The following is a 60948-nucleotide window of genomic DNA, read 5'->3' as shown; positions in this document are numbered from 1 at the left end:
AAATGCATTATGTGATCCTAGTGAACTCTATGTTATACCTCAGTCCAACTCTAGTGTAGTTTTTCTTTAAGTTTGTATGCTTCTTGGGGAAGTGGAAAGGTTATTTTAATAAGGATAAAATTTCTCATTCTTCCAATTTATGTAAATGTTACAAGGTTTTTATTTTGTCCTCCCCCCCCATTTCCAAATGATCCTGTGTTCCAAATGCTTGACAATGTTGAAGTCCCAAAGCTGAATATAAATAACACTTGGAGGAGCAAGACAAATTCAGTTCTAGAAAGGTAGTAATGACATGCTCAGATAGTCTTTGAAGATAAGCAATACAAGACTGTGAGGAGAAAGACTGTTCTAGAGGATAGGAACTATAGAAATGGCAACTCTTGTGCCAATGAGAACTACCAGAAGATAGGAGTAAAGAAAGAAAAAGAACTAGATTCTGGTCTCATGGAGGCCATTGCTTTACTCTTTTGACGTACAAAATGCTGTAAGGCTGGCTGACATAACCAGCTGGAGATCTCTCTTAGAGAAAGCATTACAGGTTGTACAGATGGCGTGCTCAGCTTTATGTTAGTCCCAGCGTGTTAGGAGATGTGGCCCCAGGGAACACTGGGCCCTGGATGGGCTGTTTGAAACACAGTTGTTAGACAACAGTGTTTACAGCAGCTCTGCAGCTGCTCTGAATTGTGTTTCAGGATTTCTAGCACCTGCCAGCAGAAGGTTTGCAGAGCCGAAAAGTTGACTTACTGTTTTGTATCTGCCTCTCAGTGCTATGTCAGTATATCAGAGAACAGATAAAACTATTCTGAATACCATATTCTGTGACCTATGAGGAAAAGCTGGATCAGTTACACAGGAGATTTAAAAACAAGAAATGCAGATATGAATTAGACTTTGTTAAAAATGCTAAACAGCAATATGTGTATGGGATTTTGATACACCATTCTCAACGCTGTCAGCTTGGTGCAAGTGTGATAAAATGGGATGCAAACATAATTCCTCCCATTTCTGCAACCAGCCAAATAAAAAGCTTTTTTAGAAATGATGTGGAACTTGGTGGGGGTTGGATCCTGCGGGTCAACAACGGGTTGTTTGGCTTGTGTCAACAGCAGGGATTTGGCTTTTATGACTATGGGACCCTCTTTGAAGATCAAGGGCTGCCAGGAAGAGGTGGGATCCACCTGCCCAAGTGGGTCAAATGAACCTTTGCAACAAGCTGGCCAAGATGGTGAGGAGAACTTTAAACTAGAACCAGTGAAGGAGTGAGATGATGACTGATAATAAAGTGGGGGAGGTGGTGGACTGGGCTGGCAAACAAAAGGTGCAGGGCAATGTGGACAGGAGAGACCTCGTAATCAACAAAACAGGGCAGAAGAGGGCCCACGCAAAGTATATGCACACAAATAAGGAGGTGCTGAGGGGAGACCATGATGAGGGAAGCTCTTACACCTCCTCTGGTAAATCAGCATGACTCTGAATTGCTTGTACACTAATGCACACAGCATGGGGAATGAACAGGAGGAATTAGAGGTCGTGTGCCATTGCAGGGCTATGATCTCATTGGGATCACAGGGACCCCGTGGGATAGCTCACATGACTGGGGTGCTGCAATGGATGAATACAGGCTCTTTAGGAATACCAATGCTGGATGGTGAGGAAGGGGAGTCACCCTGTATTTGAGAGCCGCAGAAATGCATGGAGCTCTTCCTGGGGACAGGTGAGGGGCTAGCTGAGATCTTGTGTCATGGCCTACATTAGCAGGCAGACTAACACAGATGACGTTTTAGTGTGTGTCTGCTACAGATCACCTGATCAGGAAGAAGTAGATGAGACATTCTTCAGACAACTGGAAGAACCCTTATATTCACAGGCCCTGGTCCTCATGGAGGACTTAAACCACCCTGATCTCTGCTGGAGGGACAACACAGCAGGGCACAAGTAATCCAGGAGGTTTCTGGATTTCATTGCTGATAGCTTCCTGATGCAGATGATTGAGGAGCTGATGAGGGAAGATGGTCTCCTGGACCTCTTACTTAAAAACAAGAACTGGTCAGGGATGTGAATGTTGGAGGCGGCCTTGGCTGCAGCAACCATGAGATGGTATAGTTCAGGATCTGGAGAGAAGGAAGTGAGGCAAATAGCAGGATTGCAGTGCTGAATTTCAGGCAAGCAGACTTTGGCCTGTTCAGGGACCTGCTTGGAAGGATCCCTTGAGATACAGTCCTGTAAAGGAGAGAGGTCCAGGAGAGGACCTTGATTTTCAAGGAGAACCTACTCAAAACTCAACAATACTCTACCCCAATGTGCAGGAAGTCAAGCAGCAAGCAAAGGTGGGAGGAGGCTTCCATGGACAAGTCAGTCCTGGCAAAAGTCAAACATAAAAAAGAGTACCACAGGTGGAAGAAGGGACAGGTGACCCAGAAGGAATATAGAGACAATGCCATGCAGCAGCGATGGGGTTAAGAAAGCCAAAGCCCACTGAGAGTTGAATCTGGCAAGAGACATGAAGGGCAGCAAGAAGGACTTCTACAAGTACATGAACTACAAAAGGAAGACAAGGAAAAAAGTTGGCCCACTGCTGGATGGAGCAGAGGACCTGTTGACCAAAGACTTGGAGAGGCCAATGTATTAAATGTGTTCTTTGTCTTGGTCTTTACTGCTAACATTTAGCAATCCCAGGCTCCTGAGACAAGTGGGAAGATCTGGAGCAATGAAGACTTACCCTTGTTGGAGGAGGATCAGGTTATGGAATATTTAAGCTAACTGAACATACACAAGTCCATGGGACCTGATGCACATGGAACCTCAGCATCCACCAGTGTTGAGGGAACTGGCCGATGTCACTGTGAGGACACTTTCAATTACCTTTGAAAAGCTGTGGCAATCGGAGAAAGTTCCAGAGGACTAGAAGACAGCAAATGTCACTCCTATCTTCAAGAAGAGCAAGGAGGAGGATCTGAGGAACAACAGGCCTGTCAGCCTCACCTTGATTCCTAGAAAGGTGATGGAGCTGGAAGTGGCTTCCTCCTGGAAATCTCCTGGAAACCATTTCCAAACATATTGACAACAAAAAGTCAGCATGGATTTATGAAGGGGAAATCATGCCTGATTGAAGTTGTTTCTCAGCTTTAGCAAGGCTTTCGATGCTGTCTCCTGTAACATCCTCATAGACAAGCTGATGAAGTACAGGTTAGATAAGTGGACAGTGAGGTGGACTGAAAACTGGCTGAGCTGCCGAGCTCAAAGGATTGTGATCAGCAGCACAAAGTACACCTGGAGGCCAGTCACTAGTGGTGTCCCCAGGGGTCAAGACTGGGAGGAATACCACTTAACGGCTCATTAGTGACCTTGACAATGGGACAGAGTGCTCCCTTGGCAAGTCTGCAGATGATACACAACTGGGAAGAGTGTTTGATACACCAGATGGTTGTGCTGCCGTTCAGAGGGATCTTGCCAGGCTGGAGAAATAGGCCAGGAAGACTCTCCTGAAGTTCAGCAAGGAGAATTGCAAAGTCCTGCACCTGGGAAGGAAAACCCCAAGCAGCAGTACAGGGCTGAGGGCCAAGTGGCTGGAAAGTAGCTTTGTGGAAAAGGCCCTCAGAGTCCTGGGAGACAGCAAGGTGACCAGGAGTCAGCAAGGCAGCCCTGCGGCAAAGGTGGCCAACAGCCTTTTGGGCTGCATTAGGCAGAGTATGGCCAGCAGGTCAAGGGAGGTGATCCTTCCCCTCTGCTCAGCTCTGGTGAGGACACACGTGGAGTGCTGTGTCCAGCCCTGGGCTCCCCAGTACAGGAGAGACATGGGCATGCTGGAATGAATCCAGCAGAAAGGGACTGGAGCATCATCCCCATATGAGGAGACACTGAGAGAGCTTGGATTGTTTGGCCTGGCGAAGGGAAGACTCCGGGGAATCTTATGCATGTGTATAAATACGTGATGGATAAATACAAAATGTGTATAAATAAAAAAGAAGAGAGAGTCAGACTGTTCTCAGTGGCATCCAGTGACAGGACAAGAAGCAATGGGCACAAATTGAAAAACAGGGAATTCCACTAAAAGGTAGGAAAAAACTTTTTTACTGTGAGGGTGGTTGAGCACTAGCACAGGTTTCCCAGAGGGTGGGAAACCTGTGGAGTGTCCATCCTTGCAGATATTCAAAACCATCTGGACGTGGCCCTGAGCAACCTGTTCTAGGTGACCCTGCTCTGAGTTGGAGGGGTTGGGGTAGGCAATCTCCAGAGGTCCCTTCCAACCTCAGCAACTCTGTGATATCTGTAATTCTGTATCTTTTAAAGCCCATTCTGCAGTGTCTGTGAAGCAGTGTGTCATTTAAAGGACACTTGAAACTTGTTCCCGCAGTTTCAGTTGCCTGTCTTGGGGGAGCCATTCACTGAGCACAAAAATTTCTGGAGTTTACTCAACATATTAACCTTCTGAAGATACTAGCTTATGGCAAGTACCACCACACTGCAGAAAAAACAGGTTTAAATAGTGCATAGTGCAGAGCAAAAGGAATTTGGTGAACAGTGTTTATTTAAACATTATTGCTATGGTACAAAGGGTGATGTGCAGTAAGAGGCTAGAAGGAGAAGTGAGAAATTAGAACAACAGGAAGGAAAGTACTTTGAATGGCTGGACATGTAAACAAGTGGAATGAGAGGATAGCCTGCGGTAGTAGTTTGACTATACACAACAGTGAAGTAGTGTTTTAAATGTCCAATTTACTTATGTATTTTTCTTTAAAGATTGGTGATTTGTATTTATTTTCACGCAGCTGTAGGTGGATTCACCACATAGAGGAGTAAGCAATGGAGAATCAGCCCTGCAGTTCTTCAAAGGAGAGATTAAAGATGGGGTCCAAATCTTTAGTTGGCATAGGATAAAATTTTTCCACTGAAGTCAGTGCAGCTACTTCATTTTACACCTGCTAATATCTGGCCTGAATGCAGCCACATGAGTAGAGGACTGGAGAAGGTGAGGAAAAAATACTATTTGGTAATATCTATTATACAGTTGAGAAGCACAGCCTAGAAACTTTCTTTGTTGTAGTGAAACTGAACCCCTCTTGGATCAACTGATGAATATGAATTGCACATCTTTTGAAGGATCTTGGAGAGAGTCTTGGGTCCACAGAAGAATACTCCAATACTGTTGCTGTAATCACAATAACAATGAAACATAAAAGTAGCACACCAAACAGAAAAATGCACCTTTTGGCAGTCTCCAGCTTTGTTTGCAAATTTTGAAATGGCTTTTTAAGAAATACATTTCAAAAGTCTTGTGTTACTGTCACCAAGGATTGTTGTATAACTCCTTCAATACTTCAGTGTTTATTGCCTCTTATTTCATTATTTATTTGGATCGCTACTTTGGAGGTCACATATTATTTTAAATGGTGATTGTTAGTTTTGATCCTCCTAGCTTTTTAAGACAGAGAAGTAAAGACAAGGGCAAAGAACACATTCCTTGGACTGAAATTTTTCTATGCTTTTTCTCCAGCTATTTTTTTTTCTAAATGGACAGAAGTCAGTTTTTTCTGAGTTTTTCTAATTTTCTTTTTTTTAATTATAACACTTTTCTACATATGGACAGTTTTTAAATGTCTGATTTCTTTTTAAATCTTTCTTTTAAAAACACGAACTGTGTTCATGACTGTTACAAGCAACTGGAACCCTGGTTCTTTACTGCAGTGCCTTAAAGGGTTAGCTTTTAAGAACAGATATGCAGCACATCTTCCTTAAAAACGTATGTATGCACACACAGAAACACACACTTCCTGAGCTACCGAGGAAAGCTGAATCTAGTTAAACAACATGTAAGAGACAAGTGACAGCATGAGTTTCAAAAAGTTTGCTCCTGTAAAGGAGTGGCTGTAGATCTGATTTTGGTTCCAAAGCCATTGTCCCCAGAAGTAGTGCTCTAGTATTGCTCTAGTGCTCTATTACACTAGGTTAACCTAGAGTGGTATATTCCTGCTAATCTGCAAAAAGACACTGTTGCAGCCAAGAGAGACTCCCTGGACCTAGATGCAGGGACTCAAAATGTAGTCAGTTCATAAGAGCTGATTGTTCCTTCACACAACAGAAACTCTCAAGATTCTCTGCATCTTTAGCCCGCTGTAACTCAAGCCAAGAAAAGTTTGGGTGTTTGTTCTTCAGGATGCATTAGGAGCCCAGGAAATGCTTATTTCATGCAGTGTTTTCTTTAAAAGGTTCAAAGTTGACCATAAATATGTACATCTTGACTTAGAAGCAAATACAGGTTTTTCTATAACTATAAATACAAGTTCTACTATATAAGTTCTACTATAACTACATATACAAGTTCTATTCTACAAATATAAATACAATATGTAACTATAAATATAATTTCTGCTATAACTTTAATGCTGGCTTTCTAAGCAAATATCACAATAGTCAGTATGGAAAGTTAATGGCCATCTTCTTCCCTGAGCATCAGAAAATCAGATTTTTCTTAGTTGTACTTAAGAAAAATAACAAAACAATAATATTTCAACTATAACTTTAAAAGCTCTGTTATTGCAATAGAGTCACTTTAAAAGGTCTTTCAAAAATCATATTTTCTACTCTTGGCCTTTTTCTATTTTTAATCTTTTGTATTTCCTGATTGTATTCACTTTGACCTCTATGAAGTGGTTTTTCTATTACTGTTATTTTTGCAATTTTATGGTATTCTTGCAGCTTACTGTATTCTCTTTGATCCTCCACCCCCCCCCCCCTTCAGCTTTTTCTTGGGTCTTTTTCATCCTTAAAAAAATGTTTTCTTCCTTTTCTTTTTGTATCTTTGTCTCCCAAGTGCAGGCCTTTATTTTGTATTAAAAGGTAAATGTTTGGAAATAATAAAGAGTCACAAAGATTCTGGAATTTTCTACTGCTGAACACAAAATATTTCAAATTCTTGCTTCAAAGGCTTTCAGGAACAAAGAAGCTTTTCACAGACCACTAGCAAATCCACCAAGTTCAAATGAACTGTCTTTGCCAGCAGAGAGGAACTAATAACAGAACAGCATAGTCTTGCAAGAGTAGCCAAATATGTTAGGGGAACAAACATATCCTTGACATCATAAGAAAAAAATCACAGTTTATCTCTTTAATAACCATCTTCAAGGGAAATTAATGCTACTTTGTCCTTTGTGCAGAACAGTAATTGGATTGTGTGTTTCAATTATATCTGGACAAAGGCCAGGATATTGAAATACTTCTAAATATTAGATTTTCTTGTCCAAAAATTAGATTTTATTGGCATTCTCTTTCCGAGATTTCTTCATTAAAAGCTTCATTAAGCATAAATCTTCTTTCCACACAGCAAAAAACTAAATTATTTTAAAAGGGTCATTTAAAAAGGTTCACCCTCCCTTCCTCCCGCTGTTTATGCTGAGAGAAGAGTTACATAACAAGGTTAGAAGCTAACCTGCCTTACCTAGGATGATTTTCAGCTAGTTGCTTGAACTCGGTGTCCCAGTTTGGCCTTCCATAGAAGGTCTTCTGTCTCAAACCAGTAATTACATCCATCTTGTCATCATAATGTAGGGCTATGTGAGTAGCCTAAAGGCAAATTTACAAGGTAATCATTTTAGAATCAACAATGTATATTCCAAGGAAGAGGAGAAAACAGTAATACTATCTCTGAATGAAAGATAGAAATATTAATTAGGGAAAGAAAATTGCATAATTATCAAATGGCTGCGCTCCAGCATAGAGGGAGAAGGAGAGGTACGCTCTGAAGTTTGCATAAAATGGCTAAAAGAATAAAAAGCACTTGGAAAAGTGACTTAGGCCCCGGACCTCAAAGGTGTTCAGTTGCTTAAGATGAAATATTTGAAAGAAGTTGGAGTTAAATACTTACCTTTAGTGGCATTGCCCTCGGTGCCTAAATCACTTTCGCAGGCAGGTCTTAGATTCCTAAACCTCTAAGCAGCCTTTGAATATCACACCCTACATTTCCTTTATTGAAGATACTGAAGGGACAGCAACCATTTTAAGGCTGAGTTGAAGTTTAAGAAAGGGAAGAAAGTTTAATGCAGTCATGTTTGATGACAAATATTAGAAATTATGTGCACCTTAGGAACTCTAGGTATGTCCAGAGCATTTGTTTTTTCTGCTGCTCATGGAGAAGATAATAGCATATGTACTAAGTCTTCAAGGGTAAAACCCTGACTGTTTTGTCTCTTCTCGTCAGGTGGAGGGAGAGACAGAAAGTAGATCAGCTGAAGTTGAGTGCTGAATTAAGTCAGCTACATAGCTCTTGGTGCCAAGAAACCAAATCCTGATTTTCATGGGCATTTACTATTTCTCATAGATCCTCTGCTGTACCCATAACCAAGACTTCTGAATACTTTCCAGGTATGCTTGGAAACAAAACCACTCTCTCTCCCCTAATTGTATTGTTGTTGTGTAGGATGAATATGCTTGTTTTCATTACAGACTATCATCATTGCTATCACTGTCAAGAAATTACTGGAGGAAAGCTGTGTTAAAAAGGGTTTTGCATTCAGGCCATAGCATGAACTAGGCACCTCTTGCAGAAGTGGTTGCCAAAATTTGTATGTTTCCTAGGAATGCACTCTTGGGCTAATGGGTCTTCCTTGTTGCTTGACAACTCTATTCTGGTCAAGCACAGCTGTCACAAGAGGTCGTGTTTCTAAAAGAATTTTTTTGCTAGTTTGGGCCAATGTCATGGAGGACTTAGAATAGTGTAGGAAAGAACTTGAAATGTATTTAGTGAGTGGTGTGCAGGGGGTGAGATTTGTGAAACTTTTATGGCAAAATTGTGCCACTCAGTAGATGGACTATTTCCATTCACGTCAAGTGGAACTTTTTTAGGATTGTTGGTGTCAGTCCTGCATACAACTTACTGTGTTACTGATGCCTAGGAAGCTCAAGGACATTACAAGGAGCATGATTTCTTGGCTAAAAAGAGACATCTGACATCTGTCCATGCAATTCCAATAGGGAATGCACAAGGTGCTTGAAGCTTTGAATAAACATTATGACGGAAAACTAAACACCCTTGCATGTACTAGATGTAAATTGTCCCTCCGGCTTTTGTTCAGCTTCACCCAACTACTGGTCATCTAAATGGAGAGACAGCTAGGGGAAAATGCTGGTTTTGCTGTTTACTAAAGGAGAAATTAAGTTGAGCATCATTCAAATATTACTGGTGTTGAAGCTCTCATTGAGAGGAGTGATGAACTGGGATTTCCTAAAGATAAGTAGGAAAGACCTATAGGAAGATCTACCAGAAGGTAGTGGACCAGTTGCCAAGTACAGTTCCCTGGACTTGGTCTGAGTAGGAGAAGCAACCTTTCAAACGCGCTCTTCTTCACCCACAACCTTTTAGAAGTGGGATAACAATATTTTGTGCTTGGGGTCTTCAGAAGGAAGGGTAGGTTCAGGGTTGGGGTGGACTGGCCCAACTGCAGAAGTGCTTCTGCAGGCTCATAGGAGACTGGATAAAGGGGTTTGGGGAGAAGGCAGTGGAACTTTCAAAAGTCATCCCAGCAAGAAGTGTTGTCTCCCTACCAAACTTCTGAACTGACATTTGTCCAAGAAGGAAGTGGAATGCTGACAGCTGAAGGATGTTGGCAGCTTTGTGTTCTGTTAGGTTCTTGAATAGCTTCTTTCAAAACTGGTGTTAGGTAGTACCTGTGATACTGTTAACACAGGGTCATGGGTTGTATAAGATTGGTAAAAGTGCCATATACTTCACAATGGGAGTAGATTTTTCATTTCAAAGGATGTTTTTATACACTCCCTTAGGTATTAGTTGTATAGCAAGTGTGAATACAGTTTTATGCACATATCTCTTTACCTGACATAAACCCTAAGGAAAGCAGAAAGAAACAATGTTTTTTTGACAGGGGAGGCAGGAAGGGAAGTGCTCTATGACATCTTCTATTTTCTATCTCTACTAGGCAGTCCTTTCATTCAATAGAAACAGCAGGAAATAAAACACTAGAGCAAGGAGTTTCCTATGAGAGTTTTTCTGCTAGGTACCTAAGTCTATTTGCAGTGTGCTGTGAGTGATCAGTTGAAAAAAGAAAGAAAATCAACTCATTTGGGTCTAGATAAAGACTAAAGGAGTTGAATAAAATCCACCCAGTCTAAGAATTAAGTGCCGTAAGGTGGGATGATCCAATGAAATTACAAGATGTTAATTTTAAAGCCAAGCTGTGAAAATACCTTTTTAAACAATGTGAATTAGTCCATAAAATTCATTTCCATAATGTTTTGAGTGCAGCAGGGTTCAAACTGGACATATATATGCACGACAAAAGTTATAATAAATATTAAGAATAAATAAAGCCAACACTTTTTATACAACTCTTTGTATTTCAAAGCAAAATGCTAGGACCTACTTAAAGAAAGATGTGTGGACAGAATGTCCCTTCACAAACTTCTGAAAGACCTTCTGTACTTTCCTCTAAAATATCTGGTAATCAGCACTACCCAGAACAAGATACAGGAGTGGAAGGATCACTGGCCTGATCTCTCTGTTCCTATTTTCCTGAATATGAGATGGAAATAGGCAGCCTGGTGTCTTTATATTTACAGTTCTTTGTCTCTCTGCTTCATCCATCATTCATTCAGCTGTTCCTGTTCCATATGTTACCATACTGGAAAAGCAAGGTACATTAACTCAGGCTCATAAGAACTTCATTATTACCTGACTTTCATCCCAACCAGTAAGAAATATATGATAACTTAGAAAATCATTCTTCCCTTTTTCAGCCATTTTTGCTTCCAAAAAGGATAGAAGATCAGCAAACCACTCAAATGCTGATGTGTCTCGACAAATCCAGTAAAAATAAACCTGTCAGATAAAAGTAGAGAGATTTAAAAAGAAGCAAACTTTCAATAAAACTTCTTAATGACTGAGTCAAATCATCAACCGTATGGTGTGCTACTCTTCTCAACTGTAAACTTAAACATAATCACATGTCATTTTGATGATGTAGAGTTTCTATCTTTTAAACAATTTCTTCTTCATCTTGAAGACTGACTATATTAATGTGTTAATAAAGATAGGCAAAGTACAAGTTTCCCATGTCCCTCTGCCAGTGCATCTCAACTTTAATATATAATACCTAATCCTGCATTTCTTGCAAATAACTTGATTACTCTTAAAAAATTTGGATTGATTTTCAGTTACACTGAAAAGGGAATTTCAGTTTCATCTAGCACTACAGCAAGGAATTCTATTTTCTCAAGACCTTATGCCACAGGTTAACAATTGATGTGGTCAGAAGGTATGATTATGTTCTTCAACTGAAATACCATATATAAAACAGGCCACAGGATGTCCCTAGTTCTTTTTTAATTTCATGTTTAAATTAGAGCATATAATTTCTAAGGAAACATGAAACTATAATTTTAAAGTTGCCAAAGAGGAAAATCAACCACTATGCCATGATTTGGTGTTCTAATGGTTAAAAACCTCCTCTCTGTGAAAAAAGTGCACTGTATTTCTCATCCAAATTTCTCTAGCTTCATCTTCCATCTGCTGGATCTTATTTTACTGTTGTCTGTTGGATTGGAGAGCCCATTGTTAAAGCTTTGTTCCCCGGGTAGAAATTAGAGGCTGGGCTCAAGTCATCCTATAGTCCTCTCTATGGAAAACCAAATGTTTCTGGGATCTGTCACTGTGAGGCACATTTTCCATCCTTTAATCATTTCTGTGGCTTTTCTCTGAATCTTCCTCATATGTTGCACAGACACTCATAAACAGAGTGTTTGTTAAAAAAAAAGCTAATTTCTTGGGTTCTTGACATAGGATAATGCTTGCATAGGGAATCAGGTCTTTCAAATGAGTTGGTTGGTCACTCTCCATATGGTGGTGGAAGTCTTTATTGTAAGAGTCCTTACAGTGGCATCTTCAGCGGGATCAGGTGAGAATCCCCAACACCCCTGTTCTGCTCAAATCTTATATCTAGCTGCCCCAGGCACCTCTGTGACAACTCCAGCACATGCATGATCTATTGCGATTGATTATCTTAACTACATACAAAGCATCTTCTAACTACCTGACTATGTACAAAAGACTGTCCGATGTGACCATTTCTGCAGAAACAGTTTCCGCTGATCATTTACATGTGTCTTCTCTATGCACAAGCTGATCAATTTTGCAGCCAGAACTGCCTGTGGAGTCTCTGGATTGGTCAGATTACCCACCCAGTATCTTAATTAACACACTGAAACATGCAGTTTGCCTAGGCAGAGCAGCAGCTGCCTCAGAGAATCTTCAGGATAGTCTGAAATTCCCATCTGGAGACCTCCTCCACCAGTTAGTCTTTGCTGTGAAGATGGCTGGGAGTTCAGTCAATCACCAGGTTTTAAGTCAGTCCACTGTCTCAAATCAGTCCATCTGTGTGGAGGACTATATAGAGAGCTCCTGGACCACCTAGAGAATGAATATCTACAATGCATTGGGTGTGTGCCCAGACAAAACCCTGATACCCTGCTGCACCACAATTATAACTATAAGACAAATTTGTTTTCCATTCTTATAACTTATATACTTCACAAACGTGGAGGATGCCTAAAACTACACAATTTCAGATGAAAAAGGAATGGCATGGAGGACAACATATAAACCCATACCTAATGGACAGTTGGAGCATTTTTTATTGTGACCATGCTTTTTTATTGTGTTATAAAATCCCTCAGTTTTTATCCAGCTGATCTCTATTTGTGCTCACCAAGCCGCTTGTCTTTTATTATACCTCAGTATCAAAAGTAAGTGGAAAGCCTGATCCCAAGGCAAGCCTGGGAGCTCTGGTGATTTGGAATTTGCAGCCCTTTCCCATAGGATCAGTAAGAAGAAGATGTGTATTAGACAATTCCAAAGGGAAAAATCAAGAGAAGACAGACACCAGGAAGCTGTAAGGAAATTTCCAGAATATTTAATATACTAGGTTGTCAGACTTCTGGTAAGATGATAGAAGAGAAATATGGTAACACCATGCTTCGCTGGAGATTTGGTGAAAAAGACTAACAGTGATATGAGAAGTTTCTTAGATCTGAATGTACTGTAAGGGACCATCTGTGGTTTCTACTAGAAATATCGATAAGGTATGATTCTAGGAAATAGAAATATGAAATTCTGGGTAAAGTAGGATATTTTTATAGGCCAGGAATAGGAGTATCTGCAGAACTTCAATGTCAACCCTATTGCCTGTTTGTTTTTTCCCACTCTGTTTCAACATTTCACCTTAAATATAATCATATTGCTTCAGAGGGGATTGTTGCTGATTTTCACTGGCATAGGTTATGAGGAAAAGCAATCCTACTGACTCTATAGCCTTTCATTTTTGTAGGTAACAACAGCATTATTCTAAATTACCTGAATTATATATGATTTACAGCCTTAACCTTTATGTAGTTTTTGTATCTGAATTCTGAAGTCCTTGCTTGCCCCAAGTCCTCAGCACCTCGAGAATCAGGCCACAGAGTGCTGTCAGTTTGCATTACACTGTGGCTGTTGATTTGTAGTGAGAAATTTCTTCTCCAACCTCTATTTGATCATCTTATTTCTCGAGCCTTTTCAGCAGTTCATTTTATGGAAGTGTATATTTAGTACATGTGTGTGGAGAGGAGGTGTGTGCTCCTAAATGAATAATGAGTAGTGCTAAGGGTAGCTACTGGGAGCATGTGGGCAGGATTAAGAGCCAAGTACATTCAGGGAAGGAATAAGAAAAGCCAGATGATGAGCTGCGGCAATATGGGTCTTGGAAATGGGGACAAGAATATCAGGGTATGGAGCTTGAAGAAGTAGTTTTAACCGACTGGTTCCAGACCTAGCTGTCATGATAGCAGCCAGTCCAACCAAATCAGGTCAAACTGCCTCCGGCACAGTTCTCCTGAGAAAGGAAATACCTTTCCAAAACCACAGAAATTCCTTAAGCTCATCCCTGGTGCAAATCTGCTGAAGCTATACCTAGTGCACTGCCTGTAATTTTCACATGTTAGAAGTGGAGAGCATTTGGTAATGAATAAAGACTGTCATTACAAGAAGTATTTTTGGCCATGATTATAGTCTTTAAGAGAAAAAAAAAAGCTAGTGAAGAAGGCTGGCCTATGGGGGAAGAAGTATCCTCTTGCCTTAGACCAAGGAGGGCTTCTAGTCTAATATGTTAAAATAAATGCTGTTTACAAAGGGCTTTTCCTTTCTCTCCGCTTAGCGTCCATAGTATAGCACAACATATGACATATATAATTAAAATACAATAAACACACAATAAAATTCATCCTTATTAACACTGTAGAATAAAGCCAGCATCAGTACATTTCTATAATTAAACAATTACTCTGAATCCTGTATTTTTTCTTGTAAGCCTCATACTATTAACTGACTGTGCAATTATTTAGGACCCTTAAAAATCTGTTTTAGATTTATGTTTCATTAGTCTCCACCCACCCTACTCCCATCAGCTACATTCATCAGCTTGATGGCTTGCCCAAGTAAACTGTCTTAAATTTTCCAAGTGCTCTTTTTGCAAATTGAGTTAGATGCAGTATTGCTATTAATCAGATCGTAATGCAGGGTTTTGAGTAGTCGCTTATTTCTGTACTACTCTACTCCCTTGTGGTGTGTGCATATTTATCATCTGTTTTCCCCCATCCTGAATTTTGTACAGCAGACAAGAGCGAGAGCTTTGATGCATCTTTCCTGTAAGGTGAAAGAAAATACTTTGTAAATCAGCTTCATATGGAAAGTCATTAATAATTATCTGTTGATGACCATCCATCTATTTCTCCCCCCTCACTGGAGACAGAAGTGGAGCTCTGCCTCTGAGCAAAGCCAGCTCTTCAGCAAAGAGGTGTAAAAGGTGATGAACAGGGGAATGTCCAGGGAGGAACCTTCATCGCTCGCTCTTGCTGCTCCCCCTTGGACATAAAGCTGCTCCCTGCTACTCTCTTACACCTACAGTTGGGCACCTGTCTGCAAAACCCCAGTTCTGCCTGCTCCTGAATATACCACATCACCCATGGGCTGAAGTGTACCAAAAACAGTCAGAGACTTGCCTTCACTTAGCTGATCCACTGGGCCAGTAGAGTGAAGCAGCAGTGCCTGTAGCCCAGGGCACGCTGGGGAGTGGGATTTGGCAGCCTGAACAACAAGGCACTAATTTAGAGCTATGGTGACAGCAGGCAGCCTTTCATATAAATGCAGGACAAGGTTCAAATTCACACCCCTAAATGTGTAGCAAGAGGCCTACACTCTTCTGCCTTGAAATCCTTTTCTAGGAGATATCCTCGGGAGATTAGGTAGGCTGGCAAGACCAGCCAGCAACTAGCAGTCAACCCTGTTGGGGCAAAGGCTGCTTTTCAAAGATAGCTCAGAAATACAATTACATTTGACAGCATAAAGAGCCTAGAGTTTTTAGCTTCTCAGACAAAAATGTTTTGCTGAAAAGCCTGTGGGATGGGGTGCGAGTCAAAGTAGAACATTACTTCTGGTAGGAAATGGGCAGGTTGAAAACAAATAAGAGGGCATTCTTGTTTTCCACACAATATGTAGGTGAACTTTAGAAATTATTGCCACAGTATGCTGTGGTTGTCAAAGGTCTACATGGGTTCAAAAAGCAATTAGACGAATTCATGGAGGAAAAATCTACTAAGGGTTATTAAATACAAAGATACAGCTCTTGTATCAAGACATTACTGAACTGCAGGTTGCTCAAAGGCGAAAATGTATTCACCAAAGAAATATCAGTATATGATTTTCCAGTTTGTATGCATTTCCCTAGGCATTCATGAACAGCCGCTGTTGGAGACAGGATATTGAGCTAGCTGGATCTTTGGCAAGACCCAGTACAATCATTTTTAAGTCCTTACATAGGGTAAAAGAGAAAGTAGATGTTTGCTCATATTAGCATCTGATGGATCAGTACAATTTCATCAGTTTCAACAGCAATTGATCTGAAAAATGAGACCCACTAATGTGAGGAAAAGCTCAGTGTATGCATAGCTAAAGCCAGTAGAAACAGTCCAGCCATGACTAGTAGAAGCTCCCTTCCTCATCTCAAAAAATGGTAGGGAATTGAAGGCTCTAAGGCTATTTAGTTGTGAAGAATCAATTAGATAAATGAGTACTCCTTTTGATTTGCTACGTTTTTTAAATTATACAGCTGCAGACATTATGGAAGCTATGAGTATTTATATCTCAACCGTATGTGGGCAACACTAAGAAATATCAGTTCAATAAGCCTAATGATAGCTGTACTCAAATCAAAATGAAGTTGTTAAAAAAAGAAAAACCTCTTATTTATTTCCCTAATAGACATTTCTATGGTACTCATCATGGCAGAAAGAGAGTGCTGAATACTTTGAGGAAGATTAAATTATTTGTAATTATACTACAAGTGGAAGCTTTTAACCAATGGAAAAAAAATGTGGCGCTACCCTGAGATTAATCGTTCTCACTAAAATGACTGCTAAATTTTTAAAGTAAGACTGAACTTCCCCAGCACCTTTCATCCAGGATTTCAAAATATTTTACAAACACTGATGAAGTTTAGCTTCATAACGCCTGTGAAAAATAAGCATCACTATTCCCACGGCACCAATAAAGAAGCCAAGATGTAGAGAAAGAATATATAGAAATCATTATATATTTGTATTTCACAGGAATTCAGATAGAGTGAACTTTTTATAGCAAAAAGCTCTGGTAGGATGCACCATGCATGTAGCTCTGTAGGTGCACCTACCCAGGATTCTCCCTAATCTACGGATGAACACCCTGAGGTAACTGTACTCTCAATGCATAGTTAAATTCAGCTTGTTTTCCCCTTAAGATAACAACAGCAATGGTAATAATAACAATTTTACATGTATACATATATAATATACAGAATATACATGTATAACATATATACATATATGTCACTCTCCTTCTAGTGGAAAAAAACCCATCTGGTACAATGGGAATGTTTGCAAGTACACTTCTTTTCAAATCTAGTACATATTTGCATTTTTATTTCCCTTCCTTCCCAATGCTTTCTCTACCTCAAAGATCCCCCCTGGCAATTTGAACCTCTCCTCAAACTCCTCAGTTACTAAAATCCCAGATGCTTTTTCAGTGGCAGCTTGTCATTAAGATACCTGTTTTAACACTCTTTCATTTATAAAGATCAGCCCCTTGGTCCTGCAATCAGCTCCATATGCACTGACCCTCTCAGAGATCTGTCCACTCAAATGCAATTTCAACATCTGTCCTTAAATGTGAAATGTTGAACAGTTCCCAGTTCAGCTTTCACATTGGAAAACGAGCTAAAAGAAGCTGTAGGGTCCACGAGCTACCACTTGCCACTATGGATAGACACTAGGACATTTAACTCTGATTTTTTTTTCCATTACCTTCTTATGCCTCATCCTACCTCATCGTTATCTCTTCTTCACCTATCCTCACCCAGTGCTGCTTCATGTATCTTTAGCAAAAACATATAATAGGTTAGCAAATCAAGAGTATGTTAACTTAACTGATACCATCCATGCCTTATAGCCCCCAATATATTTTTTCGATGAATTAAATAAAGTTGTTCGCAGGCAGTAATATGCATCTTGATATACACACCTCATCCCACATTTAAAAGGCCTTTTTGTATTCCTTTTATACTGACTAATATCCTTCTGATTTTCCAAGATGACAAAAGCAGCTAATAGGTCCTGAATGCAGCATCTGAATTGGACACTCAGCCAAAGGGCCCTCATGAAACCTGCAGCTGGACAAGGAGCATATTCTGCCCTTCAGGACTGTCTGAGATGAACTTACAGGATTTTTCTGTAGGAAAGAGGACAAATTTCTAACACTCTACCTACCTACCTACCTATTTGCAAGAGACATTCCCTATTTGTTTCCAATTACTACTGAAAAACTGATTCCGTAACTTTTAATAAAAAAATATTTCAATAAAGGCTACCTTCTTCCATCTGGAAATGACAGTGAATTCAGGAGACCCCACCATGCAACAGCAACTGAAACAGCTGGAAAGCAGAAAGGAGGTAGAAAAAAGCTGCAGTAAGGAAAAGTAGCTGAGGGTGTAGATAGGCAAGTTGAGGTTTACTGATGTAACAAGGCCAGTTCTTCTCTCCCCTCGGAGCCCCCTGGCCCCAGCTCTGCCTGCTTCAGGGGCAGCTCTGGGCCTTGCTTGATTGTCTGCTAGCAGATTCTGCTCCCTGCCCTGGCAGAAATGGATCAACCCAGTATTGCCTGGGGTAGCAATCCAGGTTGGCTCCCTGAGGGGTCAGACAAGAGCAGAGCCAGCAAAGGAGAGGTGTAGGAAAAGGAAGGAGAGAAAGGGGACTTGTGCAAATGCACCTGCAAAAAGGGGAGTGGAGGAGGTTATTCACATCACCTCACGTGAGGTTCCAGCCTTATGTGCCTAAATGAAGAAGCTAGTTTTTCCATTTTTCAGTGCCTTGTGAGTGACTGCTGCTGGGGGTGAGTTAGAGCACTCAAGTGAGTCTCTGGCTCTGAATCACCTTTTCAACTTTGGCAAAATAAACTCATTTGTGGAACTTTTTAACACAGTGATAAACTTTCCCACCTACCTTCTGCAGCGTCAGTACTGTGCTAGGATTGCAGCATTTGTACCAAATGGATTTTAAAATAGAGGCAAATGGTGTGACTCCTATTCCTGCCGCAATGCATATGCTCACTTGGTAGTAAAAAACATCTGTAGTTGCAGCTCCATATGGTCCATCCACGGCCAATCTACAGCAGCAAGACATTTAGTTAAGAGTCAGCAACATATCAAAGGGATGTAAAAGTTAAAACCTGTTGGGCTACATTTTTAAAAATTGGGCTTCTGTTGAATGTGTTAAAATGAAAGAGAGACATGTCTAAGCTGGCACATGAATTACACATACAAATGCATTTAATTTTCAGAGGGTGCCATTTAATAGCAAAGCAACTGTTTTTCCTGGAATGAGAGAACAAGAGCACCCATGTGGTTTTGGGGCCTGGCCATCTATTTAAGCATGCAATTGCAATTTTATGCCTTTCTGGAATGTGATTAGTCATATTAATGCAAGTCCAAATTTAGCTGTGGAATTTGCATATTTAATTATGAATTACTGAAAAGCATCCTGTTTTTAGAGCTTTATTTTCTGTACTGTATTTATCAAAGCAGACAGGAACAGATTATATTAATCATTTTGAAAAGTTGTCTATATGTATAAAAGTAATAAAAGAGAAAGCAAGAAAAAATTCATTATATGCAAGGAAACTGCTATTTTCTCAGCTCTTTCAGAGAAACCAGAATTCAAAAAATACATTTTTGGCAATAATGTTGTACTTAGTAACTGGCATAAAAGGGAAATTTGTGAGCAGAACCACTTGTTTATGTTGCTTACTCCAATAATCAGCATTGTGGATGTCGAAGCATTCGCTTCAGTCAAAATTGGAGATGAAAAAGAGTATTGAATAATCAGATCCATTCCCTTAGAAACATGGAATGTAAATACACACTATACTTCTGAATGCTCTGTCCAGTCTGTCTTTAAATAACATAAATGGGAAAGCTTCCATTCCCTTCTCTGGAAGATTGTTTCACAATCTAACACCCATTTTCAGAAAAAACGAGTTTCCTCTCTTCCAGATTTCCTCTTGCCTTGTGCTCATTATTGCATGAATCATCTTAAAAATTCAGTTTAAATAGTACAAACAAATATGCAGACATACAGAGAATGAAATGTTTTAACAAGAAAAGAAAGGAGGATCACCAAACAATGGTATACACAAATATAGGGACACAACGTATCTGAAACCCTACTGTTGCTTTCCTTAAGTGTACCTAAAGTCTTAGCATTCTCCCTTTCATTTGTACTTGTCACAAGGTTTGTTTTTATTTCAATATTTCAAGTGGTCTGTAAGTGCAATCTGAAACAGCTGCTCAAGGATAACTTTTGAAGATTTGGCCTCAGGTATCTAAGAACTGCTTTCAGGTAAACGCTCTATATAGTTCAATGTGAGCTTGGTAGCAATTCTCATTATTGTTAACATATTGAGAAAAATTGATCTGGAAGGAATTTCAAGAGATTCTTGAATCTATCTCCATGCTGCAAGACAGGATCAATTTTATCTAAGTCATTCTTTACAGATATTTGTCTAGTCAGTCTGCTCCTAAACCCTCTAATGGCAGAGTTTTCATAATCTATTAGAACGCTTTGTGGTTCCCATAGCTAGAAAGCTTAGACTAATTCAAAGACTCGGAGAAATAGGGAGGAGGAAGAGGGAAAAGATAAAACCAATCTATACAACCCATTCATTTGATCTAGAGAGCATGGAGGAAGGTAGGAAGATAGTAAATAAAGTGGCAAAAAAATTACCTCTGCATATGCCAAGAGAGGACTAGAAAATAGGGATGTAAAATATTTCTAACTATGGTTTGAATTGTCCACATTCTTTATGTCTATCTACACAATTCCATTAGAAAGAAGTATTGTATGTTTGGGGAAGGCAGAGAAACTATTTAGTTTGAAAAAGTAACATTAGAGGATTCTTGCGTTATTTTTGAAACTTAAACTTCCTAATCAGCAGGAATTTTTCTAACCCTAAGAGGAGTAAGATTCTGGGACAATGTGCTAAAATGGTAATAATGTGAGCCAAAAAGCCCTAAGAAACATAAGATGGAATTTAATGATTTTTGTAGTAATAGTCTGTTCGATGGTCTTATCTCTCAAATTAACCAGCAATCACAGCTAATAGTCTTTTCTACCTATATAAATGTATGTGTATTTTATTTTAGTCCTCCTTTATTAATTACAATATACGTATTTTATTTTTAGAACCTTACCTTACAATTAAGTTGCTGAATGTCTTCTGTCTTCTGCTCAGTTTTTGCTATATGTTATTTTTTAATATAGTCACCAATTTGGTTATTATTTTTAGATACTGGTACCTATGAAAAAACTTTTTGCTTTATTGCTAGCTTAACTATTGAAATATTCTTTTTAATATGTTGCAAGAAAGCAACTGAATGATGGCATTAGGCATCCTAACAAGATTAAAAAGAAGGGTCTTCATATATGACAGCACCGTTAATTTCAACCCTGTATTGTGGCCAGCAACATTTGATAACGTTTTTCTCTTTCTCATTCTTCGCACTGGCTGTCAATCACTTCAGACCATTTCTGTCCCAGTTCTGCTGAAATGGCATACTTCTCATTCTAGTTGCCTTTAACAAAGGCACAGCTTTCATTTCTAATTCTTATTAACTGATATAATGCAAGATCTGGACCAGGCTTTCTTCTGTGCCACCACATTCTAGTGTGCCTGGGTAGCTTGATGGCGTCTATAAGCTTTTTAGGGGAATGTTCTTTAGCATCCAGGTGCCATTAAATTATATAAATGTAGTTAAACAAGTGTCCTTTGCTGCTCAGCTTTACTAGAACTCCCTCATCAAAACCAATTTTCTAGGGGGAAAAATAGCCTTTTCAGGTCTGGGCCCTACATACTCCACTAGAATTCAAACTATCCTGTGCCAGGCCGTTTTCTTTCCCTAGAATCTCTGCTACAGCAGCAAATAGCTAAATAGTTTGAATTCATTACATGTATTTCCAGATATTTAGCTAGCATAAGGCAAGGTGGCTCCATTAACTTCAGTGGAGCCCTGTTGACTTGTACCAATGAAGAATCAACCTGTTTGCGTTAGTTTGCCAAAGACACAGAATTTGAATGCTGATAACCTTTGTAAATTGGAACAGATTTTGGACACCAGCAACAGAGTTGAGAGAGACTGCTGGAAAAAAGTAAGGATCCAGCAGAAGTTTCTGGGGCCACAGAATATCTAAAGGAACAACTGGACATTTGGATAGCAGGTGATGGCTGCCATCAGGAGAATGTGTTCAGGAAAATAGCTAGCAGATAGCTTCTAATGTCATTTTAATTGAATTCATAAATACCCACCTATCGAAATGGATATCTATGGATACAGATGATACATATGTAGATAGATATAGATATAGATATAGATATAAGCACAGATGGACTTTAAATCTTGGATTAGTCATCAGGTCTTCCTGATAGCCATTGGTCTAAGATCATGACCATGTTTGCATATAGCTCTTTAGCAAAATGACATATTTATGGATCCAGGACTGTGATCTAATACTGTGTCACAAAGAATACACACAAAATTAATTAAAATTACAACGTTAAAATTTATTTTAAAATGTAAAATTAACATTTTGAAATGTATTTTTTATTATTCAAACCTTGGTAACATCCAGAGTTCCCTGAAAGCTTTTTCCTCTGCTTCAAAGGCCTTGAAGAGGGCGGCAGTCCAGTCTCCAGCTACTTTTATGTGAACACTGAAGAATTCTTCCTCAGGAGCTGAAGTGAGTGTGAAAGGATGCCACTCCAGCTGTGAGACAGATGAGCAGTGCAGAAAGATGTATTGACCAGGTTCCATTTTAAAGCCACTTTTTTTCATATGAAGCTCAAGGACTCCAGAGGAATGCATCACCACCTAAACAATAATAAAAGGGCCTGTTTAAAAATAGGGCCTATAAAAAGGGCCCTAAAAAATAAAGAAGGGCTATTAAAAAGGTAACTGTTTATTTCCATTCAGTTACAGATGACTTTATAACCGTTTCTACTTGATTTCAACCAAAAGTTAATAAAAATTAGGATGCATAATAATTTTTAGAAGTCTTGTAGATAATGATCTATTCTATATGTTGTAGTGCTGTTGCTGCCCAACAGCTTGAGAGCACTTACAGTGTGTAACGTGTGACAACTTGAATTATGAGAATTATGAGTCTAAGAAGCAGAGTAAAGGCTGTAACAAATCAAAACTTTGACAACTTTCTATCTTAGTAGAGCCTAGGCAAAAGTATTCCTTGATTGACTGGAATGATTTTTACAGTTTTACCCTCAAGTAACACAACTGACTGATATGGGGTTATTGTTGAGTTTGCAGGAAGAATCAAGCCTGATGAGTTCAGTTCTGATGTACTTTTATTAAGAGCTCATCTCAGTTAGGCAGCCAGTTCTATATATGTCACACATACTATACCGAGATTCTTAGATCATAGCCACTTTGTGAAATCAGCAGCAAGATTTATCCAGCATGCTTTATCCCTCAGACAAGATAAGCTTGATTCTGATCACTGGCTAGATATGTGAGGACTGGGCTGCTTCAATAGCAGCATTCCTGATTCATTCTGCTGTGTATTAAATAGGCCCTAAGTACATAAAGATATTTACAGCTGGGATAAATTGTCACAGTTGTACTGATATTAATGAAGCTTTGACCATTTATGTTAACTGATAATACATCCCTTAATCTCCTGGAAGACTCCAGATTTGAAAGCAAAAACTATATCCTACTGAAATTGATGGTTTCTGTGCCATTTACTTCAGTAGTATGTGGGTTTCACTTCAGAAAAAAGAGATATTCTCTGACCAGAGGTCTGTGTTGTGGTGGCAGAGTCTCATAAGTCTGGTACTTTGTCAATCAAGTTTGATCCCATATGGAATGTACTTAGAGATTTGCTACTGGAATAAATGCAAAACATAAAATCAGTACTTGGTTGAAACCATGGTACTCATGGAAGAGCGGCTGAAACTAGAAGCAAAAAAGATGATCATAATATAGAGAAATTATCGATTAAAAAATTTTTAAAAAATCATTGGCATTCAGTTCTTTTTATGCAGTTATGCAAGCTACATTACATACCTTAGTAATGACCACCTCCTGTCGAAATCTCCAAAATCTAATGATTCTTTCACAGATATACAACAACACAGGACTTAAAATCCACTTCCAAGCCTGTAGAAAGTTGCATGTTAAAAACCCAGAAATTTATTTTCATTTCTACAAAAATAGCCTAAAACAAGATGATTTGAATTCTCTTCTGTCACTTTTGGTCCACCTTTCTCAAGACAGTACTTCTTGTGCTGTGGTAACAATTCTGGCTTTCTCTTGGAACAGACATATGGGACTCCTTCACAGACACTCTCCAAAAGCAGTGCTAATAACCATCTGTATTCTGGCCAAGAACCAGCCTTAAAAATCTATTCCTACTAACAGGCAAAAAGATTAATTTATTTAGGGGTTATATAGAGATGTCATTGGACACAACGAAGTATAGGTACATATATTTATACAGTGTTACCCATGGCTTTACTATTTTGTTGCTCTTTAGAGTCTAAAATATTTCAGAAGGGTCAGATGGGAGTAGCTGTCATTGTCAGCTGTGAATTTTCTGATGCTACATGAAAAAACATTAAGTCCCAAATATTCAATTAGAGGAATCAGATATATTCCCATTTAATCCATTAGTCTGCTCTGTATCAGTAAATGTGTTTTGTTGATCTGGGATACCAAGCTGATCATATTTTAAGTATTGTAGATGATTGCGGTACTTGTACTTGCTGATCACTCATATGTAGTGATCACTTTAACAATCAAAGGTGCTTGGCTATTCAAGTATACTAGCTGATGATTTTATTCTGTTGTACTATGACAGCTTAGATAATTAGATGTAATACAATCTTCAGGTTTAAAAAATTTCAATTCTTTTTGTCTGTAGAAGATCCTGTTTTATTTCCAGTCTAACTACATACATAGATCATTTGATCTAACTGAAGACTGCAAAATCATGTGGTTTTTAAAATCTCCAAAGAGTAACTTTACTTGCTGAAACATTGATTCTCTGCAAGCTGGGTAACACAGGTTATAAAGTATCTTTTATGAGAGGCAAGCCATAAAATTATGTGGCTTCCTTAGAAAGTGCTAAGAGGATGGAGTGGCAATTTCCCAAGGCTAAGTCTTGAAAATTAAATTAAAAAAATGCATGATTTAATAATGGGAAGAAGTCAGCATAAGCCAAAAGATTCTGAGTTAAAGCAGAAACTCAACTCATCTGTTGTCCCTAAATACTACAGGTGTCTCTGCACAGTGGGTAATCTCACATATCTTGAATATATTAGCATATATCAAGCCACAGTAATGATGAAACCTGTTTTTCCTCCCTTCTATTTGTGCTATCTGTAAATAAAAGCATGTGACGGGAATGTTAAGACTGCAGGCTGTCCTATGAGATAGGAGCTCAGTTCAGGTTTCAAATGTGCCATTGCTCCAGCACAACAGAGCATTCAATCCAAAATGTCTTTTGGTTGGTTTAGGACAACAGGGTATTGACTAGGAAGGGTGGGCTGCTAAGCAACACAGCTCCTGGCTGGATAATCAGGACATCTGTATTCTCGCCCAACTGGCGATTTCCTCCTGTAATGAGAAATTGCTGATGGGGCAGCGATGGCTCAGGAGAGAATGCGAGAACAGAAGTCCGGATGCCCTGGGTATGACTGAAGTGCTTCAGCATCCCCAGTGAGAGCCAGATCAAGCTCCCATGGGCTGAAATATGGAGCAGGGAGCAGGTGTGGCGTTACTGAGAGCTGGGCTTGGCTGCATTAGCCTCCCCCAGGAGCAATGGCCAGAAGGGCCAGTCTGGTGTCCCCAAACACGGTCACAGCTGTGCACGGGGCTGTCTCCTCCCTGCCTCAGTCACATCTGCATCTGCCCTTGTGGGCACTGCAGAGGTCTCACCATGGATTTTTTTTCTCTGAATGATTTTTTGCTAACCAACTGTCTGTCAGGTATCAGGCCACAGTGCGTTACCCATCCAGCAAAGCACTGTTCTTATAGATGATCTATATGCCATATGGTGATATCACAATTCATTTAATGTGGCTTTGCAAGTATGGCCTTGGGTATGCAGGAAAGTGTGGCATACTAGGTTTAACATAGAGAAGCGGAAGATCTCTCCGGTTAGCTTTATGATAATGAATGTCAAGACATGCTGTTGGAAGCAAGCTTGTGTCTGTATTCACAGTGTGTAGTCATGTATTGATTTTTATGGTGACATTGTAGCTGAAATTTTTAGAGAGGCATTCACTTTCTCATTAATATGAGGTTGGATAGTGGCTAAAAATAGTTTAGTTTAATAAAAATCTATGTCAGCCATTAAAAGAGCTACAAGATACCGAATGCTAATTATTCCCCTTTAAGATTTCTTTTGGTATTTTTTCTCTTTTTGGAAGGAATAACAAAAACTTGCATATGAGCAAGCTAAATCTTTAGTTGTAAATGTTAAATGATTTTGTTTAGATGCTAGACATCTGACATACTGTACAAGTCTGCTACTTAATTACCCCCTGTGGATTTGCAATCTTGTTGCAGCAAAACCACCCTTCCATGGGACATTTTTATTGCCTTTCTCCTTTCCCTTTCATAATTCTTATTTTCAGATTCTTTCCTTTTTACCTAACTTAAGATCTCAAGGCTGGATGATATGAAGTATGTGCCCCAAAGCAAGGGCATAATTTTATCCCTGACTTACTGTCCCTTGATATTTAGAATATCCATATTAAAGCATTATTAGTTATAATAATAATAATAATAATTTGCATTCCTAGATTTCCTGTTCCATTGTGTTTTCTGTACCTCTACTCTTATAAGATTTTCACCTAGAGACTATATTTGTGCAACAAACACATCAAGGATATTGGTGATACTGAATAATGAAAAATGAGTGTACACAACAGATTTAAACAGAGAGAGACCAGTTCTGAAATCCATACCCTTCAATGTGAGTTCTGCCTAACTAAAGGATCTTCCACAAATAATTATTTATAACACCAAAATTTTACGTAGCACTCTTTATCTGTATATGTTTGTACAGTTATGGATCACTATCTTCCTACTCTACAGGGAGAGGTCATGGGACAGAAATGTAACATAACTCTCAAAACATTATGCAAAGTGCCAGTTAATAGCAGCATACACTCCAGCCACCTATTTGCTAAGACATTTGGTCTCTTAAGGAAGAGCATTAAGTTAAGAACAGAAGACGAACATCACTCTTACCGCAGGTCTGTTGCCTGAAAACTCTGGCAGGGGACACTGAGTGGCTTTCTCCCATTCCAAATAGTGATCTTTACAGTAAGTGACATTGTGAAGCAGCAGACTCTGAGGTGTCTGACCTCGAACAAGCTGACTTAAAACAAAAATATTCATTGGTGATATGCTTCTTTGCAATTTTTCTAAGTATCTGTAGGTTTTGTACTACTACTTGAATGCAGATGTGCATTCAACTGAACGTTCAACAGTTGGTTCTTTCAAGCCGGTTCTGCTTTCTTGTCCAAATCACATTTCCTTTAGGTTTGCCATGATTTTTCTACCAAGTGAAGGAATGGTACATGTAAATGCGACTGAAGATGGAGAGTCCTTGCACAGAACACATGCATTTGGCTGTCTGTAGCAAAATTTGAATGTAAGTTGTTTGGAGCAGATGCTTTGACCTCTTCTATATATGAGACTCTGGTATCGTTTAGAAAAATTATAAAACTTAATAGTGACAGACCTTCTCTTTCCTTTGCTCCTTTCTAAATGCATTTTTGAAAGCTGAAAATAAAGTTGGAGGACTGTAATGAGATGTGTGCTTTCTAAATGTATTAAATTCTAGCTTCTGTACTGCAGAAAATCTTAACGATGTGAGTCTTCCCAAACACATCAATCCTGACTAGTTAGTTTAAATGCGCTTCAGCTGGTGCTGATTATGGGTAGACAGGGAAGATTTTTACAGGAAATCCTGTCTGTTTCGTGTTGTTTCTCTTTATTTTCCCTTCCATGCTTACTTTGGCTCTACAACTTTAGCCTGTCCTGCACTTGTGTTATGAGAGAGTAGAGGATAAGAACTGCCTTCTTTTATGTGGCTGTGTCATGAACTGCCACCTCCTAGACAGAAAAAGAGGCAGGCTCCAGTGGACAGTTGCTTTTGTTCAGTCACCTTGGAAGGAGGAAGAGATGGGAAGTGAATGAAACCTTGATTTTTGGCTCACTCCTTTTTATAAGCAGTAGTGGCAGAGATGTGTTGGGGCAGCAGCAGGCTATTTTGTTGCAGTCTACCCCCAGCCTGGAGCAACTGTCATGCTTATTTAATGTTATCGATATTGGTGTTAAATAAGTGTCCTTTTTTCAGGGAAATCAGTTGCTGAAGAGTGTCGATCAGTTGGCTATGTAGATGGACCTTCCAAAGCTGAAGGTTTAAAGGGTTCATTATAGTTGTTTGAAAAGATTTGAAAGAGAGAGATAGGCCTTTTTAATCAGGCCAGAATACAGTTTACAGCGTTTGTTTGCAGCTGTGCCTCTGAAGCTTAGGACTAATTAACTGGGCCAATTTCAGGCACACTCAAAGCCAAACTAAATGTGACAACTCTCAAATCACAAGGGAAGAGGTGAGAAAAGTAACACACCACAAAACATTGTACAAGCCTGTTATTTGCCCTGTGGTGACTCTGTGCACCTCAAGGGAGCAGGCACATGCACACACTCCTGTTCGCTAGGAAGTTCCTGTGCATCAGAGAATAATTGTCTCTATGTACGTTACAGGTGGGCAATACCATCTGAATGTTTTACAAAACAGACACAAGAAGCACGTTATGATAACATGAAGTGACTGTCCATAGATCTGAAAAGCACTGTAACAACTTAAAACTATGCGTACTCTAGGTAGTCAACAGGAGATCTATAGAGCAAAGCACTATTTGCTGAGGGCTTTGCATTGCATACATTCAGGAGGTTACTTTGGACTAGCTCTAGTTTGGTCCCATGAACTAATCACTTGTTAGTACTTGGACCACATGGAAGCATTCCCGGAGACTAATGTTTCACTAGAGTTTTATCCAAAAGCAATCCAGGTCATGCAGTCTGAGACTACTCCCTGGTATGAACAAAAGCATAGTAAGTGAGGAGGAGATGTGCTTCAAAACTGTACTCCCTATCTGAATTAAAATGCTAATATAGATGCACTGCAGGAGATTCATAATAGTGCTATTATAAATGACAGTGGGAAAAGGAGGGAAGTGAACAAGGGAAAGGAAGGAGATGTTGATGGAGCTGGAAACAGAAGACAGAAACTTTTTCCATCAACGGGTGCCTCCTTGATCTCACACTGAATAGGCAGGGGAATTTTTGCCCCCTGAGGTTCTTAAGCAGATTCCCTCAAACCTGCTGTCCCTCACTGTGAGAACCAGGAGCCCTGTACCAGCAAGACAGATCTTTCTCTTGTGACAAATAACAGGGAGAGAATTAGTGACCTGGCACTCTTCTCCCTAAAAGCCACCTAATTAGGCTAGTGCTAAACTTGAGACATTTGCTACTACAGTCATTTAGACCTGGAGAACTGACATAGTTCACAATACAGTGCCCGCCACTACTGCATACTGCTTCCTTATGGTGAGGAAATTCGTGGTTCTTTCTCCCATAGCAAAAAAGGGACCAAACTGCTTTACTATTATGGACACACAGGAAGATGTCCACAGGGACATTCACCACTGAGTAGCTGGCATACTGAAAGCTCTTATGGCTCACTGGGTCTTCTTTGTGTGTTCATCCTCTTGTAAAAAGCCTTACAAGCATTTTACAAGCAAAACGTCTGAGCAAAAGGTCTATCGCATTAATCTGAACCCACAATGGTTTGATTCCTAATCTGGAATGGCCCCAGTTCCCATGAGTGGAAGTTCATTCATTCATTCTGATCTATTGATAAGGTGCAGGTCATGAGAAGGGTTTGAAAGAACTAAAACACACTTTTAGTCCTCATAAAAATGGCGTGTTTAAATTTCAAAGTGCTTTCATTCTGCAATCTGTCTCTAAGCAAAGATCCCAGCAGCTTGTTAATAGAAGGACACAGTACTATAGATTTGAATCATGTTTCATCTCAGACTGTGTACATATACCTTATGTAGTTCATGCAGATGCTTACCCCATACCATGGAATATTAAACCAATAAAGAAAATCACAAAGAGGTGATGGGTGTACCAGAACACCTCATAAGATGACCTTCTGATGAGCTCTGTGGATGAAGTCATGATCAGAATTAAAGCCACAGTAATCACAACTCCAGTTACTCCAGCTATGGTAGTTAGAACCTCTCCTGTTGTGTTCTAGAATAAGAAAAAAATATTATTATTATTGTTATTATTACATGTGATGCTGAAATCCAATTTGTATTTTCAGCATAGGAACAAAACCAGAACAAGAAACACAGGTAAGGCAGACATCCTTTTTACCCTTAGACGTAGCATGGGAAAACATCTCTCTGTTCTACTTCCACTTAGGTTTACCCTGGATATGTAAGTGTTTGCCACTATTTGTTTTTTGGGGGAGTTGAAAGGAGGAAATTACACTATCTCAGCAGTATTTTTATCTATTTTTCTCATCTAAAAGTGTCTCAGAAAAAAAGGAAAATGATTAGAGAAATGAGAAGATTAAACCTAGAGGTGTAATAACCAAAATAGCATTACAAACCTGCCTGTGAGGGTGATAAAAATAAGGTGTTAAGGCACCTGAAATCATAAAAAGTGTGGGGCTCCTTCATGTTTATTTTACCTCAACGTGTGTGGTTTTGTTACATCGCTGAAATGGTGTATAAAAATGACATGCTCTCATTTACCTAAATGGCATATCTCACTTACCTGTTCCTTACACTTGCCTAGAGATGTACCGGAGAATACTTATTTTTATGTTTAAAAATATCTATTTATATTTACATTTTATGCTTGTTAGTGCTGAAACATTAATATTTTGGGCTGTGACAGGATGACTAGCAGACCTCAGCACAGGTCTGTTACCTACTTCTGTCTAAACCCATCAAAATCAACTGAAGTGAGAATGAAGATGTGTTTTGAACACAGCAGTCAGATGCTGATATCAGTTATAAAGTGTAAAACAGGAGGAATGGCAGTAAAAATCACACACATGAGAAGACACTCAAGCTACATATTCTGGCAGAGTGTAAAGGAAGTCCCTGTTTGGCCTGCAAAGTACATCTGTGTTACTGGTGCTGATGCACAGGAATGAAAGGACACAGCATGCCTTCTGGAGCCTGAGCTGGTTCTGCAGCTTATTAAGTGAGGAGAAAAAAAAATGATACTGTACTTGTAAAGTGCACTCATTTGATATGGAAATCCTAGAGATGATAAAATTCCACCTTGCTATTTTTACAGCCATTTTTTACAGTAAAATCATTTTTTCAAAAGTTCACACTTGAGAGCACACAGCACATTTTCAAATTGTTGTCTGTGAAGAGTATGTTCAGATCCTATTACGTATTAACAGATTGATCTAGGTGATGTTTTGAACATTTTCGCTACAGTGGCTAGTTTGCATCTTGAGATGAAACAAGGAAAAATGTCAAAGACACTTAGTACATTGCTGCTACAGGGGTACGATGAAACTGAAAAGAAAACCTGAGTTATTGCTCTTAGAACTTTTTTCTTTGAAGGTAGGAGCAATCTTTTATTTGCTTTCCTTCATAATTTATGAATTCTGAGTGTACCTACTAAGATACAAGTGGGCAATAAAAGAAATATAAATATTAGACTATAATCTAGGCTGTAAGCTGGCATGTAATTGTGGGGTGTATTACTGTGAGAAGTCTGGGAAAGGATTTCAGAAAATATTAGCCTCCTTCCTAAAGGATATTTAGGATCTTAATCTAAGTAGAAGCCTACAGCCCAATTATATCACTGTGGGAATGCTTAGTGGAGAAAAAAATGCGTTCAAGTAACCACTGAAAGATGGTAGGTTGCCATTCTGCAGTGTAAGCTCTATTTTCTTCTTGGGGAATATGTCACATGCATGTGGTGAGAGTGGGCATGGGGTATTCAGAAAGGGCTGTGCTTTTAGTCCTTGTCTGCTGTCCTGTCCTGATAAACCTGACTTGTTTGTCAACATTATCATCAGGACCTATGTGTTCCTACTGCTGAGACGATTCATTTGCTTGTTTTTCTCTAATATTTGGTTACTTGTTTGTTTGGAAAGATGCAAAATCACATTATCTAAACTGAAAAAGAACTGAGAAAAAAACAGGACAAAATGCTTCACAGTTGAAAAATACTGTGAAGTTGTACTGATGGCTGTCCAGCCATCGTCTCACTGGGTTTCTTCTTTCAGTGGAGCACACCAGTGACTGAAAGAGCCTGCTCCTTGGTGTTTGAATGGCCTTTATTGCATGCTGGGTATGTGGGAATTTTCTGAAGAGCAGGCACAATACACGTGGGAGTCTCAACAGTGCTTCAGACTTTCTTTTTCAAGCCCAGAGTGTGCAACAGTATAGACAAGCAAGCAAATAACATAGATGTTATTTGTGATGTATGGTATAATGGAATAAAAAGCAAAAGTTGTTCAACTTCCACACTTCTACCTGCATGCATTGCAGGAAAAGGTCTGTTTTTCTTAATGTTATGAATAGCAGAAGCAAGAGCTCTATCCGTGCTATTGTGAGATAACCTAGGGAGTGAGTAGGAAGCACAACTTTTTTTCCCCAAACCAAGCAGAGCCATTTGTTAGCAGGAGTGAGGTGCCCATAGTCTTGCCTGGCTCTGAAGATCACACACCTGCATTAGCTTCCCAGTGAACTGCCTCCTACAAGCAATGTGCCTCTGGGTGATTTTTCACATGCAGTTCCCTGTGTAGCCAAGCTCTACATGTAACACAGCAGACTCAACCCCCAAATTAGGAAGACATTGCACAACCACGGAGAGAGCCAAATAGCAGCTATGAAAGTAATATCTTTGTGTGCTATTATTGTTTTTTTTTTTCTTTCTGGAAAGAAGTTGCAGTGTTTGTTCTATATATTGATAGCTGAGTTCAGTTTTTAAAAATTCTTTGCAGCTTTGTTTCATTGTCTGCTATTCATAACACTCCTGATCCTCCCCCCTCAGCTGCCTTCTGACAAACTAATTAAAATAGCATAGACATTTCTTTGAGCTCAGTGACTTGAAAATTGCAGCTCTGAGTAAGTGTTTTCAGCTGAAATTGAGGTTAACCTCTGGCAGCACCTTCTCGCTCTGGTTAAAAGGCTTTGAAATACAGTTTTACTGACAAAAGAATCCACAGAGGAAAACTTTTTAAATGAGGAAAACCAAAAAGTGACAACCTACTGTTTCATAGGTCCTGATTGGGTTCAAGTAGCTTTCATGTGAGTTCTTGCCAAGGCCAGAAAGTTTATTCTGTAACTCCCCTGCTTCCTTCGATTGGCTCCTATGATACCGCTCTATGTTGATCAAGTGGGCAATAATATGGATGGCTGCATGAGAGGAAGAACAGTGTAAAATTGAAGATGCACTTGTATGTGACCGCAATGCCAGAAGGAATATTATTAAGCACACTATGAACTATTCAAAAAGAGTTAAATTAAGAGGTAATTGAGAGTTTCACACAGTAAACTAGCAACAACAGGAAAATTTTATTGCTGTCTAATACGTAGCAACTGCTTCGAATTGCAGAGAAGAACAGCTCCAGTGTGATCTCCCATGTTGATTGTTGAGTGCCCTGCAGTCTACAGTGTCACAGAAGGAGGACCTCTTGAGAGATGAGATAAAAGCATTTGCCCCTGATTTATGTAGTTCAAAATGAGGTAACTAATTAAAATCCCTAGATTTTGTTAAAAATTAGGATGTGTCCTGATCTAATGTTGCTACACAGGACATTAACATGTCCATTCTGGCACTGACCACCTTGCAACTTAAACCAGAAGAGATTTAAGAAAGGCATCCAAAATCTTCCCATATGAACAAGTTGATACAACATCACTTCATGCCACTTGAGCTGTTAAGTTTCATATGAAATGAGGAAGGGCCCATTATGGGCCATGACAAGCTTTACTTCAGTGAGGGAAAGCCAGAGGAACCATAATTTTAAGGAAAAGGTCTGGATCACTAACACTCTGGTATTAGTTTTGGTTTGCCCGGATGGTCATACACCATCTCTTCTTCTGGTTTGTTCCAAAAATGTACTCAAGATGGTTCGTTTAGAAAAGCGCCTAAGAGTGAAGTAAGAAAGCCCCCATAATCCTTTTCCTGAATGGGAAGATCTTTATTTCTGTCAGCCAATAATGAAGCAAAGTCTTTCCTTTCTCTCTTTTGAAATTAAGTCATAATCATGCTAGATGCAGAGTTCTACAATTTTAAATATGAGAGATTCTCAAATCCATTACAGGACAGTTGTCATTAATGCAAAATATTAAATACTTCAGGATGGAAAACAAGAATGAAAACAATTACGTGTTTACAGTACAGCTATTAGGATGCACTATTTCTAGTTTTTATAGTTAGCTTCCCATCTTCATTTCTCTTTCAGTGTTTATCTGTTCCTGTGCCTGACCATTAAAAAAACCCTTCTAAAGTGCAGTAATTGAGGTAAAACAAATATGATCTGCTTCCCTGAACAATAATGGTCTCTCAGAAGAAGATTTGTTTTTCTTTTTTCTTTTTTTTAATTCTAATTGTCTATTTGCATAAAAATCATGCCGTATTGAACTAGTCATCGTCAACTAGTCACACCATAAATGAAAACACAGCGTTAAATGCATAAGGACTTCAGTATTGCAAAGTCCTTTGGGTGCCTATCCACTTAGTGAGCTCCATTGCCCTACGTGAGAGGAGAGCTCCTATACAGTGCCTGGGGAGAGCTCTGGGCAGGAGAACGTGATTTAAAGCTGGATGCTGACCATGGAAGTGCTCAGAGCAGCCAGTGAGAAAAGATGGAAGATTACATTCTGCCCCTCAAGAGTAGCTTAGCCTGTCTATCCTGGCTGGTGAGGAGTTATTTTCACTCTGTTCTCCTGACATGACCCTTGTACAGCTGGACAAGGCGATGTGGCAGGCATGCACTGTGAATGGCTCTCAGATTGTACCTCATTCAAAAGAAAATGTTAGCTTAGGGCCCCCCCACACCATTGCTTTACACCTGTTTTACTGCATTGCCCCATACTTAGGTACTCACTGGGAGATGAGACCTACTTTAAAATCCTCTTTATACATAATTTAAAGTAGGGACTTAAATCAAGGCACAAGCCCTAGTCACCAGGCTGACTGGTTATTCTCTTGTGAGCTGACTCCTGATGTAACCTTTAATAAAAATAATCAAATATTTATCGGCACAGGGATCACAAGTGAATATTCCAAGTCCTGAGCACCCACACTGAAAAATCAAGTTCCCATTTTTTCTGAATCTTTGGCCCAATGAATAATAAATTATTTATACAAACTGGAATAGCTTCAGCAGGATGGAGACTGAATCCAAATGGGTATGAGCTGCACAGAGATAAAATAAGCCTGGAAATTCGAAGACAGATTCAGGCTGTCAGAGGAATGAGAGTCTAAAATAACCTTTCAATAAACGGGATAATGGGATCAAGCAATCTAAGTGGCTTTAGGCTGAAGGTTGGTCAGTTTTATGAAACAGCGTATGTGACATGACTATCAGCATTAGAAGGTATCGGACCCAGTGACCCAGCATGTGCTAAGTATGTTTTTATGGATTAGGTTCTGTATGTGAAACAATCTGGCCAGCACCAGACTTGAGCGCCTCCCTGGAGCTTGCCTATGAGACAGGGCTCCCAGCGACCTGGCAACACTGGGACGCTGGAAACGTTTCACAAGACCGCAAGCAGAGAGTGAGACACACAGATTGTCATAACCCAAATGCCTGAGAGGCTCTGAGCTGTAGGGTTAGGTGGCAGCTGTGTGGGGGCTGTGGCAATCTGTTCCTGAGAGTACAACTGATGGATAAGCAGTATATAAACACTGTTTATGTATTTAAGTGTAACAGCACTTTTAAATGCTGAGTGGGAAGAGGGGGAGCTGTTCCTACATGAAGCTCCTTTCAGAACAGATGTTTTGGCCTGGCGAGGGTGTTATCAGATCCAGCTGGACGGGAACCAAGTTGCTGCTTGATGAGGGCCTGATTTCTCTGACATTTGAAAGGGCTTGCTCTGAGGCTGGGGGTGAGGGCTGGCTGCGGTAGGTTTTGGGGCTGCACTGCATGCAGTCCAGCACCTGACCATGGCAAAGGGGAGAGAAAAGTTTCCAAGACTGGAAGGCCTGACAATGAATCTTGGAGTGCACTTATGCCGAGCAGTTTTACCCTGCCATCTACTACTGAGTAGTGGCAAAAACAATAATGGCCCTTGGGCCTCTTGTCTTCTATACATGCATGATGTTCTTCCTGACTCTCATATGATGCAAATAGTCACCATAACCTTGGACTAGATGAATTTCACATAGTTATACCTTTGTTTTACCAAGGGTTGCCTACAATGTATAAGCTGCAGGTTTTGGACTATTTCTGTTCATTTAAAATAGCAACATTCTCTAGGTATAGAAGTTTGAATCTCTTTTCATAGCAGAACCCACATTGTCTCTTTTCACCATTGAAATACACAGATTTTAGAAAATAAATACTGCACATTGTGAAGTTCTAATGCAACATGATGAGATTTCTGTTGTTTAGAAGTCTGTGAAGTCTTGCACTTTCCTCGAAGTGTAAGATTGTCTGTGATACGTACAAATTCCAGCCAGGTCAGCAGTGACAAGAAACCTAGTGCTAGCTGGTATATGCTGTGTTGAGAGTGAGATGAGTTGGTAGTTCCTTCCAGACTGACAGAAATCCGTGTACCCTAACAATGTATTTGCATTTGAATAGAAGAAACTATGGGTTGAATAGACAGATCTTCCCAAGAAGTGCTTTAGCCTAAAATTTAAAAGGGAGTAATCATGTTGCAATTTTTTTCTAGAAGAATAGATCAGATTTCTGCAACTTAACCTAGTAAGTTTCTGCAACTTAACCTAGTCTGCAGGCTTTTAAGAGACACTGTTTCGTCCAACAGCATTTTATTCTGCTTTATTCTAAGTGTTACTATCAATGGAAACAGTGTCATACTCTCTTCTTTGGGATTTACCTCTTCTTCCCTCCTGGGTGACATTCATTCCAGCTTTCAGCTAGCTAGGTAGAGGGTATTACAAGTGTAGAAGTCTGCCAGAATGACTAAGATAGGTCTTTTCTGCAAGCTACTCTGTGGTAGCTGTTAACATACAGAGTATAATGATACACAGAAAAAATATTAACATTCAAACTAATGCACTGAGTATGTTGGTTTACCTGGATCTCCCATGATCTTAAATATTGCCCTGAGTGTTATTAGATTAATACTTTTGAATGGGTTTCTTGTGTGCCACTAGGAAAACATGATGCAATCTAAAAGTGAATTATAGCTAGATGGTAAGAGTAATGCAAAGATTAATTCCATTTTCAGTGTGGTTCATTTAATGCACAATAGCTGTAGCAGGCTAAAAAGTCTGGCACTGGATACATTGCCATTAGCTAAAATATTTTACATCCCTAAAGTGCCTTTTCTGAAGGTCCTTTACATCTGCAGTGTACAGAATTTACTAAGCATTTCCAAAATTAATATTTCTGAATTTTCTGAAATCTGAGTTTACTTCATTTTTACATATATATATATGTACACATGCACACACGCCTGCACACATATGTATATACACACCACTAAGATAAGTTAACCATGGATACAAAGCTTAGGGTACTACATCTCAGCATTTTCTATTCAGTGTTTTCCTCATTCTGCATAACTAAATATAAATTATAGGGTAAATCATGCAATCTTTAAAGCAAAGTTCTTTTTGATATCAATTCATGAAGACTGAAGGATTCGGGCTGTTGTTTTTAACAACATCTGGAACCTTTAAAGCACTTAACATGTATTAATTTGTATTTGACCCTGAGATGTTCTATCTACTCCACCTCTGAGATCAAATAAAAGGTTTTATTGGAAGGAGGGAGGGAGAAAAAGGGTTGCTATTAGAGCACAGTGTTTACTGTACAAGTTCTTAAATACAAAGAGATGTAATTGAATTATCTTGAAAGTCTGGTCAATTTAGCTAGTCTTATTCAGCCAATTGTGCCTTCAGTGAAGCATGCACAACTCTCATTGAACTAAACAGAAATTGCATGTGTTTATCTGAGGGCAAGGTTTCCCTCTCTCTTTTCTGCATGCCTGTACAGGATAATAATCACATTGGAGTTTGCTGCTAGGAGTTAAATGTTTTGGTTAACCGACCTATCATGAAAAAATCAAAGGGTCAAATCCTGGCCTTTCTGCCGACAGTGAAGAGAGCGGCTTTGTAGGAATCTCACCAACATGCTGGGAATTCTGCACTAACCCAGCCGGAATTCTGTTGCCACTCACTGCCTTGTGACACTTCTAGTTACATGGATCCCTTCATTCGGCTTCATGTTGCCTTTGTGAACTGAAAAAGCACAAACGATGCTAAAATTCAGGCAATAGTCACCACACACAACTTGCGTTAGGTTTTCTAAAATGGTTATCAGCATCAAACAAGAACTTGCCGTGGGCCATTTTTTATTCTAGCCAGAGGCTTATAATCTTTAATTTAACATAATTTTCTTCCTAGTACTTGCTAGGAAATCCAAGAGTTAAACAATCTGACTGAAAAAATGCAGTTTTATGGAAATTAGATGGAAAATTTTCTGCAAATTCTGGAAGTACAAAACTCAGATTTCAACTAAACCTCTTCTTAAGATAGGCATCTGCTTTCCTGAAAGCTTTATAGTTTACACAAAAATGCTACTTTAATCACCAGATCCCCTCACATAGCTACTTCTGTATCCCCACCATTAACAAAATGTGGTTGAAAACAGAAAGATTTTTTAGGTTTTTAGCTATAGCATTTTCAGTGCTTGGCAGAAGCCAAGCATATCTGACATGACTATACTTCTGTCTTTGTTTCACATGTTTTTAAAGGAATATGCACTATGGGAAATTTTAAGGGGAGGGAAACACCATTTCAAACAGACTAAATCCAAAAGATTTCTCTTTCCATCCTCAACTTTCCCTTAATTGCTTGAGCTTTATTCATATCATAACTCAAAGATTGTTGGAGCTATATATGTGTATAGCCTTCTGCAAACATCAAAACAACACAAGAAGCAATTAGTTCTTAAAGACATGCCAAAGTGAAAACAAAAGAATCCCCCCAAACACTCCTCACTTTAGAAAATGTATGGATTTGCTTTCTCATGATGGTAAAAACAACACAGTAAGAGAAATGTGTTGTACAAAACATTATTTACTAATTTCTTAAAGATATCTTTAGGTTCAATGTACTGCCTCTCAACTAAAAAGTCACTTGGAATTAGAAAGTCTAGAATGATTTGCATTGATCAAACTGGGAGTGCATGAAACTATGATTTTTATTCTAACAGAGTAACAGGTCTATAAGGAAGATTTATTAGTGGGTGAATAACTCGCAGACAGCTCTTATCATAGACAGGCATTCAGAACTCAGGAAGCCAAACTAAGCAGAATTCCCTTTACTGAATTTTCAATGATGCACTTGATTATAGATAGCATTGTTTACTCTCTCTTTCCTCCAGCTTCCCTTCTTCCACTAGTCTCTAATTATATCCCTTTATGACCTGACCAATTAAAGCCTGCATTTGAATTTGTATTAGAGCTGATGAAAAATTAAAGCTACAGATGTACTTTTTCCAAAGCCACACGCACCTCAGCTGAGCTAGCTGTTAGAAGCCAGACAATACTAATGTCACACTATTTTTAGTATGCCATTAAATAAATACGCTGGAATAACACCACCTGGCAAGATGAGATGAAAACATGTTACTTTAATAATAAAGGAGTCTGCAATTTTATATTGTGAGGATAAGCTTAGTGATCTGATCTGCAAATCAGTTTAACTTCTTGCTGCCACATTTAGGCTATTGATCATATAAGGAGAGAGCTTTAACTTAACTAAGAATGACTAAATTGCAATAGTCCAATAGGAGCTGACTATACTTTTGTGTAACCAGAGGCAATACAGGTAGTATTTGTATAAATAATGTGTCAGATGAGTGGAAAATGGCATCTCTCTATTTACACATCACTTTAACATTGTTAAATTTTATAATAAGGAGCTCGATATGATTGTGGGTACCTCTTTGCTGTGAGAAGAGGGAACTGTGGTTTTCTCACACAGTGTGTTATGAAGATTGAATGTTTTTTATGCATTTTAAATTTAATTTCAGGCCAGAGTTTCTGGCCCTTCTTTACCCAAGGCTGACTATAAAATGATGTAGTGTTTTCCCCAAAAAGATGTTTGTTTCTCACTTATCTGTTAGGAAAGCATGAGTTCATAAAGCTGTCATGTTTTGTTTACCAGACTTCCCTGTATTTTGTTTTCTTCATCAATAATCACATCAGTTATTTGTCCATTTTATATTCTAAAAAAAGCCCAAACCTTCATTTTTTCCCTTGAGAATGACAGAATTAAATAATGGTGCTTTCTGTCATTTGACATCAGCTCCTGTGTCTTTGTCTTTGGAATTGCTGAAGCCATAAAGTAATCACTTTTCTGATAAACTTGCACTTCCCAGACTGTCCATCTTAATGCACTAGCAAGCATTTTATATGAATGTGAAACCCCAAAACATAAAAGGTTTGACTGTGCAGTTTTGCTTTCTTTCTAGAGCATGACAAATTATACACCAAATAGAAGTTGGTTAATTTACATTCCTGGGTTGATTTGTTAATTAAAGAAGCAATGTTGCATTCTGTAGAAATCTGCTTTATGCTGAAACTGAACTCTGATAAATGAATGGACATGACAGATAAGCAAATCATTGTAATACATTATAAGATGCACATTCTCATCCCCCCGCCTTCCCCTCCAAAAAATTTTACCATTATATAGAAAGGACAAATTTTAGCTGTTGGATCCCAGTGGCATTCCTGACTCCACATAATTGTCTAACTATGTGGGGACACTAGTGCCATATACCTGCAAAAGAAAAGCCTCTGCCTTGTATACAGAGAAAAGAATATTGGAATCAAAGTCCACCCTGGCAGCCTGAGGGTAGAATTTTTATGTTACAGTGTATTATGCTTGTAAATAACTCTGATAAACTCCTTTATCTCCTTTTCCTTTTAAAAAGTTGGCTAACTCCCTTTGAGATCTTTGAACATAGAGTGACTAGAGAATATGGGACTTACCTAAGCATCTGAAGATGTCCAAGATGAAACAGATGTTTTCAGAAATATGGGCTGGGACCACAGTCTAATGTCAAATTGTCCTAAGAGCAGTAGACTTCATGAGATCTAATTTCCACAGAGAACAATGTCTCCTGTCCCAGATACCTCTCCATCTTTACGTGCTTATGTCCTCCTATTAGCCTTTGTTCTTCCTTCTCTGCATATCCCCCCTTCCCCATCATATCTCCTCTTCCCCTTGTGTCGTCTAGATTCCTCCTAGCTTCAGTCCTCTCCAGGTCCTTTAACCACTTAGGAACAGGAAGGTGCCATGTCTTGTTTCCAGCCAGGCCAGTGAACACCTCTAGCTCAGTATGTCTGCAGGACAAACCGAACAGGTAATTTTTGATCTCAAGCTGCAGTTTTTCCCTCAAGGGGGTCATTAGCTCCCTGTACTCCTCACCTATTTTTCCAAAATTTGTAAGACCTTAATGTTTTCGAGGGAGCTACTTGTTTCAAATTTGGATGAAATTTATTATCTGGTTGAAAAGTTACTGAAGAAGGGGATGGAGGGGTGGACAGATGAGCAGCATGACTTGTAAGCATAATTTCCTTAAAAAAATCAGACTACAACACTATGTCTTCTCTCCAAACATCTACTCCCAGGTATTTAATAGAAGTTATTTGTACTAGATGTTAAGATGGTCAAGTTGGTCAAGTTAACAAAAGGCAACTAGTAGATACTACCCAAGCAGAAAGTTTATCGACTGTTGAAAATAAGGTCAGGAATGATTAATCGGATGGGACCTCTACACCTGTTGAAAGTTGCAGTCAGCAAATGATCGCACTGAAGTAGCAAATGTGTCAGAGCTGATGGGGATTACAGCATTAGGCAGAATCACTGTGAAATTCAAAACAGTAAAAAGGCAAAGAAGAAAAAAACTGAAAGCTTACTTGCATTTACAGCTATTCCATAGGCAACCATCTTGTGAAATACAATGTTTTTGTCAAGCTGTCTCCTCAGTGCTCCTCCACGGCACTTGGTGAAAAAGCAAAATTTGTTTTATATCATTCCTATTACTATTTACAACTCACACTTTGGATAGGAAAGGAGTTCAGTACATTTAAAAACGAACTGTTGAAGGAATTCAGTGAAAATTTTGGTTTAGCCTTAACTTTGGGACCAAGGTACCTGTTTTCAGCATAGCTACACTCCAGGATTTCATAAAGCTATTCAGCCTCTGTGGGGGTTCAAAAACAGATTTGATAAAACTCTGCTACATTCAGCTGTAATTTGTGAGTGGTTTATCAGGTCTGGGGATTAGCTCGTTTGCTAATGTACCGACACCGGAGCTGGTTGAATACAAAGCCAGGCTGGGCCACTGGTGCATGCAGGCTCAGGTTTAGTTGCACGAACACAGCTAAACTGCTGGCAAAGGCAGCTCTCAGTGAAAACATTTTAGCCGCTTTCATGAAATGCAAACCCCAAGAGAGTAAGCCTGTCTAGACCTCAGGTGGTTGCACGCTTACGTGTTACTGAACCGTCTTCCCCTTGTTGGAAGTGCGCGACGGTGGTGCGCTGGCGGACAGCTGTGTGGCTCTGCACCGAGCCAGCCCCAGGCCGTTATGAACTGCAACAAGCCAAAACTAACACACATTGCTGGCACGGCGACAGCTCTTGCTGAGCTGCTTCAGTCCCTGAACTGCGTTCTGCGCATCTGAGATGCTCACTTGGCCTGGCACAACGCCATGCCAAAGATCCCTGCGTTTATCCATGCTGCTTCCTAGCTAATAAATCTTCCCAGCATGCGAGCAGAGGTGGGTGCAGTGCTGAGACACCATGCCTCCCAGGGGAACGGCGGGTCCAGCTGTGCCCCAGCCGCCTTGCAGCCGCTCAAGTTCCTCTATACTGTGCTCTTCAAGGCGACAATATTGTCCAGAAAGACAAAATATTATCTTCAAGAAAACATCCAGTTCTAAGTTCTTAAATGGCACATAACTGTGTATACAAATACTTATTGTTAATTTATGAAATGATTCAGAAGTCCAATAAGGTTTCTTTCCTTAAATTCTCAGCTCCTGAATTTGACCTGTTATATAACAGTGTTGATTCCTGAGGACTGTTTGACACATGACAGTACTCTAAGTCTAAAGAGAGAAAAGCAAAACTGAAAATAATAACCAAGTTACAATAAAATAAATTCATATTACGATTTTGAAATTGCCATTGTGTTTTGAGTTATGAAGTGACTGGCGAATTTTCCCCAAACATGTGGGACTGGAATTGCTCTGACTGTAATAATTCCCAGTCAGTTGAAGCCTTAGCTAAGTAGAGTTAAAGCCTTAAGCACTTCTTATGTGTGATGCTGAGCTTAATACAAACGCCTCAGGACAGATGACCACTCAATTACAAAAACACGTGTTTACAAGAAGGGAGGAGCTGAAAGGTGGCCACTCAGAAACAACTGTTTAAACATGTTCCTTTTCATCCTTATGGCACTTTTATCTATACATTTCTTCACTCTGGTTTTCACTTTGCTACACAGGATACTCATGATGGATACACATTTTCTCCATTTGTCTAAGTTGCATTCTTATGTCCCCTTTTCATAACACCTCACTTTTCACTTCATGACACTGTGCTATGCAGCGGCTGCCAAAATCAATGTTGCGTTTAGAGTACTGTGTTAAACAAGCCATTTGTTTCTCTTCAGTCATGAATATCTGACAATTTAAACAGTAATAACTAGGCAATAGGGTACAGACTTCTCTGTCAAAAATTAAAATTCCTTTGAAAATATTTGATATGGACAATATTGCTGAACTGTAGAAATAAAAAGAGAAGGAAAATATAGCTATTTGAGAAGTGGTACTTACAGTGCTTGCTCCTCGTAAGAATGAAATAAGGTTTCTACTGACTGGTAACAGGATTAGCATGCAGTTAAAATTAAGGCATGTTGCAGAAGCTCTTGCCCAAGCCAGTGTTGACTGTACATACAGCAATATAAAGAAATTAGATTACAAGTTTGGTATGGCAGGAACAAAAGAAAGGAAATACTATATTAACATAATACTCTTATATGGGAAAATTACTGTTGAAGCATCAGGAAAATTATTATCGTGAAAGATGTGAATAAAATCACACCATGCATACATTCTCCCTGTGGATCCTTTTAACAATCAAACTCGTACTTACTCCCAGCATAATCCGTGTATAAAGGTAAGCATCTTCGTCTTCATACCAGTGGAAGGTATCAATAAACAAATATAAATTCAATCCAAGCCACACCACCTGCAAAACAGACGGGCCACAGATTAATGACACTTACAGTATTTTTACTGCATATAAAACTGGTTATGGTTATAGTTTTAAAAGAATCTGAGAGATACTTGAAAATCAGTGTGCAATGCAGCTCTTGATCACAGATGATAGAAATCACAAATGCTTGCTGGAATGAGGCTATCTTTTAGAAAACGCAGGGTTATGTCTCACATCCAATAGAGGATGTAGATGACATTTACCGCGTGATGGCAAACTTGATCTTAGACACAGGACTTAGCTTGGACTCAAAAAAGCCAATAGAATCTAAAATTAAAGAATTTCAGAAATGAAGGGAGTTAGGAGCTGAGGAGCTGGGGACGTCTGCCCCCCACCCCAATTCACCAAAGCCTCTGAAAAAAATTCAGAATACAATTTGAAATACAATTCCAAACCTGTGTTCCCTTTATCTGAGGACTAAAGTACATGGACTTAAAAATAATTAAAAATAAAACAGTAAGACTTTAAATTGTTTTTAAGACTAGTTATAAAAAGGCTGCTGAATATTTTATAGCAAGTTTTACATTTAGCTTGGGAGTATTACTGTAAGCAAACCATAAAATGTCTTTTAAACAAGCTTAAAATATTTATATATGTCCAATTAGGTTTTTTTTAATGCTAAAAATACTCACTAATAACAGGACTGACAGTTTTTCATTCAAAATCCAGCATCCCATCTTGAGTGCCTCTTTCTATGCTAGCAGCAGCTCACTCTTGCCTTCCGGTGTAACCTGAGGTCTCTGGCCATTCCTCAGGCTTTTCTACTAACTCTTTTGTCTTTAGATCTTAATAAGCACCTTGTGGGAGCTCTCTCTAGGAATTTCCTAATTAAGGACTCTCTGACAAGAACAGATCACCTAACAGACATGTCTTATGACCTGGGCAAATAAAATGCTGGTCGTTGTCCAGTGCTTCCTCTTTCCAAAGTTATTTCTCAGCAAATGAGAGATGCTTTCATTAAATTGTCCTCGTGTTTGTTTTGGGGTTTTTTTTGCTTCCACTTTGCAGTTTGAACAGAGTGTAACAATTCTTCATGATTTGGCTTTTAATGTAATAGCAAATGGGAGAATCCTTTATGTGTATATAAGACAGGAGCATTGTTAAAAGAACTTGGGAGTGGCAAAGTTGCTCAGTCACAAGTCAGGAATCGATCGACTAAAGGCTGAGGGCATAATATTCATCTGGATTTCTCATGATTGTGGATTATGGCAACCTTAAAATGCAGGATAGTTTTCCATAATTCACTGCAATAATTGCAACAAGCAATCGTTTTCTCTTTTTCATGCCCACACTGTTTGGTGTAAAGCTACTCATCCTACTGTCTCTTCTGCCTGGCTGGAAGAGAGAGGTAGCAACTCATTTCCTCAGGGGCTTCTCTTTCAAGCCTCGCAAATACCAGCTACCTTCACCTCAGATCTGGGAAGGGAGGGTGCCCGTTTCACAGGTAAGGAATGGAGGCACAGAGAGATTATGGAAAAGACGAGTCCATTGATGGTGAGTGTGGATCCAGCGGCGCTTGGAGGTGCTCAGGACTCTGTGGCCCCCCACGTGTTCCTGACACAGCTCCCGCCCTTCGTCTGCGGCAGGGACACGTGTCAGCAGCGCTTATGGTACTCAAGAAATATAAGCCTCTTGCAAATACAGTCCACGAAAACTGTCCAGGGCCAGAACTTACCCATTTGGGGGGAAGTTTTTTTTTTAATTTATAAAAACAGATGTGCCTGTTCCTTAAAGTTTGTCCTGAGGACTGTTCAGCCTATTTCCTTCTCTGGAGGTTTATTCCAGCAAAGATTTAATGAACCACCTGCAAAAATGAGTCAGCAGGATTCGGTACCTCTCAGCAAGATCAAAACCTTTTGACGGGTGAGTTTATCAGAGAATGCTTTTAGTCTATTCAAGACCTTCCTTAGTATGTAGTTATTTGAACAGCCAGCACCGTTGTGATATTCAGTGGGAAGAACACATTTTCTGATTTTCTTTTACCAAGAGAGAAGAATAATTTATTGACTTTTCTGCACTCGCTAAAGGGAAATCCCTTCTCCTTTGCCTCTTATAAACTGTGGAACTGGTAGCAATTGATCTTCCTGGGGGAAGGAGGCCGAAGTCCCTCACCAATGCTGCTTAGAAGCACTGTCAGCAGCCACTGCAGGAAAGTTCCTGGCTGACCAAGGCTTAGCTCCTCTTTTGCCCTGTCCTGATGAGCACTCTTGATTTATCCCTGGCTCTCCTCTGCCAGGAGCTGTGCAAACTCTGCCTATGGTGATCTCATTCCTTCCCCAGTAAAACCATTTCCTAAAGGCCTTTCTCAGCTTGGCCCTGAAGGAGACATTTCTTTGACAAAATAGCAAACATCTTTCTAGATGTTGCTAGAGAAAATGCCCTCAAATATGAGCTTAATAAATTTTTATATTTCTAATATATAAAGAACCACGAGAAATAATACTGAGATTTGAAATGATTGTTAAGCTCAGATACTTTTTAAACAAGGACCAATGACCATTAACATGCATTACCAGAACCACAGAGGTGCGGCTGTGAGTGTTCTGAATACAAGCATTTACAAGAGATTTATTTTGAGCTTTGTTTTTCTTAGATGGTAAGATTAAACATTTTTTATTAACAAACTCAATAACAAGCCTACTGCAGTAATTGGCCATTGTCGATTATGTGACTTGATATAGGCTATTGCCACAACCATTTTCTTTATAGTAGCTCTTGATAATGCGGGAGCTAGCAAGATAGTGACTATTGCTGTATTTTTCAGAGAGGTCAAAAGAAGAGGAAATAAGCGAGAAGGGAAGAGGAATGTGCAAAGGGTGAGGAGAAATACTGGTAAGGTCAGATGCCAATTTTAACTACGTTAAAGAAAGGGAGGGAGGGGGACACCCAGTATCTGGATTAGCTGCACTTCAAAGGGAAATGCTGCACTGAGATGTTCTGCTTTGAAGTTCAGCGATCCAGACAGCAATTTTCTAAAATGAGTCAAAACTGGCATCTGAAATAGATTTTTTTTTCAGAGTACAGCAGATTCATATGCTGGTTTAGGCTCCAAAATTTGTCTGGATCAGCAGCTGTACTTCAAAGGAGCACATCTCAGTACAGCATTTGACTTTGAAGTGCATGTGGTCCAGATGCCAGTGCTCTTAAAGGAGCCAATGAATCAAATGCACTTTATTTTTTTGTCTGTTGAAACAGCTATGTTTTTTCTTATATATAATGATAATGTGTGTGGTCTTCAATATGGTATCTATCAATAAAAACATAAAGCTAACACAAAAGCTCTTTATAGCTTCATTTTCTACAAACGGGCTGATCATCATCATTTAATTATACTGATTTGCAGCGATCTCAGCCAATTTCTAGCAGAAACTATTCAGACAAGACTCAGGGAAGGATATTTTATTGATTAAAGAACTAACTGTATTTCATTTTGTTATTGTTTTATCATTATCATGAGATGCAACTGTCCTAAAAAGGATGTGGAATAAGGATGAAAAGGGATTTGTTCTGGTGGTTCGGAAAAAAGCAGTGCTGAGCATGCTGCATTCCTCTGCAAGAGATAGGCAACTCTGTTATTAGCTTAAAAGGTCACTTTTTGCATGGAAAGAGGTTTATGAGGTGCTGAATTCTCCCATGTAAGTATCTCTACATTAATATCAATGTTTATATCAATTACTGCTGCAGATCCCTATTACAGTTAGTTCTATTTGATGGCAATCTCTGTCTGAGGTGTCTCACATTTTGAAGTACTTTCCACACTGCTTATCCTTTACAAGACAAATTAATTATTAACATTAGACTGCATATACATACATGCATACATATATACATATAAATATAACTAAATATAACCTTTATTAATCCATTCCAATGCTAATATCAGATATGTATGCTTTGTTTCTCAAAGACAAAATCATTTCAATTGACTCTGAACTCTGTCCAAGTCCACTTAGAGTTCTTGTGTGTGTGTTTGACTTTACGTCTGTTAGTAACCTGGATGAATTCAATATGCCTCTATGCTACACATACAGATGGACAGAGGTAAAAAGTGATCCAGAGGACCAGGGTGCTTTAATTTTGCTGATCATCTGACAGCCATTTACTTGCTGGTTATATCAGAGTGTACACTTTGTATTAGACTCTACAGAATGGTGGAGCTGCTGTATTCTGCCATTTTTATATTATATCCCTATAGTATTTAAGAAGTGAGTGGGAGATTTGTCTCTCTTGAATGGATGAAGGAACTGCACAATGTATTTGATAAACCATTCAACTTTCATGGAGAAAAAAGCTGCTGATGCTGATTAGAGTACAAACTTTTTTTTTCTTCTTTTTTCTTTTTTCATTTAAAGATAATTCTGAAGAAATAGAGGCTAAGGTTCAGCACTGGTTGATTCCAGCTTTGTAAAAGAAACTTATTGAATTTCTATAAACAGTGACTGAGTGACTAGTAGCAGAAAAACAGCTATATCATTTTTAGAGATTTTCTTATAGAGTTTTTTTTAAGTACCTCATTAATGTTAATGGATTTTTTTAATGAACTGTACTCACATTACAGATGGGGGAACTGTTTTGCAGTTTGAGAACATTCAAAAAATCCCTAAAGCTCTGAAAGACTAATGTAATATTAGTATTGTCAGTGCCAAAGATTCAAAAATCATCAGATTGTTCTAAAATTTATAAAATTAAAAACAAAAGTGTACGGTTGGCAGGGGGTTGCTGACTGAGCACTGAGACTTCAAGGGCATCTGGCCCCTCATTTCCAGCTTTTCTCTCTAACCATGTGTTTATTTTTTAATGAAAGGCACGAATTCTATTAAAAATCTTGGCCACAGGAAGTAGGCTTGAACAAAAAATTATGCAGTTATCAAAACACTTGTGATACAGTTGCCAGTATTAGCACTGGTGTAGTAAGTATTGACTACTGTTCTCCTCTGTACTCTGTGGTCAGTTGCCTGAAAAGGGGCCCCAAGAACTTCCTAATTGTTGAAAATTTTTCTTTTTGGACAACAACTGAAAGAAATTCGCATCTGTATGCAAACGTTATGTCTGCAAGCTTAGTCATTGACTAAAATGGAGAGAAAAACTTCTATCTTTATTCAGAAAAAAAAAGAATTTTTTACTCCAGCAACAAATGTTGGCTGTAGTTCCAGCTTCTCTTGAACTCCAGAAGCCAGTGGAATAAAGCAAACAACACAGGCTGGATTCCTTTTTCTGTGTTAGCAGACCTAATACTAGTGTCAAGGATATTTCAACTGATGGGCAGTGCCAAGGTCTGGAACCACAGCGTACACCAGGGATTGAGAGGAGTCAAGAATGGGAGTTGAAAGGACGGTGTAACACAGGGAGTCTGGGATCAAAATGAAAGATCCTGTTGGAGGCTAAAAGGGAAACTGTGGTAACAAAAAGAGATTTACATTACTGACCATTGTGGAAACAACTGTTGATTCTGCCTGAAGTAGGGCTCTGCACCCTGTTTGCAGAGGCAGCCCCAACTCCAAATGTTTCCACAAGCAGGCAGAAAGGGTTTATCAGTTGAGAAAGTGTTTAACGGCTTTAGCTAGGGAAATAATCAGTTCCCAGCCAAACGATATTAATATTTGAATCCAAATCTTTTATCTCTCAAGTGACTCCTTTATTACTATGCTCACACTGTAATCAAAATATATTCACGAGCAATTTCAGACCTTCCAAAGCTATTTGTTTCAGTAAGTGCCAAAACCTCCCATCTCTTGACTGTGCATCTCTAGAAATAGAGTCATTGTATCCTACCTTCCTAATTACATTGCAAAATGCTGTTTTTCACACTAGCTGTTTCCCAGCTTAAAAAAACAAACTCCAAAGCAGCTAAAATATTGTACAAAAAGATGTTCCCACAGGTTACCAAGTTAAATTTTCCTTTTAGCGGCTTTGTAGATAGTAAGCTATGGAAAACAGGTTAAAAGTGCCTCCACTGATGACATGAGAAAGGAGAAGAACAAGGAGCACCCCCGGATGCAGGTTCCACCAGGCTGTGTATAGTCATGGCCTGCCAAGTCACCTGCAGTAAGGGGAAAGCCAGGTTATGCCCTGGCACATGAGATGGTGGCAGGGGTAAGATGGCTGTCCTCGCCTTTCCCTGCTGGGTCACCAAACACACAGCACATCCTGTGCTGGGGGCCTGTAACAGGATCAAGAGTTGGGCAGAGCTTTGAGATGAAATAAATGCTAGTAGAGTGTGACAGGTTACAAAAAAAGAGTGGGTAAAGAAATCTCCCCTCTCCTCGCTGTGTGCTTGCAGGGCAGGTCTTTTCCTTTGCAACTCTCAGCAACTCTTAGCAATTCCCCCTCCAGGGTCCCCTTTTGACACTGAGAACTGTCTTCTTGTCACTTCTAAGCCTGGCTGCACAGCTCCTCCTTGCTCTGCGAGGTCTCTCCATAGCTCAGCGGGTGTTGCTCTGTCCCCTCCCCAGGCCAGCCCTGTCCTGTGGCAGTCCCAGCTGAGCCTGCATGCTGCTCCCTGGGAAGGGGTGACCACCCACACTGTCCCGGTCTCCAACAGGACAGACCATGTAGTTACAAACGCAAATAGGGAAGCAAAAAGAGCCTGCCCAACCAGATGGGATGTACCCACAAGTGCTGCAGGAGCTGGCTGATGTCTGTATTAGCCCTCTCTCAATTACCTTTGGTCATGGTGATTGGGGGAAGTTCCTGAGGACTGGAGAACAGCAAATGTCACCCCTATCTTCAAGAAGAGCAAGAAAGAGGATCTGGAGAACAGGTGGTCAACCTCACCTTGATCCCTGGGAAGGTGATGGAGCAAATAATCTTGCAAACATATGAAGGAAAAGAAGGTCCTGCACCTGGGAAGGAAAACCCCAAGCAGCAGTACAGGGCTGAGGGCCAAGTGGCTGGAAAGTAGCTTTGTGGAAAAGGCCCTCAGAGTCCTGGGGGACAGCAAGGTGACCAGGAGTCAGCAAGGCAGCCCTGCGGCAAAGGTGGCCAACAGCCTTCTGGGCTGCATTAGGCAGAGTATGGCCAGCAGGTCAAGGGAGGTGATCCTTCCCCTCTGCTCAGCTCTGGTGAGGACACACGTGGAGTGCTGTGTCCAGCCCTGGGCTCCCCAGTACAGGAGAGACATGGGCATGCTGGAATGAATCCAGCAGAAAGGGACTGGAGCATCATCCCCATATGAGGAGACACTGAGAGAGCTTGGATTGTTTGGCCTGGCGAAGGGAAGACTCCGGGGAATCTTATGCATGTGTATAAATACGTGATGGATAAATACAAAATGTGTATAAATAAAAAAGAAGAGAGAGTCAGACTGTTCTCAGTGGCATCCAGTGACAGGACAAGAAGCAATGGGCACAAATTGAAAAACAGGGAATTCCACTAAAAGGTAGGAAAAAACTTTTTTACTGTGAGGGTGGTTGAGCACTAGCACAGGTTTCCCAGAGGGTGGGAAACCTGTGGAGTGTCCATCCTTGCAGATATTCAAAACCATCTGGACGTGGCCCTGAGCAACCTGTTCTAGGTGACCCTGCTCTGAGTTGGAGGGGTTGGGGTAGGCAATCTCCAGAGGTCCCTTCCAACCTCAGCAACTCTGTGATATCTGTAATTCTGTGATCTCCACTTAGTTTATTAAAACAAAGTGGATTAAGCATTCTGAAGGTTTCTTAACCTAGACTATGAACATACTTAATTTCACTAAATTAATTCGTCCTTTGTTAAAATTTTTAGGAAAAAGTTATTGGATTAAGCTGATTTTATTTCTGGCTTTTATTCAGAACTTTGTGATCCCATTAGCAGTCAGCTTTTATGAGGATGAAATATTTTCAAGTGCTATGTTGAATATTTTCAGTGGAATATTTTATAGCAATTTTGGTTGATACAGTCTTAAATTCTTTCACTGGGTACATCAAGAGTAATGATAAGGTGAGAACACAGATATTTAGGTGACTACACATACCCTTAAAAGAAGTAGCCACAACATGAATAAAGACTTTCATTAAATCAGTGGAAGGACTTGTATATAGGTATGCTTTTTAAGACTCCTGGCTCCAAGTCATTTTTCAAAAAAACACATCATAGCACAAATTCCTCATTTGCATAGCAGTAAAATTACCAGAGCTGATAAAACTGTATGTTATCTGAATGGTTTTCAGACAGTGAATTATTTCCCCTCATTTGGACTTTATATTACTTCCCAAATTCATTCTGAGATTATTATTAAATCCTGTTCCATATTAAATTAAAAATGAAATACAGTTTGCCCAGCATAGGAGCATTAAAGGGTCATTTCTAGGTACTTGTTGATGTCAGTTATCATATACACATGCAGGAAGAGCAGCATTATGTGCAACCTTTGCAGATGGCTATTCAAAACTGCATATGAGAACACAGGTCAAGCACTAAGCATTCACATAGTAGAAAGCATTTTCTAGCATGTTCAGAGTGGAAATTGTATTTTCAAGTAATTTCAGGCCATCATTTTTAACACTGCAGTATGGCAATATATAAAAGTGTAAGCTGTAAGTGTTCTGGACTCATTTCTCTGCCACTAAAATGTTATTTGCTTCCATTACCTTAAATTCAAATAAGCCATTGGCACTGTCCATAAAGTATCTCTCTATTGTGAGAGCAAGCCATGAAGAGGCATAGGCAGCAGTGGAGAATAAAGGACAAATTCGCCAAGAAGAGGTGAAGAAAGAAAGTGGGAGGATGACACAGACATTTAAACAATATTTTTTTGTTCTAAGCAACAGGGCCCTCTTGAACAAAGGTTTACAAGTGATGCTTGATTCTAGTTGTTTCTCCTTTCAACATTTTTCCCCTCACATCTCTATCCCCTCACCCAAACTCATATTTCTAAAAGCCCTGTAATTTTTAGCAGCTAAAACTGTTTAGTTTTATGTCAGGCTTAACCATCTCACAGTGATAGTGTGCCACAGGTAGAAAAAACCTTTTCATTTAAAATCTGTACCATTTTTATTAAACCTGCTGTGGATGAAGTGTCCCAAAAGGTCAAGTGGTTGCAGGTGTTGGACATCTCCCATGATTTGGTCCTCAAAGTCTAAACTGAATTTCAAGCAATTCTTTTCAAATAAGTCCCAAGATTTACTCTTCCTCACCTATAGGTGAGGCATAGTTCCCGATCAGTGGGTCGGAGACTGAACAAGGAGAAGGCAGCAGCAGGCCAGCCTGCCCTTTTCTTAATGGTCCTCCCTGGGAAAAGCACTGGGGGCCTCTTCCTCTTCTTCCTGCCTCCACCCAGGAAGTGACACCCTGATGTCCATCCTGACAAGTCACCGTCACCAGTGCTATCCCAAGGCCCTGGCCCCTTGCCACCACCCTGGCCATGCCTGCTCGCCATGGGCATCACCCTGTGCCACTGCCAGCCAGCACCAGGGCCCTGCCAAGGGCATCTTCAGTCATTTTGCATTGAGTTTAGATTAAACATTGCATGTATTTTCTGGCTTTGTGCTTCTTGTGATTTCTACAGAGCTACAAATGTATCTTATTTTTATTTTAAGTAAGAGCATAATGGTAACTGCAAGAACATGGTGATTAAGGTATTTGCTGTATGCCTGTTTATGTTTTAGTTACAGCTTAATCTAATGAATTCAATTTTGTTGAAGGTTTTTCCAGAATAGTGTTTTAAAATGGAGGAGATCGAAGTGGGTTTGTATAAAGATATTGCTTGTTTAAGATCTCTGAGAAGTTCTACCTGTTGACTGTGTTTTGTGAATAAAGAAACTAAAAGACAGTTAAAGGACTACCAATAATGTGCTATTAATTAAAAAGCTGAATAACATAATTTCTAGTTTATTTTTTAGAAACAAAAACTTGAGGGTAGTGTATTTACAAATCACACTGATTTATAAATTGTTTTAACAGCAATTTGATTAAAATGTTCTGTTTCATGTACTGTGATTCCCAAAGAATATGAGAAAATAACATTTTTTCATTCAAAATAATACATGCCATTTTATTGGTAGCTCTTGCTGAGATGAGGATAAGTATCATAAAAAGAAAAATCAGAAGGGAAGGTTAAGTGACTTGCCAAAGGAGGCATAGCAATTGCCAATAGACCCATGACTACAATTAAGAAGTTTTCGGCACTTGTCTAGACTTTCAGTTCACCAGACTTTTACTGTTTTTGCTATTGTATACAAGAAGATTAAAACACCAGTATAAAATAAGCAATGTTAATTGCTATTGTAGCAGAGAAAATAATAACATGTGATCACAAAAACCAAATATTTTCACTGTGATATGATAGATAACTTGAGAGAACGGCAGTGAGAAACAAAAAAAGAAATATGGCAAGAGATTTATTGCATAATTCATTATCTTTATTTTAAAGTCTCTTCTGCCCCCCCCATATTATTTATACTTGCTAAATGGGAAACTTCTACTGCACCCAGCAGCACTGTCCTCACATTATGGCTGATGCTGGCTCTAGAGCTTCAGCCCTGTCCCTACGGCAGGTGTCTAAAGCGTAGATCACATCTCCCTCGCCTGCTTGGCAGCGGGAAAGATGCTCCCGCTGTAACTGCAGTCCAGCTTCCTCTGCAGGCTTGGCCATTTCACAGATGAAATGGACTTTGAATGCCAATCTTTATGTTTAAGCATGAAAAGAATCAGCTCGTATATGCAGAATGGAGGTTTGGATCATGGAAAGCAATGCCTTTAGAAAGGTTAGTGGGTTTGAGCAGAAAACTGACTCATTCTGAATTCCCATTACAGTGAGTTGGCTGAGCAAGATAATGGCTATATAGTTGTAGGAGTCCTGAGCAGGAATAGGACTTCTTTTATAACATTGGTAAAACTGATATAAGAAAATGCACCAAGGCCTGGTGTGCAAAAATGATGTAGAAAAATGGGGAAAGATAAAGAAGATGGTCACAAAGAGCAAGGCTGAAGAAAATACCATGCTCTGAAAAACCTTTATGTGCAGTCAGTCTCAAATTTTGTTCACACTTGCCTAGGAACAATGCTCAAGAATCTCAGATTCCAGTTGACAAACAACCAACTTTCCTAGACCTTGTTGTTGTGGAGACAGCCTTAAAAATACAAGTCAAACGTAAAGTGGTCTGGTGATACTTTCCATACCTTAAAGACATCACAGGATGATTGTTGAGGAACATGAAGTGCCCTACACATGTTAATGAACCATTAACTCAAACCCAAAAATGGTAATTTATATTGAAAGCTGAAACAGCATAGACAGTATGAAATAAATGTAATATCAGATATACCACATAAATCATGCTGTGCTGAGAGTAAGCACTATTGTATATAATCAGAAAAAATACTCCTTAAAAATAAATATTTGCAGGCATAAAATTTCCACTGGAGTTCTACAAAATGTAAAGCGCTTGCCTCAGATCATGCTTCCAGCACAAATAAATTAGGGCTGAGGTAAGTGAGTGAATCTTCCATCGAAACTAGCCTAACTTTAGCAACATCACAAAGAGTGACAAGCTGTAGACTGAGCCTGTCAAAAATTGGGTGTATTTGTTAAAATGTGTAATTTATCCTTGAATTCAGGTGATGCACTAGACCGGTGTAGTTTGAATGAGATGGGGCAGAAGTGCATATAAGGGAAAAGCAATGATGAGGGTGGCTAATTAAAGTTCTAAGGGAACAGATTTTGACTTATACTATTCCATAATCTACTTTTCTTTAATGACTTCCCTCTGTCTCCCATACATGTAAATTACACTGTATGAATATCCACTGAATGCCAATTTGTGTAATTTTTTCTGCTTCCATTCTCTTTCATCCAATTTCTGCTCCTCAAAGCCATTAGAAAATTTGTTGATACTCAGTTTTCCATCAGAGAATACTATTTGGTCACATCTGCATTAGTGAAAAAGTGGTACCAAATTTGACAATATCTATTTACATTGGAGTATAATATTTAAAAGATGTTAAAACAACCTTTTATATTTTTGTACTTAAATTTTTATTTTTCTCTTTGAAAAGAAAACTTACCAAGAATTAGTTTGACATAGTCAAACCCAGCTGTTTGCATTACATATACATAAAGTAGTTTGACTTTTCTAATCAGTTTTGGAATTGTATCTCATTATAACTGTTTCCTCACCCCAATTTTGAAAAGAAAAAAGTTCACAATTTGGTATTTTCATTGAACAGAAGATTCTTTTCTGAATAATAAGGTTATTTATGTTCAAAGTATAAAATATCATTTCCTATGTTTGATGAAAGTGACATATCTCTCTAAACCTGTGCATACATATGCAATAAGTTTTCTCATAAAGATTCTATAACCGCAACTGTGTGTTTGTTTAGTACTTTTGGCTTTTGTCTAACAAGTTTACAAATATTTTATCCTTTTTGTGTTTTTATGTGATAAGCACATGCAAGAAGTCAAGATAAGAGACTGGTTGTGCCCAGTGTTGCTTACTTTCCTATTGATATGGAACTGGTCTTAAAATTTCTGCCTAATATATTCTGTCTTTCCAAAGATTCCAGAATTTTCCAAGGACTTATTGGGTTCGATGAGAACATATTTTAGCTAAATACACACTGAAACTACTACAAAAATGGAGAACAGACCATACAGGGAAAGTTTGACCTTCTTTTTATTTTAAAGGTGTTAAGCTGCAGGTCTCTTTAAAGGCAAGGCAGAAAAACCATGCGTTTCTTGCGTATATTTCTAAACCTGAATGGCTAAATCAAGAAGGATAGAGCAGCCCGAGGGGCACTGTTTTCTGAAATTTTGTTTTTGAATGACTTGGGTGCTTTTTCATTCTAACTAAAAAGTAATGATGCAAGCAAATGTAATAATGCATTAGAGTAATCTATGGTGCAGCTATACCTACGTCTATTTATTTCCCTGTTTACCGCATATGTTTATGATGTGCCTTCTAGAGATTTGAACTGCAAACCAGACAAATTTCTGTTATGGTGCCCAGATGATAGAAAGGACGAGGTGTGAGGGACAAGACAGGAAGAGGAGGAGTGTCGTTTGAGAGGAGACTCAGGGGAGGATCCAAAACAGCACGGCAGCATCCCCTGAGTGAGCTGGGCCAGCGAAACACAAGCCAGTGCTGGGCCTCTGTTGAGGCTCTTGAGGCTTAAAATATTTGGATGATGCAGACTAGAGCTGCTCACCCTGACAGTAATCTGGTGAATAGCTGACAAGGAGTGCTCAACCAGATTCTTTCACAGAGGCATTTTCAGTGCAGTATCTAGAAATCTGCACATACTTAATTAATGGGAACTTTTTCTGAAGTTGACAGTGCGTGTACCCTTTAATCTTTATTTCTATGCCTTTCATAAATATCTTGTGAAAAACTTACCATACTTTTTTTTTTCAGATTAGGGATGGTGTTTCCAACTTAGTTTTTAAAACTACTGTCTTCTCATGGGAAATTTTGAAAACATTTTATATAGAAATAATTCAATTTCTAGAATATATTTTTTTATCACTTTTCCCTACTGATTACTAGATATTGGCATAGAAATGCACACATAGGAATTTATCTGCTGCTGCTGCTTTTTTCTGACTTGAAATCAAAATCCCTGTGGAACAAATATACTCCTAAGCAACAGAAATTTTCATAGAAGTATTTTTTTTAAAATGAAAACAAGCAGAGGAAAAAAAACACTGAAAATATGACTTACTACTTTTGGAAAATGGTTTTTACTAATGGCTTCTGTGAAGCTCTTAATACAATAAACAAGCTTTTAAAGCTCTCTTCTAATTTAGTTGCAACCAGTATAGTTTAATGCAGAAAAATTGATAGCCTGTCCCGCATTAGAATTGTTGTGGTCGCTTCTGGAAATCTTACTCGACTTGCCAAGATGCTCTTGAAATTAAATTTTGTCCTACATTCAAAGCTGGTCAAACGAGTCATTTTGCAAAACTGTCCATGCTGGGTGCATAAAAGGAGCTGCATTTTATGAATATTTTCCCAGGATATATCTTCAATATTCTCATGTAAAGGAAAGTTGTTAAGTTTATGTACAATCATTTTCTTGTCTGAGTGGCCCCAGATCTTCCTAATTATTTTATTTCTTTTGTTCCTTTAATAATGGCTGGCACAATAAGAAGCTCCTACCTAGCCAAGCTATATTTAAATCCTTTCTCCTTGTCTCCCGTTACAAGCTTTTTTTTTTTTTTCTTACCCTAAACAGCATCATTCTTATTCACGGCCCCAGACACAAGAGGGGAAAAAAGTTTCAGAGAACACTCCTCCTTGAAGAAATCCAAATCTTTAAAAAGATGGTTCAACAGTATCTCAACCTACCCTGCCTAACTTTGCACTGGCAAGGATCTTGCATGCTGGCACATTCAGTGATGATGGTTGAGAAAGCTTTTCCTTCTTGCCTCCCTACTCCAGATTTTGTGCAATTGGTCTGTCTTGCCTCAGGGCTCATTCAGGGGTAGCTCCCAGGCACAACTAGAGGACAAAGTGCCAGCGTAGCCTGCTGACAGTGCACATGATGGAGGAATCAGAGTACGGGCTGGGCACAAGTTCTCCTGTGAACCTACCTTGATTAGAAATGAAGGCTGAATCACTATAATACTCCATAACTACCACTGACATGACGACATTTGGATCTTTGCAGATACTTCAGGTGTCTCTGGGAAATGCTAAGGACTAGAGTATATCACAAAACAAATAAAATATCCTGAGAAGGCATAGCCATCTCACAAGAAGCAAGAGGAATGATAATGAGAAAAGTGAACCCTCTTTGAGTTTATTTCCAGTCTCCAGAACTCTATAATAAGAGCAAATGGAAATAATTTAGCTGCATAATGTCAGTTGGCATCTTGAACTGCTTATTTGAATGATAAATATAGGGAGCATCAGTATTTTTCTCTGTTCTAAATTTTTACTTTTTAGAAAATGTTTCTGTCATTTACTGGTTTGTCATCTATTAGGTTAAAAAGAACAATTTCTTTTTCTTCATGTTTTCTGTATAAGATGTATTAGTATACAAAAATGAATTCTAATAGGAAAACTGATTCTTTTAGTCCCACTTATTATCACATTATCCAGAAGGTTTTTATTTGATCCTTAATTATACTTAAACTGTAATTGCATTTTTCATTTAGATACAGTGATAAGAAAAATCTTATTTTAGTGAATTTCCTTAGTGTGCTTTCCTTCCATTTCTAGTAAGTAATAATAGGCAGCTCTCTGCATCTCATACTTGTGCTCTATGGACAGTTGACAGTATCTATAGACAATACATGAGTTCATACATGGTTTTATCAGAACAGAACTTTCACATGATATGTTTGGTAAATTAGTAAATTAAATATTTTCACCCAATTTTCCAGGATTCCAGAAAGTAAAAGTAGAATATGTAGCTCTGGATATGAGAGAAATATCTTGCATTGCTGTGGTGGGTTTTGTAGTCTGCTGCAGCTAAAAAACAAATAAAAGCTGCAAAACTGGAACTTTGCAAAGAATCTTATGGAATTTCTTGCTACTACACACAGTAGTCCACTACATCCATGGAAGTTAAGCTAAGACAAGAAGTCTTTTCCCCAAAATTTTTGTTCAGGACTTTGGAGTCAATCATGCATTCACTTTGCCTAAGTTTAATCATCTAAGGTGATCTTTGATCATTGTAAGTGCCTAATCAATTTCAGAAGTTTAGACATATGAAGATTTTTTTTCTCTTCATGAAATAAATACCTAATTCTTAGATGGCTAAAGTCAGATGGAAAAGAACATGCCTATGATTTATGCCACTATACATGTAACTTTGACAGTTTTTTGCTCACATGAATTAAATTCTTTAGTAAAAGCTATCATCTGATTTTATAATCATAGAAAGACCTCTCATTCTTTGTACATTGTGATAAAGAGCACACAGTTATTCATTCAGTATAGTTATTCATTCTCTGATGAGTCTAACAATATATAAGCTGCAAGGTCTAACTACAAATAAACACTTTGCTGGGTTTTGGCACGATCTGAGTGCCTATGTAGTTGTGCTTCTAAATGTTTTGAAGAGCTACCACCCTGTACAATTCCACTAAAGGACAAGCAGCAGAGCTAGGTGGGTAAGCTTAAGTTTTGTTAATTTAGTATTACAGCTTACATGGGAGAGAATCGAAATGACCTATACTTCTTATCTGGCAGACAAAACAGGATGTAATTTCTAAATAATGGAAGAAAAATACTGTGACAATAAAGGTGTCAAATCAACCTTGAATTGTTTGCATAATTTAACGCCAAGCTCTCCACTCACAGTACTTTAATCTAGTTTGGGTACTGAATTACTCAAAACTGATTTGATTATGATAGCTTTATCTTGTGGACTTCTGAAATAAAAGAACAGAGGCATTCCTTTTCATTCATAATTTAACTGCATTATGAAGTGGTGAAGAGGAAGGAAGGAAGGAAGAAGAAGAAGATGAAAAGAAATTTGTAGTTAATGGTGGGCCAAATACTTGAATTCAATTATTAGGTTAAAACTAAAAGTCTAGTTAATAAGTTTTTGCATATTTGAAAGAGCAAGATACTTACTTTAAGCTTGAGTTTAGAAGCTATATCTGTCAGTATAAAAGAGTATAACTTGTCTCACAGCCTTTCAACAATTTAATTGTGCAGAGAGACCTTCAAGAGACACTGCATTAACATGAGTAATATTGTATCACTATCTGCATGATTTATATATCATGAATAAATCAATTTATGATTTCTGCTAGCTACTGAATATAAACATTGAATTTAGAAGCACGTCCCTACAGAGAGTGGTTGAAATTCTGGTAACTTTA

General features: G+C 39.0%; 1 protein-coding gene across 1 annotated transcript; it reads right to left on the bottom strand.

Moving 5' to 3' along the window:
* Positions 1-4710: 4710 nt before the first annotated feature.
* NOX3 (NADPH oxidase 3) lies at positions 4711-44929 on the bottom strand. Its single transcript, XM_026122219.2, has 13 exons — positions 44831-44929; positions 44076-44171; positions 43757-43867; positions 41834-41918; positions 32973-33118; positions 29791-29972; positions 26892-27021; positions 23700-23792; positions 22234-22487; positions 18568-18730; positions 10682-10828; positions 7436-7560; positions 4711-5149 (listed from the first exon to the last, which is right to left on the bottom strand). The coding sequence occupies exons 1-13, from the start codon at positions 44873-44875 to the stop codon at positions 5023-5025; spliced, it is 1704 nt and encodes a 567-aa protein (XP_025978004.2). The 5' UTR covers positions 44876-44929; the 3' UTR covers positions 4711-5022.
* Between the last annotated feature and the right edge of the window lie 16019 nt (positions 44930-60948).

The sequence above is a fragment of the Dromaius novaehollandiae genome, chromosome 3 (assembly GCF_036370855.1).
Source record: "Dromaius novaehollandiae isolate bDroNov1 chromosome 3, bDroNov1.hap1, whole genome shotgun sequence".
NCBI lineage: Eukaryota > Metazoa > Chordata > Aves > Casuariiformes > Dromaiidae > Dromaius > Dromaius novaehollandiae.
This window is presented reverse-complemented; position numbering and strand designations above follow the sequence as displayed.

Coding starts and splice junctions, on each gene's coding strand:
- NOX3 (XM_026122219.2), bottom strand. CDS start 44,875: ATGGGATGCTGGATTTTGAATGAAAAACTGTCAGTCCTGTTATTA. Junction 41,919..43,756: donor TCTTACGAGGAGCAAGCACT/GTAAGTACCACT, acceptor TTTTTCACCAAG/TGCCGTGGAGGAGCACTGAG. Junction 10,829..18,567: donor CAGTACTGACGCTGCAGAAG/GTAGGTGGGAAA, acceptor TTTATCTGACAG/GTTTATTTTTACTGGATTTG.